General features: G+C 33.4%; 11 protein-coding genes across 13 annotated transcripts in view; 7 read left to right on the top strand and 4 right to left on the bottom strand.

Moving 5' to 3' along the window:
• Positions 1-2,354: 2,354 nt before the first annotated feature.
• LOC102598067 (uncharacterized) lies at positions 2,355-5,495 on the top strand. The gene is made up of 4 exons (XM_006351287.2): positions 2,355-2,764; positions 3,073-3,149; positions 3,534-3,607; positions 4,356-5,495. Exons 1-4 carry the CDS (start codon positions 2,567-2,569, stop codon positions 4,988-4,990), a joined length of 984 nt encoding a protein of 327 aa, XP_006351349.1. The 5' UTR covers positions 2,355-2,566; the 3' UTR covers positions 4,991-5,495.
• Positions 5,496-8,695: 3,200 nt separating this feature from the next.
• LOC102597556 (uncharacterized) lies at positions 8,696-14,048 on the top strand. 2 transcript variants are annotated; one of them, XM_006351286.2, is made up of 9 exons: positions 8,696-8,830; positions 10,843-11,002; positions 11,048-11,298; positions 11,434-11,656; positions 11,820-11,965; positions 12,122-12,209; positions 12,358-12,501; positions 13,411-13,560; positions 13,653-14,048. In XM_006351286.2, the coding sequence occupies exons 2-9, from the start codon at positions 10,856-10,858 to the stop codon at positions 13,704-13,706; spliced, it is 1,203 nt and encodes a 400-aa protein (XP_006351348.1). In that variant the 5' UTR covers positions 8,696-8,830; positions 10,843-10,855; the 3' UTR covers positions 13,707-14,048. The 2 variants fall into 2 exon arrangements, with proteins under 2 accessions (XP_006351348.1, XP_006351347.1); XM_006351285.2 differs by having other exon boundaries at positions 10,843-11,298.
• A 1,033-nt stretch (positions 14,049-15,081) lies between these two features.
• LOC102590432 (probable L-type lectin-domain containing receptor kinase S.5) lies at positions 15,082-17,334 on the top strand. The gene has a single exon (XM_006351349.2). The coding sequence runs from the start codon at positions 15,127-15,129 to the stop codon at positions 17,134-17,136; it is 2,010 nt and encodes a 669-aa protein (XP_006351411.2). The 5' UTR covers positions 15,082-15,126; the 3' UTR covers positions 17,137-17,334.
• Positions 17,335-22,486: 5,152 nt separating this feature from the next.
• On the bottom strand, positions 22,487-25,943 carry LOC102597225 (actin-66). The gene is made up of 5 exons (NM_001425399.1): positions 25,825-25,943; positions 24,210-24,281; positions 23,706-24,099; positions 22,872-23,485; positions 22,487-22,627 (listed from the first exon to the last, which is right to left on the bottom strand). Exons 2-5 carry the CDS (start codon positions 24,267-24,269, stop codon positions 22,562-22,564), a joined length of 1,134 nt encoding a protein of 377 aa, NP_001412328.1. The 5' UTR covers positions 24,270-24,281; positions 25,825-25,943; the 3' UTR covers positions 22,487-22,561.
• Positions 25,944-30,899: 4,956 nt separating this feature from the next.
• On the top strand, positions 30,900-34,675 carry LOC102596905 (probable plastid-lipid-associated protein 13, chloroplastic). Its single transcript, XM_006351283.2, has 7 exons — positions 30,900-31,266; positions 31,926-32,047; positions 32,130-32,213; positions 32,451-32,547; positions 33,458-33,674; positions 33,991-34,043; positions 34,335-34,675. The coding sequence occupies exons 1-7, from the start codon at positions 31,015-31,017 to the stop codon at positions 34,422-34,424; spliced, it is 915 nt and encodes a 304-aa protein (XP_006351345.1). The 5' UTR covers positions 30,900-31,014; the 3' UTR covers positions 34,425-34,675.
• A 1,315-nt stretch (positions 34,676-35,990) lies between these two features.
• Positions 35,991-36,837, bottom strand: LOC102596565 (VQ motif-containing protein 25). The gene has a single exon (XM_006351282.2). The coding sequence runs from the start codon at positions 36,807-36,809 to the stop codon at positions 36,288-36,290; it is 522 nt and encodes a 173-aa protein (XP_006351344.1). The 5' UTR covers positions 36,810-36,837; the 3' UTR covers positions 35,991-36,287.
• A 4,675-nt stretch (positions 36,838-41,512) lies between these two features.
• LOC102596234 (zinc finger CCCH domain-containing protein 14) lies at positions 41,513-45,917 on the bottom strand. Its single transcript, XM_006351281.2, has 3 exons — positions 45,689-45,917; positions 44,037-44,097; positions 41,513-42,502 (listed from the first exon to the last, which is right to left on the bottom strand). Exons 1-3 carry the CDS (start codon positions 45,759-45,761, stop codon positions 41,752-41,754), a joined length of 885 nt encoding a protein of 294 aa, XP_006351343.1. The 5' UTR covers positions 45,762-45,917; the 3' UTR covers positions 41,513-41,751.
• Positions 45,918-49,369: 3,452 nt separating this feature from the next.
• LOC102595892 (uncharacterized) lies at positions 49,370-50,888 on the top strand. The gene has a single exon (XM_006351280.2). The coding sequence runs from the start codon at positions 49,570-49,572 to the stop codon at positions 50,620-50,622; it is 1,053 nt and encodes a 350-aa protein (XP_006351342.1). The 5' UTR covers positions 49,370-49,569; the 3' UTR covers positions 50,623-50,888.
• A 3,207-nt stretch (positions 50,889-54,095) lies between these two features.
• On the top strand, positions 54,096-56,401 carry LOC102595335 (uncharacterized). The gene is made up of 6 exons (XM_006351279.2): positions 54,096-54,705; positions 55,116-55,302; positions 55,381-55,457; positions 55,534-55,622; positions 55,898-55,967; positions 56,073-56,401. Exons 1-6 carry the CDS (start codon positions 54,166-54,168, stop codon positions 56,232-56,234), a joined length of 1,125 nt encoding a protein of 374 aa, XP_006351341.2. The 5' UTR covers positions 54,096-54,165; the 3' UTR covers positions 56,235-56,401.
• A 1,435-nt stretch (positions 56,402-57,836) lies between these two features.
• On the top strand, positions 57,837-59,883 carry LOC102595006 (uncharacterized). 2 transcript variants are annotated; one of them, XM_015310461.1, is made up of 2 exons: positions 57,837-58,289; positions 59,156-59,883. In XM_015310461.1, the coding sequence occupies exon 2, from the start codon at positions 59,187-59,189 to the stop codon at positions 59,598-59,600; it is 414 nt and encodes a 137-aa protein (XP_015165947.1). In that variant the 5' UTR covers positions 57,837-58,289; positions 59,156-59,186; the 3' UTR covers positions 59,601-59,883. The 2 variants fall into 2 exon arrangements, with proteins under 2 accessions (XP_015165947.1, XP_006351340.1); XM_006351278.2 differs by having other exon boundaries at positions 59,089-59,883.
• A 3,040-nt stretch (positions 59,884-62,923) lies between these two features.
• Positions 62,924-63,005, bottom strand: part of LOC102594675 (TBCC domain-containing protein 1) — a 10,584-nt gene continuing 10,502 nt past the window's right edge. Inside the window, exon 9 of the mRNA XM_006351277.2 lies at positions 62,924-63,005. This exon is cut by the window's right edge and continues 492 nt beyond it. The gene's annotated coding sequence lies outside the window, so the exon portion shown is untranslated.

The following is a 63,005-nucleotide window of genomic DNA, read 5'->3' as shown; positions in this document are numbered from 1 at the left end:
TAATAATAATAATAATTCAATATGGGCAATTTGGAAATTGTATAAAAGAATTAAGGGCAAAAAGGTCATATACTTGGTCAACATAAAAGGGCTTTTAAGTTAAAAAAAAAAAAGCTCCCCCCCCCTAGCTTTTAGCTTTTGGCTTAAAATAAGTCATTTTTGACTTAAAATAAGTCATTTTGATAATTGCCAAACACTCTAATAAGTCAAAAACTGGCTTTTAAGCCAGTTTGACCAGCTTATAAGCCCATCCAAACAGGCTCTTAGTCTATAGGGTGTTATGCTGTGCCATTTTGTCATTTTTGCAGATGTTCATGCAAAGTTGGCAGGCCATATAAAACGGGCTAAGCCCATACTTTCTTTGCTGGACTTTTTTTGTCAACATTAGCAATAAGGAAAAACTACAATATACTTTGCTACCATATATATTATTATTATTATACTTTTAAAAAAAAGTATCCTCTACTTAGATGCATGTATTTTTGCTATCAGATACACAAAAATAGGAAGAGAGCGAGCGAGATTGGGGAGGAAGGCGAGCAAGTTTCATATGTATCCAAGTACATGTGAATCACACTATATACATGTATTTGTATGTAACCAGAGTGATTCACATATATCTGGAAACCAGCTACATGAGAGAGTGACGAGAGATCGAGATGAGAGGGAGGCAATCGATATTTGCTATGTAAACTAAATACATGCAAATCCACTTGAATACAATGTATCAAAAACAAATTACATCTTTTGACCTCATTTATCCGAGATACATATATCAGGACGTATATGGAGGCATAAAAATCTGATAAGATACGTAATATTACAAATTATAGTGTGTCTAAGTAATTATCTCCTTCTCAATAAATATATTTTTTTAAAAAAACATGATGGCCATTTTTTGGACCGATAATTGAAAAATAACTAAATTTTAATGCAAAAATAAAATTTGAAAAAAAATATAGATACTTAAAACACGAAAATCCAACATAATATATTGGATTTTGAGACTTTTGCATGTAAAATTCTAGCATAGTGGAGTTCAACGACTCCTTGTATGTGAATTTCAAGAAGGAGTTTAAACTTTTAGAAGTTAAATTCTCGAATATTATACTGAAAATCCAATAAATAAATATAAGAACACAAACAAAATATGACTTATCATGATTTTTCATCCAAGAAAAATAAAGGATCCAAAATATAATTTTATTTTAAACAAATGGAAATCAATTATATACCACAATTTATAATTTTAATCAGCTCACCAATATATGATGTAATATGCATGATTGCTAGTTTAATTTCACAAGAATTGATATTTATTTATTTAAAGAAGAAATTGGAAATCCAATATGTCATCTGCCTCCATTTTCTTAATGCATTATGTCATTTCCTTTTGTTCCTCCCTCTAATTTTCAACAAGATATCTCGTATTCGAGTTCTAGGAATAAATTAACACCACCACTTAATTTAAACAAATTAATAACAACAACTATTACAGATTTCAATATGAATAATTGTGGTGGGAGCATTAAGATTTTTCTATCCTTAAAAGAGGTATCGAGTTCAAATTCTGAAAATGAAAAAAAAACTTATTAAGAGAGTCACCCTATAAACGAGCCCTATAATGCTTGAATGTGAATACGATATTATATCTGATGTGAAAATAGAAAGCGATTTTCCATAAATCAATAAAAAGAAGAAAAATCCTATAATCTAATTGGTTAGACTGCTTATTTTCGGGTTTTCATGAGCAAAGCATCTTTTGACATATTGGTGATATATTGGGACCTACAAATTTCATTATTTTCTCTAATTCCCCTAAGCAAAAATGTATAAAAACCCATTAAAAACAACACCAAGAAACCCTCCGATCATTTTGTACTCTCCTTTTCCATCTCACCCCTTCACACGTGCCACTATACGTATCACCTCGCACAATAATAAAGTCAGAAAATTCGTTAAAAATATTTAAATTTTAGTATGAATATAAAATAATATTTAACCTATATAATCCATAAATTTCTCGACAAAAGATGTTTCTTTTGTTTCTCATCCGGTGTTCGGTACCAACATTGGAGTTCGAATAAAGCGCTCTCTAATAAAGGCGACTTCGCACTCAGTGAAACTCGAAATCGAACTCGAGACCTCTATATAAGAATAAAGAAATACTTACTTCTCCATCGCAATCACGATTGATCAGTAAAAAATGTTTAACTGACCACTTTTTACTATACGTAACTACGCCACACTACTCACACGTGCCACTACTCACACCATATCTCTCCATCTCTTTTTTCTTTTCTTTATATCCTAGTGGTCTCATATAGTCCTCTCTTATGTTGTGTGGTGCAACAAATAAAAGTTAGTGAGAGAAAAAACCCCAACTTTAAGAGAGAGAAACAAATTCTCAAACACAAAATTCTTCACAAATATTTCTTTCAAGATCAACCTTTTGAAATATAAATTATTATTTTTTTGGTATTTATACCCAAAAAAAATACACATAGTAGAAAATTATTTAGTTAATTTCTTCCCTTTTTTTTTCCTTTTTTTTTGGTTTGTAATAATGAGAATAAGGAAACGTTTTCCTCCTCCGTCAGATCCCCAACTAAACACCAAAAATGAATCTCTACCGTCTGATCTTCCAAATCTGAGTCTTCCACAGCCGTCTGATCAACCGGCGACCGTCACCGGAGCTAAAACAACCACCAGCTGGGTTCTCTTTGGTGGCAACAACAATAATCCACCAAAAATAGAACAAAAGGTTAGTTTTAAATTTAATTAATAAATAGTTCGACTTGCAAAAATTTTGCTATTATTATTACCATACTTTTTGTTTGCATCCATGATACAACGACTGTAAAGTAATATATTCAGTGTAATTTTATAAATAGAGTCTGTATGAAATGTATGCAGACTTTATTTCTACTTTTATGAATGTAGTAGGATTGTTTCTGATAGACGATCGACTAGAGAAAAGAATATGTATAGTTTTGCATCAATGATGTATAGTAGTATTATATTTTTTTAATTTTTTGGTGCTAATTTTTGTGATTTAATTTGATTTTGTAGGATGTGGAAGATGAAGATGGGAAATTATGGAGAGAGAAAAAAGAGATTATTGATAGTAATATTGACAATGATCACAAGTAAGAATAATATTAATGCATAAAAAGAATTGTTCCATTTAATTCTTATTTTTTTTCATGAAAAAGAAAAGGTGAATGATAATAATAGAAGAAATTAAACAAGAAATGATAATAATACTGTAACTAGAAAAATACTGTTTGGTTTTTATTCTCATCCAATGATTTAATTCCTCATCTCATCTTAATTATTTTTATTTTTTTCATATTTTTTTTTGTTTTAATTTATAATGGTCCCCATTTATATATTTTTTTTAAACATATCACACGGGAAAATTCTGAATGTTGCACTGTGCACCCTTTTTATTTTTTATTTTTTATATTATATAGTTTGGGAATTAACAAACTATTTTTTTGTTTTTGTTCTTCTTGTTGTTGCTTCTTCAGGAAAGAATTAAGCTTTTTGAGTACCACACAAATAGGTTCTTTGATTCATCAACCATCATCATCTTCTGATCTAGGTAAGTTGCTCCGACTTTTCAAAAAGATTATATGTTGCTGAGATTCTTCAAAAACATATTGCATGTTGGATCTTTTAAAAATAGTTTATTTTTGAAGGTTACACTGGTGCAACGATATTTTTGAAGATTTCAACAACATAGCTAAAATCAAGACTCATATATCCCAACATCCCATGTAGTTAATTGCTCCGACTCTTCAAAGTATATTACGTGTTGGGTCCTTTAAAAATAGTGTATTTTTTAAGATTTCGACATAGGTGCAATAATATTTTTGGAGATTCTAGCAACATAGCTAAAATCAAGACTCATATATCCCAATATCCAATGACGTTGCTCTGACTCTTAAAAAAATATTGTGTGTTAGGTCCTCCAAAAATAGTACTATATTTTTTAAAATGTTTTTGATACGGGTGCAATGATATTTTTGAAGATTCTAGCAACATAGCTAAAAACAAGACTCATATATCCAGAATTCTATGTTGATTAGTTGACTCTCCAAAAATATTGTCATGTATGATCGAGCCCTCCAAAAGTACTACCAAGATGTTAAGATATTCGGGCTTCTACTCAGTAGAGTCATTCATTAATGATTTGAGATCGTGATTTTTCGAAGGAAGTATAACAATATTTTTAGAGAGTCTAGCAACATAAACAAAATTGAGATTCATATATATACAATATATTGTAGTATATTTTTAATTTTATCATATGCTATGATATTGAACGTGTACATGCACATATATAATAGATGGTAGATGGTGTGAAGAAGATCATAAGGTAATTCCATTGAAAAAGAGATCAAGAGACAACTATCACCACCATCACCACCACGACAGAAGTAATATTAACACTATGAAATCGAAGACAAACAAGAAATGTCCACAAGAAAATGGTAACGAGGGGGAGCAAGAACACGAGGAACATTATCAACGAATTAATAGTGATCATAAAGTTGAGCACGTAAACAAGAAGAACAAAAGAGGAAGTGTTATATTAGAGGGATCAAGGTGTAGTCGTGTTAATGGGAGAGGATGGAGATGTTGTCAACAAACCCTTGTGGGATATTCATTGTGTGAACATCATTTGGGTAAAGGAAGACTTAGAAGCATGAATAGTACTACAGTTCGAAACTCGATGAATAATAAGAAAAAGAAGAAGAAAGTAGAAGAAAAGGATAAGGAATCGTACGCGTTGATAAATGATCATGAATATTATGATATTGATGATGATAATAATGATGATGAAGATGACAAGAAAAAGACGAAGAACAAGAAGATGAAGAAGCTTGGAATGGTGAAAGCTAGATCTTTGAGTAGTCTACTCGGTCAAACGGACAATGCAGTTGCAATGATGATAGTTGATAATGATAATAAAAATGAGTAACAAATTATGAAGATGTAGATCGGATATTATTTCATGTACTTTATAGATGTTATGGCTACCGTTCGTGTCAGATCTTTCAAAATGTTATGCTTATGCAATTATATATGTTAAGGGTTCAACATGCATGAGTGCATGTGACATTTATATTATTATTGCCACGATATTGTTCTATGGAAGCAGGCGGTTTAGAAGTTCGGCCCGGTTTTTTGGTGTCGTAGGGAGGGATTGACCTTTCTAACGCATATTCAGTCGTACCGGCATGGCCCACTGATTGTTTCGATCGGAGCATCAAGCAGCGCAACCCGGTTCTAACTTGACTAAACCCGTGCTCCTCCAAGGAGAGAGTTTGCATATGTTAAGGGTTCAACATGCATGAGTGCATGTGACATTTATATTATTATTGAAGAATTCGAGTAACATAGCTAGTTGGAATTAGTTTTTTTTTTTGGTCCAAGATGTAGCTAAGACAGTTTGCTCATATAATATGTTTCTTTAATTGCATGAATTTTGTTCATTTGCTTTTTATTTAATTTAATTTGCTGATCACCTTTTAATTTATTTTCTATACTCTTTTTGGAGCTATTCTTGAGTTTAGCTTTATGCTGGCAACAAGTTAGCCACCACATTTGTGATTCCTTATTGTTATTAAAATAATAATTCTAATTAATACTAACACACAATAATAACAATAACTTTATTGTATTTTATCATCAATAAAGGAAAGAAATGTGCAGATAGTTAGTTGCTCACATGTGATGAATATTTTTTATACTATCGTCAATTTGATTTGTGGAAAAATTATATTCCAGTTCTCAAGTTAATTCTTGAAGTAACTCTATTATATTGTATATATCTTTTGATATTTCAAATTCAATGATGGAAATGAATTTCGAATAAGTAAGAGATAAATGGTTAAAAATACAAACTATTTTTTTTTTTCAAGTTCCACATTTCAATTACCAGTTGTATTTTCTTTTCCTATATGAACTATCATAGTCTATAAATCTATATATGTATTAAAACACATCTTCTTGAGTAGATCGATGGTGAAAGTTTATGCAGGAAACGACCAATAGTAGGGCTAATCAGCTTTGAAGTGTGTTTTCATACATAGATAGTGATAGTTCAAGTAGAAGAATAACATTACTGATAGTTAAAGTATGAAATTCGCCAAAAAAAATAGTTTTAGATGTATTTATAAAAGATTTAATTTAACCTCCATATGGACAACTAAAAACATCTGTTTTATTCCATAATATTTGTCATCATATTATAAAAAAAAATAAAAAATGTGCATGTGTTTTCTCAATTTAAAAACTTAAAACACTTTTTTTTTGTCTCCACCTGCCTTGGAAGGAAATGAAGATGAGGGTTTTCATCTTATTTTAAACAATATATTAGTATCTCTTTTGTAATGACCTAGCTACTAGTTAATGGCAAATGGCATATTCAAGCTTAGTCAAACATTTTGACTTTTTAGAACCTTGATCGTCAAATCGACTTATATTGATATCTCTCTTCATCTACGTGGTCTAAGAATTTAATTTTGCTATACGTCCGAATCTTCTTCTATCGATAGTTAGAAGCAGAACTGAAACTGGATATAACTGAAGGAAAGGCTATATAGGTACAATAGGAGGGTGCAGTTAAGCAGGTAAATGAAGACTCTCTATATATAGACCTAGCTAGTCCAGCTATATCTAATTATACTTTGTTATACTAGGTCGACTTAAAAAAATAGTGTGTACATTATATTACGTAGATATTTTGAGAGATTACTCTAAGTATATATTGTTGTTGTTGGTTTGGAAAGTGGACTTATCAAAGATTAAAAGGACAAACAGATGCATGGGACAACTAGTAAATAAAACTAAATAGAGAAAATAACAAAAGTTAACATTCATATTCTTCATCCCCAATTTTTATTATACCAATGATTTGTAGATTTTTCGAGACAATTAATTAATTACGATCCTTTATAGTTTCACGCATAATAGTGCATTTGTAACTAATTGTAAGTCGACACAAACCATGTCCAAATAATTTTAAGTTGCATTTTCTCACATTTTGTTTTCAAAATGTACTACTTGCATCTTCTAGCAAATATGATCATTTTCTTACTTTGAAGTAAGCCTATGAGTTAACTTCAAAGCTTAGTAGCTAAAGTGTACGTACTTGGGTGTAAGGGGTACACATATTTAAGCTACTTAGTGGAATTAGACCATTCAACTTGCCATCTACACTCTCCTAAGGTGTGATCGTAATATATTCATGACTATACATATATTCATTTTTCTCTACGTACTTGAGCCGCCCAACAACAATCACTATCGTATAACATTAATTGTCCTTATAAAATACATAAAAAAAAATTACTAAGTTCCTAAAAATAAGACATGATGTTATATAAAGTTAAAATGTCTAGCTAGCTGTTTTCATGCTGCAAAGCAACCAAATAATAATATTATTTGCTTTGTGGATAGCAGTTAATTAAGATGATGGCATCCAATAGGATTCCAACTACAATACAAGGAAGGATCTATATATCTATTGGAAGTCTGAAAATAAGGACCCCATATATATATAATATCAAAACAAAAAAGTGGTAAAATAATGGGGTCACAATATATAATTAACTATGAGATAAGCTTAGCTTGCATGAATTGATGACTTATCACACATATGTGAGCAAAGAATTGTTTTCCAAAATGGGACCTTTATTTTTGTTGGCCTTTCATATCCCCCACCTACCCATTCATTCACATGCTAACTAGATAGTGAAATAAATATATAGTTTGATTATATTTTAATTTTTTTAAATGACAAGTATTTTGGGTTAAATATTTTTAATAATCATGACAAGATCGATCCAAAAGAAAAGAGGAAAGGAGATTACAACTTACAAGTAGGTGTGGAGCTAGACTTCGAGTGTCGATTCGTTCGATTTCAGTAACTTTTGCTTAAATAGTGTATTTGAAGAAGTTTAAAAATTTCAATTATTTAACTTGAAGTTGATCGTTATAAAATTTAAAAGTCATAAAATTAAAATTTTAACTTCGCCTCTGATCATCAAATACTACATTGTTTTGGTTCTAATTAAGGAAAACTTCTTAAGAAATCTAATAGAGAGTGGGATAATATGTGTTTAGTGATTGTAACCCAAATAGGGAATACATAATTAATTAGTGAAGAATGAAGTCCTCTCACAACAAATACAAATTAATATAACACGTTGAAAATCAATTGATACTTTTTCATTTTACACAGAAATTTGCCATCATTACTTTTCGAATATACATAAGATAAACTTTATATAAGTACAATTAGTATAATAGTCCATAAATTATGAAAGAGAGATAAATTACATTAGATAAGTCTCATGCGACGAGTTCGATCGAAAAAATATTGAGACGTTTCATTCGAATTAAAATTGAAATCTCTCATTTGAAAGATCACCTGCTCAACTGACTCGATCACTCTTACATATAATAAATACATACTTTTTAGTATATGATATATTATACTTCTTTAAGTCCTAATATAAACACCCAATACGAAGAAAAAGAAAAAAAACTTGACCAAACCGACTATCAGTTGCACCTACAAATCTGAGTTGTGATTCTATCGATATTACTGTATATAGTATATATTTATATAAATTAAAAAAAAATGAATATAATATATCCCGGTTTACAATAATTGAATTATTAGAAAAGGGGAAAAAATAATAATTTAGTTGATCAGAAAATTTTCACTATATCGGAATTGAAATTTAATTTCACCAATAGTTTTGGGGGCACATAAATCAAAGTCTGCTTCGATCAACGCAAAACCATAGAGGTAAAAAAATCTGATTTTTGTTTCAATTTTCATTGATTTTCATTCGATTCCTTCAAAATTTCAACTTTAATTCTTGTTTTTTTCGATATTGCTCGTTTTTATTGACCTAAGATCCATTTTTGAGCTGAAAATGACCCGTTTATGAAGAACCCAGAAAAAACACCGACATTCTTAGGTGTGCATAGATTTTTTTGACTATTTTTACTTATTTGGGTTTGTTATCTGCTTATGGGTAGGTGTTGTTAGAGGTCGAGGTAGATCGAGGAAGAATTGAGGAGATGTAATTAGATAGGACGTGATATGTTTAGCTTACCGAGGATATGATCTAGATAGGAGAGTATGATGGTTGAAGATTAGGGTAGGTGTAGTTAGATAGGTTTGAAGAGAGGTCGAGGTTGATTGAGGAGAGGTAATTAGACAGGACGTGATATGTTTAGCTTACCGAGGATATGATCTAGATAGGAGAGTATGATGGTTGAAGATTAGGGTAGGTGTAGTTAGATAGGTTTGAAGAGAGGTCGAGGTTGATTGAGGAGAGGTAATTAGACAGGACGTGATATGTTTAGCTTACCGAGGATATGATTTTAGATAGGAGAGTATGATGGTAGAAGATTAGGGTAGGTGTAGTTAGATAGGTTTGAAGAGAGGTCGAGGTTGATTGAGGAGAGGTAATTAGACAGGACGTGATATGTTTAGCTTACCGAGGATATGATTTTAGATAGGAGAGTATGATGGTAGAAGATTAGGGTAGGTGTAGTTAGATAGGTTTGAAGAGACGTAGATTGAGGAGAGGTAATTAGATAGGATGTGATATGTTTAGCTTACCGAGGATATAATTCTAGATAGGAGAGTGTGGAGGTCGAAGATCAGGGTAGATGATTAGTAGGTAGTAGAGTGTTTTCTCTCTTCAGAGTGGTAAGAGTAGGGTTCTAGTGTGGAGCATCTATTTGTTCCTTTTATCAGTATTATTACTATTATGCAAGCATTATCTTATGCTTTGATTTTATTTAGTGTTGTTGTTTCTTTTACTTTGATTATCTTTAGTACTTGTCATGTCAGTGCTTTTACTCTCGCATTTTTCTCCAAATGATTTTCTTGAACCAAGAGTTTATCGGAAATAGCTTCTCAACCTCAAAAAGGTAGGGGTAAAATTTGTGTACATCCACTCTCCCTAGACTCCACTTGTGGGAATATACTAGGGTGTTGTTATTGTTGTGGTTTGTTTATACTAGTTTTAGTTTCAGACTACCACTGGGGAATGTTGTTGATAGATTCAATTGGCATTTTGATTTGATGCTTATTGGATTTTAAAGTGTGAACTGATTTTTCTTTTCCTCTAATTCTGTCTTAACATTTTAAGCCGCACGATAGTGAGTGCTAAAGTTCCTGAGTTCGTTTATTGCACAGACAGTGATGGATGATCCATTTTCTGTGGAATTTTACGATATTTGTTACAGTATGTTGTCTAAATTTAAGTTAATAAAGACAATTTTTTTAACATCCTATATTTCTTCAAACTTGATTTGCAATTGAATTATTTTCATTGTCACAAAGTAGAGCCGTTTTTCCTTGGTGACGAGTTGAAGTAGCAAAAGTAAAATAGATAACTCTTTTAGAAAGGAGAAAGAAGGACCTTTTAAGTACTATGAGAGTTATAGGTGAATGAGGGTAGAGATTTGTTGATCTCTATTGAGGATTAAACTAGAAATGTCCATGCCTTTGAATTTTTTTACTAAGGTATTGAGTCTGCAGTGTTTGAAGCCAGATGGCACACTTAAGGTAGAAGAAGTTTTATAACTACATTATGTAGACTGAAACAGAATAAAAAGCAATAGCTAGTTCTTGGTCAGAATTCTGCTCTTAAGTCATCACCTCACCTGTTTCCTGCAAAGTTTTGTTGACAAAGCATGTGCACTTTCTTTGTTGAACTGCTGGATTTGTGTCTTTTCAGTTGTTGTCTGATCTGCGGTCTTTTTCTCTCAAAAGATATGAATAACTTGTAGCATTTACAGGGAATTTATCAAGATGATCCCGGTTTGCCCTTTTGCTGGAGCTTCCAGACCCGATGATGCAACTCTTAATAAACCTCATGACGAAAATAAACAACAGGCTCAGCCTAAAAAAGAGTCTGGAGAAGCTGCTACGGTGTCACCTAAGTGCCCCTTTGGATATGATTCAACTCTTAAGAAACCTTGTGACGACCAAAATAAACAACAGGATGGCCAGGAGAGCAAGCCTAAACAAGACTCTGGAGAATCTGCAACTGTGTCACCTAAGTGCCCCTTTGGATATGATGGCCAGGAGAGCAAGCCTAAACAAGACTCTGGAGAATCTGCGACAATGTCACCTAAGTGCCCCTTTGGTTATGATTCTCAAGCATTTAAACTGGGTCCTTTTAGCTGCATGATATGTCAGGCACTTCTTTATGATAGCAGCAGATGTGTGCCCTGTTCACATGTATTCTGCAAGTAAGTGTAAATTAATAACTCTTTTATGGTCTTTCTACTCCCACATACACCACTCCCCCGTTTTAAAAGCAAGAATAAGGGTAAAAACAAGATTCTTCTGGACATTTTTAAGTAGTACATCTTTTTGGTAAACAGGGCATGTCTCTCCCGCTTTAAGGACTGTCCATTATGTGGTGCTGATATTGAAAAGATTGAGGCCGATATGAATCTTCAGAATGTTGTTGATCGCTTTATTGAAGGGCATGCAAGGATTAAGAGGTCTAATAATGAGCAAGAAGATATAGTGGAAAAGAAAACTGTTATATACGAGGATGCGTCTTTAGAGCGGGGAGCTTTCCTGGTTCAACAGGCCATGCGGGTATGTTTACCATAAATCTCACTAGTCTCTCGTGCAGAAATTGTCCTCTACTTCTCAGACTGACTTAGCTGATTTATATTGGCATCTCTCTTTCTTGTATAATCTGAGACTAGCTAGTGAATCACATTTCAGGGTTTACACTAACTTTTGGCTTAACTTGCAGGCTTTTCGTGCCAATAATATTGATAGTGCAAAATCAAGATTTACTATGTGTGCAGATGACATCCGAGAACAGCTTCAGAGAATGGGGAATACATCAGAGTTGTGCTCACAGCTTGGAGCTGTTCTTGGTATGCTTGGTGACTGCAGGTGTGTCTATCAAAGTCTCTTCTTGAATGAAAAATATGTCATTCCCTTGGTCATTTACAAGTGCTATCAATGATATTAAGTATTTATTTTTTAAAGTGATTACAGAAGTTTTGGACATTTAGTTTGTTAAAAGAAATAACTTGAGCTATACTGTAGTCGAGCTACAGGAGATGCTGTATCTGCAGTTGCTTACTTTGAAGAGAGTGTCAATTTCCTTTTGAAAGTACCCAAAGATGATGTAGAGGTAACTGTTAATGATGTCACACAAACACACACATGTATTGTATTTACATATGTATGTATCTAATATATTTTTGTCAACTATGATGATATAATGCATATCTTTTCATATATGAGTGTGCTTTCTTTAATTCCTTAAAAAATCTTTGCAGATCACACATACACTTTCTGTTTCACTAAACAAAATTGGAGATCTTAAATACTATGCCGGTGATTTGCAAGCTGCCAGATCACATTATTTTCGGGCGTTGGATGTTCGCCGCAATGCCATCAAGCAACCGTCTGTGCCATCTCAGGTTTGTGTACCTTTCCTAATCTGATGAACATCACTATTGGCATTGCTATTTGTTGGAAGTATATAAATTTATGGCAACGGTCCTGTCAAAGAACCTGTGGCATCTTTGATATCTAAAAGATTCATCCCCTTACCCTGAATGTGTGGCATCCTTGGCACATGTAGATTTTTCATTATTTTTCATCTTGTGTCTATGGATAAGATGTTGCTGATGGTTTCTGGTGCTGAGGGGTGATGTATCAACATTTTACCCCCAATTACCCATTTTGTCATCTCTACTTTGCCTAAAGCTGTGTGTGGCTTAGGCTCACGTCATAGGTCTGAACAAACAAAAACCTAGTGTTTAAGTGGAGAAGGGTAGAGTAGCTGGCTATTATTCATGCGCAACTGGGCGGTCCTCTGGGGATTTTTTGGTTAGAAAACGAACTGGCTGGCCCTCTGGGGACTTTTCGGTTATAATTTTTTTTTTCTTTTTTTGCATTAAAAGCCTTAATGCTTGATCTGTATGCTGGAAGAAACTTTTGAAATCGCTATTTTCGGATCTTGGACCAGAGTCCATACACATAATGCTGGCATGCTCATACAGAGAAGACTTGCTCTGCTGTTTATGTTTTAGATCTTATGGGGAAGACATTTCTTTTTCCAAATTAAATTAAGCCGAATTTTGGGCAACTTATACATCTACTATGCTCAAAACAAAAGAGTACAGCTAACTTTAAGCAACTTATACATGCATGCTGATTTTGATGTTCTTTTGTCCTACATCACACCTCTTGGGATGTGGCTCTTCCCCGGACCCTACTGATGGGGATGCTTTGTCCTTTTTAGTTCAGCACGTCCCAGTTTTCTTTTATTGATACTCAAAGCATTGGCCTCTCCTGCTTCATATAATTCTCTTCCGTCACTCCAGATAGTCGATGTGGCCATTTCCTTAGCCAAAGTTGCTGATATTGATCGAAATCTCGGGGATGAGGATACTGCAGTTGAAGGATTTCAAAAAGGCATAAAGTTACTGCAATCCCTTGAACTAAAACCCGAAGAAGTTAGCCTTGAACAACGGGTAATTCTCATCTACCTCTTATGTTATTTTATACTTCACTGGTGTATTTTCGTTATCCTGCAGACCTGATTTGTTCCTGTGTCTTCTTGCAGCGGCTATCAGTGCTCGAGTTCCTCAACAGCCAACTTGAAAAGAAAGAAACTTGACTCAGCTGCCCGAATGAAGTCTTTACCTACATAGTTAAGGACGAATAAGAACAATGTGTGTTATCATATAGTTTGGTGTAAACACTAGATGCTCGGTTCAGAGGCAACCTGAGATAAACTTCGGTGTAATCGCCGTAGAATAAGTGAGATTTTCAAAAGTAATATGCCTGTGGCAAGTCAATATAGTCCTATGTTCCAAAATTTCAGTGTCTTGTGCATGTACCTCTTAGTACTTTTTAAGTATCTCTACAATTTCAGTATCCTTACCACAAGTTGACAATATTATTAAAGTTATTGGAGGTTTCTGATAATGTTATAAAAGTATAATGTGTGGTTCTCATACTATGACTCAAAGATTATTTTTTTTATCTTTTAATTTTTAGCTATTGGCAACTAATTCCACAGTTGAAAAGGAGTGTATGTCAGTATCATGACAAAAGGAGTTTAATGTCTTATTCTATATAGAATAAGATTACCCAATTAAAATAGAATTAAAGAGCACAATATTCAACTTGACCTTTTCTCTTAGATCTTTTCGTGTTGAGCTCTCTATCTTTACGAGGTAAGGGTAAGATTTGCACTTTCCAGATATTTTACCTTCTCCGGACCTTACTAGTTAAACTAATGATTCTTACAAGTAATAATACCAGAAAAACGTGGAGCCTTGTCTCAGTATTGACATAAGATATATACTTTAAAAAATGTGTTAAAGTCTTCTATGATTAAATTATATATGATGAAATCATTAGGTTAGGATTTTCTCCAGCTAAAATCTCAATTATCACAATTTACAATCTTGAGAAGTCAACCCTTTTTTGGAGAATAGCACTTGATATTTACGTCAAATCAATCAATTACAATGAATGTTTTAAAAAAGAATTTTTGCATTGGTCAAGAGCAAAGGAGGACGGGATAATGAGAATTGAATTCACACTTGTAGCGTGGAAGACTTCCATTAATATTACCAAACTATAAACCTTGACCGTTAAACCAAAAATATATGTATTGCATCACATAAAATCCAAAGGAGAAAACAAAATGTACACGTCCTTTCTAGATGTATAGATCATGTTCATGAATTAACGAAATACGGAAAAAAGCTCCATCTGTCATTGTCATTATATTGTTAATAACCAACTTCTCTCTCTTTGGAAGATTGTACACTTGACAAACAAGGCAATATGAGAAAAGTAAAAACAAACTAAACATGCAGACCAACAACAAGCTTATAATAAGAATATTAAGAAAAAAAATTTAGTGTAAACACCTAGGAAGTTTCTTCTTAATCCAAGTCAAAACATTTTGATCAAATCACATTGAAACTTTCACCATAAAATGGAGAAACAAATTTTCACTACAAATCTACCACATTTTCCTTCTTGAGGCATAAAAAAAACATAGTTTTTTGTTATATGTTGATATGTATATTCTAGGCAAGATTAGTTATTTAACTAACTTTGTTCATCTTTTGATCATATTCATATTTTTGGTTCTTAGAGTGGATTGTATGAGTTTCAGCTACCAAAAATTCACCAAGCAAAACGAAAAAGATTTCATTACTACTAACGATTCGTACATAGCCGTTGATGCTATCCAAGTAACTCGCGATGTTCGTGGTGCTTCCATCAGTAATTTGTCTGGAAGGATATGGTATTCACATCCTATGAATCTATGGAACAGAAGGAAAAACAGAACAGCCTCGTTTAATTCAACGTTTGTGATCAATATCAAACCTGAGAGTGATCCATGGGGTGAAGGATTGGCTTTCATATTGACTAAAGAAAGTGGTTCTCACTCAATCCCGGATAACAGTTATGGACAATGGCTTGGGATTGTGAATGAAAGTACTAATGGATCTTCCTCAAACAACATATTTGCAGTTGAATTCGATACAAGGAAAAGTTACCTTGATGATCTTGATGATAATCATGTTGGCATTGACATAAACAGCATCAATTCTGTCAAGCAAGTCTCGTTGATTGATCGTGGTGTTAACCTTTCACTAGCTGTTGATGTTATAGCAAGTGTCCGGTATGATGGAGAATCCAAGATGTTGAAGGTTTATACATTCATGAGCAATCAAACCGGAGACAATGAGAGAAATCCCATCATTTCCATGCCTATTGATCTTTCTAGTTATCTCCCCGAGGATGTTTTCGTAGGATTTTCAGCCTCAACTGGGATATATAATCAGCTGAACTGCATAAAGGCATGGAATTTTACAAGCACAGATATTGGGAACAGTAATGGAGTTAGCCTGTTATGGTTGTGGATCTTGATACCAGTAATGTCAGTTCTTGTTATGTTCTTAGGTGGGGTTTTCGTATATTTCAGCTGGTGGAGAAAAAAGAAGAGGAGGCAAGTGTTAGACCAATCTGAGAATATAGAGATTCAGATTCAGAATTCAGCTACTGCACCTCAGAGATTCCATCTGAAGGACTTGAAACGAGCAACGGGGAACTTTGATCCGAAGAACATTCTTGGAAGAGGAGGATGTGGAGTAGTCCTCAAAGGGATGTTAGATCAAAAAGAGGTGGCTGTGAAGAGATTCTTTAATGATTCAAGTCAAGGGGCAAAAGATCTCATAGCAGAAGTCACAACTATAGGCAATCTGCACCATAAAAACCTTGTCAAATTGATAGGATGGTGCTATGAGAGCAATGAACTCCTTGTAGTCTATGAGTTCATGCCAAATGGGAGCTTAGACAAGTTGATATTTTGCGAAGAAAACGGAAAAGGTTTGAGTCTGAATTGGGAAATAAGGTATGGTATCATCTGTGGGACTGCTCAAGCACTTGATTATCTGCACAATGGATGTCAAAAAAGAGTACTTCACAGAGACATAAAAGCCAGCAACATCATGCTTGACTCAGAACTCAATGCTCAGCTAGGGGATTTCGGATTAGCTAGGACAGTTCAAGTGAATGGAAAGACTCACCATTCAACAAAAGAGATTGCTGGTACTATAGGCTATATGGCACCAGAGAGTTTCCATATAGGCCGAGCCACAGTTGAAACAGACGTCTTTGCATTTGGAGTGCTAGTTCTTGAAGTTGCTTGTGGTCGAAAACCTGGAAATCGATATGAGGAGAATAATTATACTAATAAAGTCATTGAATATGTATGGGACTTGTACAAGATTGGAAGGATCATTGATGCCATAGATGTCAGATTGGATAGAGACTTCAATGAAGAACAAGCCGAATGTGTGTTAATATTAGGATTGGCTTGTTGCCATCCAAATCCTTACGAAAGGCCAAGCATGAAAACTGCTTTACAGATTCTTACAGGGGAATCAGTTCTACCAAACATCCCAACTGAGAAACCTGCATTTGTATGGCCAGCCAGAGCTCCATCGTCCAACGAAGCTGCTAGTGGCTCTCTCCTGGATGGCCAACTTACACAGATTACAGTACTCAGTGGCAGATGACTGCAGAGTATGAGGAACCTCAGCAAGGTTAGGTAACTCTTTAGGAGGCAAAAGATACCTGTAAATTCACATATGTAAAGGCATGAATGTCTCTTTATTTTTTTTCTTTCTATGTATGTGGTGGGGAGTGGGAGATATCTTCTTCCGAGTGTTCGTTTTTCTGCATTATAAATAATTTTGTATTTAGTCAATGTCATAATCAACTTTCCAAGTAAAAACTGAAAACAAAAGCAGCAAGCATTGTAACAAAGGCAGCTAGCTACATGAGTTACTCCTACAGAACATAAATGTTGTACCAAAACCACAAAGAAGTTGTGAAAATGAAAATTTCACGATCCATCATCATCTTCATGTTCTATCTCGAAGAAACTCTTTCGTACTCCATCAATAACAGTTTCTCTGGATTGTTCATGTCTGCTATGTCCATCGTTTAGTACATGATCTGACTGGCAGAGTGCTAGTGCAACACCTAAAATCAAATAAGTTCAAAGCAATCTTATGGTTATTAAGACAACAAGATCCTTTCTCAATTTTATCACCGTTAGCGGCGGCATCTTGAAATCGATCTTTCTCGCTGCAGGTGCAGCGATTCCGTTGATTTTTTTCTTAAATTGCTGCAGGGGCAGCGATTTCATCCACAAAAAAAAAAAAAAAAAAAAAAAGAAAAGGCCGCTGCATACCCAAAGATCGTACTCCATCAATAACAGTTTCTCTGGATTGTTCATGTCTGCTATGTCCATCGTTTAGTACATGATCTGACTGGCAGAGTGCTAGTGCAACACCTAAAATCAAATAAGTTCAAAGCAATCTTATGGTTATTAAGACAACAAGATCCTTTCTCAATTTTATCACCGTTAGCGGCGGCATCTTGAAATCGATCTTTCTCGCTGCAGGTGCAGCGATTCCGTTGATTTTTTTCTTAAATTGCTGCAGGGGCAGCGATTTCATCCACAAAAAAAAAAAAAAAAAAAAAAGAGAAAGGTCGCTGCATAGCCAACGATATACTTAATTTTTTTTTTAATTATTTGTATTCTATTTATGAAGTAATAAAAACTGCCTATTAATATTGGATACCATTTAATGGTTAATATGATTTGTTGGAAGGTGAGGGGCTTGAATAGCCTTAATAAGCAAAAGGAGGCTAAAATCCTTTGCAATAATGAGCAAGTAGGAATGATGGGATTACTGGAAACCAAAATAAAGAGTAACAAGATTGAAAATATAGCTAATAATATGTTTGGAGGCTGGCAGTATACTACAAACTTGGAGTCTTATTATAATGGTAGAGTTTGGTTAGTGTGGAGGCCTGACGTTTACAAAGTAACACGTATTTCATCTTCTGCACAGATGACTACATGTGAAGTATGCTATATTCCACCTCAACTTAATTATATTATGTCAGTGGTATATGCATATAACACAAGGGAAGGCAGGAGAGAGTTGTGGGAGGCTCTAGTTCACCATAGTTCGAGTTGTGTCAAACCATGGATAGTTCTGGGAGATTTCAACTCAATATTGAAAGTGGATGATAGATTGGGGGGTAACCCAGTAACTTGGTCCGAGGTTGTTGAATTTCAAGATTGTATTGATACTTGTGGGCTGATAGAATTACCACACCAGAGACAGAAGTACACATAGAATGATCATAATAGTGATCACAGGATCTTTTCAAAAATAGATTGGACCTTTATCAATTCTGCTTGGCTGAATACCATGCCTTCATGTAGTGTTGTTAATCTGCCAGAAGGCATTAGTGATCATTGCCCTATTAAAATAGATTTGGACGGTCAAAAAACGAAGAGAAAGAAAGTTTTTCAATATTGTAATGTTTGGGCACAACATCCATCCTTCATGTATACTGTGAAGAAGGGTTGGGGTGTACATGTTGATGGTTGTAATATGTGGAAAATAGTGAGGAAGTTGAAGCTACTCAAGAATGACCTGAAAGCTCTTAACTCACAGTACTTTAGGAACATTGTCACAGAGTCAAATGATGATAGAGAGATTTTGAGTCGAGCTTAGAGAGCCTTGCAATCTGACCCCTTGAACCTGACACTTCAACATGATGAAAAGATAAAATTTGTTAAATTCAAACAATCTTCTTATCTTGCAGAAATGTTCCACCAGCAAAAGAGCAAGGCAACAAGGATTAGATTGGGGGATGACAACACGCAATATTTCTACTCAGTTATTTAGCGTAGAAGGTTACAACAGGCAACAACCCAACTCAAAGATGATCAGGGGAACTGGCATTCTAATTTTGATGAGATTGCTGATATTTTTGTCAAATATTACATGGATTTACTTGGTAAAAAGGCTACTGTTAGAGTATCAGCTTTTACATGTCTCCTTAAGAATGGTCCTTTGCTTCGTAATGAGCACCAAATCCAACTCTTGCAACCATATACTGTTATGGAAGTGAAAAGCAGCTCTATTTCATATTGACAGTAATAAAAGCCCTGGTCCTGATGGCTATGGAAGTGGATTCTTCAAGGCAGCTTGGGACATTATAGGTGATGACATTGTTACTGCAGTTCTTCAATTTTTCACAAACGGAAAGCTACTCAAACAGTTGAATGCTACTAACATTGCATTGATTCAGCAATCCAGAATTGGCAAACCAGTTAAGACCAATAGCATGTTGTAACGTATTGTATAAATGCATTTCTAAAGTAATTTGCCAAAGGTTGAAAAGGGCGATACGTACTATTGTGGCAGAGAATCAATCTGCATTTGTTCAGGGAAGATCAATGCTACATAATGTCTTGATTTGTCATGACATCCTCAGACATTATAATAGACAGACTACACCTAGATGTTTAATGAAAATTGATCTAAGAAAGGCCTATGATATGGTGAGTTGGGAATTTGTGGAGGAGGCACTAATGGGGTATGGGTTTCCAACTAGTTTCATTCATTTGATTATGACGTGTGTAACTTCTCCTATGTTCACAGTCAAAATTAATGGAGAAGGGCATGGTTTTTTTTGCTGGAAAAAGGGGACTCAGACAAGGCGATCCCATATCCCCACTACTTTTTGTGCTTGTCATGGAGTATCTGTCAAGAACATTGAAGTGTATGGGAGAACTGTCCGATTTTCAATATCACCCTATGTGCAAGAAGGTCAAACTGACACACTTGATATTTGCGGATGATCTTTTGTAAAGGCAACACTAATTCTGTTTCTAGAGTAATGGAGGCACTAACACATTTTAGTGATGTCACAGGCTTGCAAGCTAACATGGATAAGTCCAATTTGTTCCTGGCAGGAGTAGACGACCAGACCAAAGATCAACTGGTGATGAAGACAGGGTCCGTCTTAGGTACCCTTCCTATAAGATATCTAGACTTACCTTTGTCTTCTAAGGGTTGGAGTAAGATGGAGTGTCAACAATTGATAGACAAGATAACATCTAAGATCACTAGTGCTTATTCGAAGCAATTGTCCTATGCAGGTAGACTTCAAATAATTAATGATGTCCTTTTCTCAATACATAGCTTTTGGAGTTCCGTATTCATATTGCCTCAGAGTGTACTAAAGAATGTGGATAAAAAATGTAGAGATTATTTGTGGGGAAGTACTGAGGAAGCAAGAAAAGTGTCATGGGAACAAGTGTGCATTCCTAAGAAGTTTGGTGGCTTAAACATCAAAGGTAGTAAGTTGTGGAATATGGCCTCTGTTGGTAGACTGCTATGGCAACTTGCTGTGAAGGAAGATGTGTTATGGATCAAGTGGGTATTTGGAGTATATATGAAAAACAATGATAACATAGTGATACATACTCCACCATTGGATTCAAGTTGGTATTGGAAGAAGGTTAATGCCTTGAAAGTAGAGATGCAGATTTGGTGCTCACTCCCGAGGGAAACTACTCACTCACACAGAGTTATAATACACTATTGGGGCAACATGCTAGACTTAGAGTGGCTGACTTAATCTGGACTAGATTTGCTCAACCTAAGCATAGATTCATATTGTGTGGCTGGCTATGCAAGATAAATTACTAACCAAAGAGAGACTCAAGAGATTAAATATTTATTCCCATGGAAGATGACACATGCTGTTTGTGTGAGAAATCAGTAGAGGAGACACATATTCACTTGTTCTATACTTGTGAATGGATAGTGAGAGTCCAAACTGAAATGCAACATTGGTCTGGGACACTTATTCCTGCTGGAACTGTCAAACATATTCTAAATAGACTCAGTAGGAAGAACTGGAAACAGTTTCACACGGAACTTATTGCTGCATTGTGCGGAGCAATGATATACCAGGTTTGGAGAGCAAGGAACTCGAAATTGTTTAAAGGCATCACTATAAATACAGATACGTCTGTGACACAAATTAAGAAGGAATTTGTAGATAGACTTGAGGTAATTAAACGGTCTAGAAAGGCGAATAAGTATAGTTGGTTGTTGGAGAGATTTGTGTAATTAGAGTTATATATGAGGCTTAACTCTCTTAATACCTTTCTTAGAGGGTGATTAGGGGATTGAGTGCTCTTTAGGTGCATTTGGTTTTTGTTTGTTAATGGTAATTTACATTGGTTACCAAAAGAAAAAAATAAAAAAATATTAGATACCATTCTTTAAAGGAAAAAATATATTTTTCTTTAAAAAAAAAAAACGAATTTGGGACACTATAAACTTGGTTATTCATGCGGGCCTAATTCATTATCCTTAATGTCATACGTTTGTAGTAATATATATTTAAAATCATAATTTTATCATTTTTAAAAAAAAATTATGTCGATCAATTTATATTACAAAACGCATATGTTTCTTGCTATGTCAGCACTCGGCAGTACAAAACCATAATTTCCTTAAAAGAAAATTACTCGTTTATTTTGTTATTATTAGTGCATTAATATTATAGTACAATATGCTACTCAATTCACAAAACCAAAAAAAAGAAAGGCTGCAAAACACAGATAGCCTAAAAGCGGCTGAGCCTTACAAGTCGCATTGCATCGGTATATGCGTCTTGCAGCGACGTTTAAATTTGTTGCCCTTTTGATTTGATAAAAAAAAATTGTTGCCCTTTTGGCACCGGACTCGCGTAAATAACTTAATGGAGAAGGGGAAATGAAAAATGTTTCTTAGTTTGAGTACATAAAATTTGAGACCAAAAGTATATAAAAAATGAATCAACAAAGCTTTTTATCCATAATCCAAATCACAACATTTTTGAAATACAACTCTTCTACATAAAAATATGAATGGTAAATTGACTTTAACATGAACTGCTTGCTTTTTCTTTTCTTTTTTTATCATACCAATGACCAAATATTTGAGATTGAAACAAAAATAAATCAAAAGGAAATACAAATGAGAAGCATATTATATGCAACCAATCGACGGGGAGCTGCTCTGGAAATGCAAGTTTGTATATTTCTTCAGTTATCTCTTACTCGACGTGCTGTATTTAGAAGCATTTCCTGTGAACGATTGAAGGTCCAGATTCATCGTACTCTGCCTTAGCTATCCACATCTGTATCATAAAAAAAGAAATCTCGTAAGTAAATATCTTACGCGTCCTTGACAATTGTTCATCACATTCCTTTGAAAGAGCTCAGCATTTAGCATAGGAAGTACTGGTCAGCATTTGCTCTCAGATAATTCGGATTTCTCAAACATGCTAAAGTAATCTACTGCTTATGAAGATAGTGAATAAGCTTTAAGATGTGCAACTTTGAAATGAATCAGACCACAAAAAGTAGATAGATTTTATGTACCTGCTGGAATGTGCTGAGGGAGGCCAATATAGATCCTCCGATCCAGACACTGTACTTCCTCTCAGGTGGGGCGACAACCTTGATCTTCATGCTACTAGGAGCTAATGCAGTAATTTCCTTGCTCATCCTATCAGCAATACCAGGGAACATTGTGGTACCACCACTGAGGACGATGTTTCCATACAGATCCTTCCTGATATCAACGTCACACTTCATGATGGAATTGTATGTGGTTTCATGAATACCAGCAGCTTCCATTCCGATCATTGATGGTTGGAACAGCACTTCTGGACAACGGAATCGCTCAGCACCAATGGTGATAACCTGTCCATCAGGAAGCTCATAGCTCTTCTCAACAGATGAGCTGGTCTTTGCTGTTTCAATTTCTTGTTCATAGTCAAGAGCGATGTAAGACAACTTCTCCTTCACATCCCTAACGATTTCCCGCTCGGCTGTGGTGGTGAAAGAGTAGCCTCGTTCTGTGAGGATCTTCATGAGGTGATCTGTGAGATCACGCCCTGCAAGATCAAGACGCAGGATGGCGTGTGGGAGGGCATAACCTTCGTAGATGGGCACTGTGTGGCTGACACCATCTCCAGAGTCCAGCACAATTCCTAGCATCAAAATGCACACTCCACAGTCAGACGCGCGTGATTTTAAGTTGAAGAACACAACTAACTTAATAATTCGTTTTCATTAATTCTGTTCTCTACCTAATAAACAGGACTCAACACAATGTTTCAACCAATAATCAATCTTATACTTCAGTGGAAATGCTGGTTTCGAGCATTTGACAAAAATATTTGTAAGTGGTTGAGCGAAGGCAGAGCTTACCAGTTGTACGTCCACTGGCATAGAGGGAAAGAACAGCCTGAATGGCAACATACATGGCAGGGGTGTTGAAGGTTTCAAACATGATCTGAGTCATCTTCTCTCGATTGGCTTTTGGGTTAAGAGGAGCTTCTGTGAGGAGAACTGGGTGCTCCTCTGGAGCCACACGAAGTTCATTGTAAAAGGTATGATGCCAAATCTTCTCCATGTCATCCCAATTGCTAACAATACCGTGTTCAATCGGATACTTCAAAGTCAAAATACCCCTTTTGGATTGAGCCTCATCACCAACATAGGCATCTTTCTGGCCCATGCCAACCATCACACCAGTGTGACGAGGACGTCCCACAATGCTAGGGAAGACAGCCCTTGGAGCATCATCTCCAGCAAATCCAGCCTAACAAGTTCAAGACAAGATTTACAGTCAGTATTTCAGATCAAATAAGGCCAATGCCGTCTTTAATGAGACCAAAAGTTCAGGAGAATCCAGTGAAATATCATAGTTACCTTAACCATTCCTGTTCCATTGTCACAGACAAGAGGCTGAATATCCTCACCTTCTGCCATCTTTTATGTGTTCTGGAATTAGATAGACGATATATTCGTGTTACTAAAACCAAAACGTACATAGATAAGATCAAACACCACAATAAGTGAGAAAATCCTAATCCACAGAACAATAGCAACAAATAGAGCTAAGCTCTTTCATTTATCTCCAACAGAAAAATGGTTCTGCAACATATAAAGATCTCATGCAATTTGATTGGATGAAATCATAGGATATAAATATGATTGGATTAAATCATATTTATGTCAAAAAAATTCATTTGAAAAATAAATATAACAGAAATGCCAATTGAGGTGCATGCTTAATCAATAGTATATCTTTGAAAGAACAGATTGAAAGAAAATAGATCTACCAAAAGAATGGGAACAGAAAAAACAGACCAGAAAGCAATTAAATAAAATGATTTCTAGCTTTTGACATTTCACTCAAAATCTCAAATGGAAGATACCCATTTTCAGATCCAAGAATCCACCTTCAACAGTAAAACTATTATCCATTTTCAGCAAAATAAATCAACAAACAAAAAGGATGAAAATCACCACATACACTAACCAAATCGATGATCAATCCAAAGAAAAGGAAAAAGGTGCTTGGACTCTCCAGAAATGTTGTCGTACCTCTGTTGGATCCTCCAAAAATACACTACTTTTGGAGGATCCGACACACACCCTTCAACATTTTTGAAGAGTCCGAGCAACGTAGGAGGAAACCATAAAATTCTTTCTCGAAATTATCAATCTTTATTAAGAGATATTCACCACCATTATTGAGAGAGAGAGATCTTAAAATCACATACATTACCAAATCAATGATCAATCCAAAAAGAGGAAAATGGTGCTAGTACTCTCCAAAAATGTTGCCGCACTCGTGTTGGATCCTCCAAAAATACACTACTTTTGGAGGATTCGACATACACACTTCAACATTTTTGAAGAATCCGAGCAACATGGGTCCATAAACCACAATTAATTTTCCAAATTATCAGTCTTTATTAGCAAATAACCACAAAAATTGATTAAGAATAAGAAAGATTATAAAATCACATACACTACCAAATCAAATGATCAATCCAATGAGAGGAAAATGTTGGACTCTGCAAAAATGTTGTTCCATCAATGTTGGATCCTCCGAAACTACACTAGTTTTGGAGGATCTAACACAACCTTCGACATTTTTAAAGAGTCCGAGCAACATAGGTTCGAAAACCACAAAATTCTTTCTCCAAATTATCAAACATTCACAAACATTGATTGACAATAAGAAAGATTTTAAAATCACATACTCTACCAAATCAAAAGATCAAAGAAATGACACCCACAAAATTCATTCACCAAAGTATCAATCTTTATTTAAAAATAAAAAAAAACATCCACAAACATTGATTGACAATAAGAAAGATCTTCAACTCACATACACCACCAAATCAAAAGATCAATCCAAAAGAAATGACACCCACAAACTTCTTTCACCAAAGAATCAATCTTTATTGAGGAATATCCACAAACATGTATTGTGCATGAAAAAAAAATCAAGATTCAATAGTAACGATTGTACCTTTAATGAAATTTTCACAAAATAGTATCTGTTCCTCCTTTGTTTCTTGTTTTATCGAAAGGGGGAAAATGTATGTCAAGAACAAATGAAAATTGAGCTTAAAATGAGGCTCAAATTCCAATTTCTGTTGAGGAATTTGTTCGTTCGTTGGTTATCATTATATCAGCAAGTGAGTGGACCTCATGACAGCTTCATATTCATGGTGGATATACGCTGTCTGACTTTTGCCTTGATTTATTTCATGTTAGGACACATTTACCCCTATCAATCTCGTAAATCGTGTCACCTCCGTTTCAATTTGTTTATTGACTTTAACTTGATATAGACGGAAAATAAAAAAGTAAAAAAGACTATTGAATCTTTTGATGTTATCTAACCGATAGACATATACAATTCACATATCTCCACTCTCTGCCCTCTCTCGCTCGCCACTCTAGCCTAACACAGAGAACATATATATATATATATAAACACAATTTTCATACAAATTGCCACAATTTTTATACAAATCGCCAAGATTTATACAAATTACATGTTCCATAGCAAACATAATTTGGCTATAGAGCGCAAATAGCAAAACTGTAGTTATAAAGCGCTAATATGATTTTTATGTTTGTTATTCCTAAAATTTACTCTTATTTTATTATTACCTCATTTACATAAACGTTTTTTTATATTTAAGATCATAAATTTTAAAAAATCGTTTATTTAAATAATTGGTGTTCAAAATTAAGAAAAATGCATGGGACATAATTGTACAAAGTAGTGTAGACAAAAGGGCAAATTTGACATGTGAAGGGTGACCCCAACATTTTTTTTTCATAATATATACTTTAATATATATATATATATATATATATCTAAAGCTCTAGTGATTTTAACTGTCAATAGCATCGTGGGGTAGGTGAGGATAATAATGACACGTTGTGGGGGACTATTAGGAAAAAGAATGTAGGGATGCCTCCTGCCACTAAGGATCGATAGGAACGATCTGATCGGTTATTTTATAAGATATACTATATTAGACCGTTATAATTATGAATGTTATAGTGAAATAAGTATGGATATTTATATCAAAGTTCATGATAAATATTTTATAAGTTCAACTAAGAAATTCGAAATAATCATGACATAAACTATGTCTAATACTCGAAAATTGATCATATCGAGATTTCAGAGGCATTTCATCTCGATAATATCAAACCTCTCAACATTTCCCGTTCTTCTATGAGGTCATTTCATGTGTTCGTAAGAGAAGCTATGGTGAATGAATTCGGAATGTTTGTTGGACACCCACCCTTCAAATGACCGAACTCTCACAAATAATGCAATACATAGGGGTTATAGTAGTGAAAGTACCTGAACTATTGCATATATGAAAGAAGTATATGACTCATAAATTTTAAATTCTGATTCCGGTCATCGCGAGGAAAAAAAAAATCCTCCTAAGAATTGGTAGGTGGACCCTTGCCAGCAAAGAATTATGGTCCCGACCACCTTCAAGAGATCATGTTGGCCTCTTTCCCTCACGTGTGGGGGTGGATGTCCACTCACATTAAATTGACAAATTAATTAATACTACTATTTATATATCTATGTGATACGATACGATATGATACGATATATTTTCATGAGTTAAATTTGATATGAGCAAGTTTGCTTAGCAAAATCTATCTCAATGCGTGGGTATTATGATCTGGCATATTTAATTAATATGTTGAACAAATTACAAAAGAAAATGGCAATCCTTTATTGATCAATAATGTTGAAAGCTGGATTTCAAAAGCATATAATATAATCCTTGAAGAAAAAAAAAAAATCTGAAGAATAACATAAATATCCATCTAGCTATATGGTTGTGGGTTATTATTATTATTTATTTAAAAAGTTATAGACAATTCATGTGAGAAAATGAATCTTTAGACGTGCATAGATATATGATTGTCACTATCAAATTTGCCCTTTAAACAACACTTTTGATGCAACATATATTGTAATACCTCTTTTCACTTTTTAATAAAAACTTTTTTATGATTCAAAAGCTTTTGGTGGTCCAATCGAATATGAATTCAGAAACTAAATTCATTACATGTACATATTCAGTAAAAATAATAATATAAATTTAGATTAGAATTATTGAATTTTATCGAAATTCTTCTTACCATGCTAATAATGTTATAGTGACATAAGGCCGAATTCCAATACCAGTTCATATCCTAAACCTTGTATATACATTCGAAATTCGATGAATATTTATAAATTTATTTAATTGTGAACATAATTATTATTACAGTTTAGTATTAATCTGAGATACAATTTAAATTTTGATGATTCCGCTCATAACAATATTTTTTATTTCTCTTCTTCTTCTTTTTCCAAGTAATTATTCACCTTGATCTTTTTGTTGGTGGTTAAAAATAATCATAAAAGAGTCAATCAATCAAATATATAAACACCTTAAATTCCAAAATTGTTTCTTTTAATATTCAAAGGGGTCATTATTATAAAGTTTATATGGAGTAAATTTTATGTTGACCGTCAACTTCAAGTGTCATAAAGTAATGATTAAATTGAATTCTATTAGTTCTTAATTAATTTCTCTCTACAAATAATTATCAAATTGTTATCATTTGTTTGTTATTTTGATGGTAGATTTTTTTTTTAATAATTATTACAGTGATTAAATCTTTGGACAATTATAATGTTGTTAGTTATAGTGGAGGTTTTTTTCTTTATACACATAGACGATCCTTTTCTTAGAAGTAAAGTTCCTACTGTTAATTTGACGTAGAAACTTGGCAAAGAGGTCATGTTTTTTCTTTACAAAAAATAATTGAAAAAAATGAGAAAAGGTTGAATAATTAGTAAATCAGAAAGATTAGAAAATTTTGATTTTAAGAAAATGAATCATCATATGTCAAACTAGTTAGATATGATTCGATATTTTTAAGTTTGATTTTGATTTATGTGATACGATAAGTCGATAATCATAATTTGTTCAGACTTTGATTTATATATAGTCAAGAAGCATGACTTCGATAGTGGTGGAAATTCTTTCATGTTTGAAATGAATGAAAAGTGTCCAGTGTTGGCTGAAAACGACACACACATATTTTGAGTAATCTTCTAGCTATTAAATTATATTTTCAATTAAATTATTTTTTATAATAATATACTAATATATGAATTTGTAATTAAGTATCTTTGTACGGTATTTTGTATTCTAATACATTTTAAATAAATTTCATCGACTATCAAAGTGAAAAATTGGTTTTGGTACGATATTTCAGTATGTACCAAAGTATGCACTCTTAGGGGAGGGGTATAAAACACTTTCTACCAAATCAAAGATGACTCTATTTTGTGGTTCAAACCTGAGACCTCTCGTTAAAAATAAATTGATTCTAACCTTTCCACTACATTTTTTTTTTGTTATTATTCTTTCAAAATCATTCTTGAATATTGGCAATTGTTTGGAAAGAATAAATGGAAAATGGTATAAAATAGCAAATTATTAATTTAAATTAAATGTTATAACCATAGTTTCATTTAATTCTAATCCATAGCAAACACTTTGTCATTAGCCCAGAAATCTCACTCGCCACTCTCTTTGGCCTCTCTCACTTTATACAAACATAAATGTATAAATTGTGTTTGTGTTTGTATAAAGCGAGAGAAAACTGTATATATAAATACAAATACATATTTCTTCGTCCTATACACTTATAATTATACAATACAAATCTTCTCCTGCTCAATTCTCTTTTGCCTTTCTTTCTCGCTTTATATATACAAACAAATTATACAAAATACAATGTATAATTTGTGTTTGTATAAAGTGAGAGAGAGATTTGATATATAAATACAACTGTTTTAACTCAATTCAATTGTATACGAATTCAAATTTTATGCAGATATACAAACACAAAGAACATATACATATACAAACGCAATTTTCATAGACACGGACACCCGATTTATATAAATCGTTGTGATTTTATACAAATCAAAGCTGCCTGCGATTTTATACAGATCTGATGCTCCATAACAAACTATGCTTGTTATGGAGCGCAAATAGCAAAACTATAGCTATAGAACGCTAATATAATTTTTATGTTTTCTAAACCGAAAATTTACTCAAGAATAAACCATACAAGTTCTGGGCTATTCAGCTGGGCTTGTTTCTTAAGGAAGCCCAAAACTATTTCAGGACCCTCTTTCATTACCAATTCTTCAAGAAAATCCACTTGTCAACAATATTGGCGTGTTTGGTATGAAGGAAAATATTTTTTAGAATTATATATGTATATACATGTGGTCAACTGTATATGTATTATATTGTATATGTGTGTTTTCATAACAAAAAGTGAATGTATGTGTGTGGGAGTGAGACTAGAATTTTAGATACATGTATAAGTGTATATATGCTATAAAATTGCATAATCTCACTATGTTATGATTTTTTCTCAAAGGAGTACAACTACAAAGAGTAATATGTGGACCGAGCTCGGATAATTTTTCATTTGTTCTTAGGAGCCATTGTTAGGTGCTTCATTTTATTTTTTCAATTTAAATCTGTGCTTGAGAGATAGTTATTCATACACTGATAAAGAATGTATGGATTCTTGAGAAGAAAGGAGTTGTGATGCACCTCCTCCCTCGCATTGATCCACAAGCGAATTGAAGGTTGAATCGCCCTATTTATTCTTTTGAGGAGGGTTTTGATTTCAGACCCGGTTCAAATAAAAAGAGAGTATATATACTACATCTCAAAATCCGGCGCCAATAAACACATTGAAATATTCATGTAGATGAAAAACCCCACAATCAATATAAATATTATAAATCATATAAGATCATAATTAAATTAAATTAAATAGTTCATAAGTTAGCTAAATATTTTATTTCTTTGGTGAAGTTTTTCATAGTAATACAAAGTGTTTTATTTCGATGTTTTTTTTTATAAAAAAAATAATATTTGCATCTATTTAGTTTTTTGGGTTATAATAATAATAATAATAAAAACCAGTCATTTTTATTTTATTTTAAAAAAAAAAAGTCACAAAAAAAATTTAAAAAAAAATTAGAGGTGGGTGGTGCAGATGAACCCATGAAAGAATTTCAGTTTCAAAAAAATAACAGTAAATTTTTTTGAAGAGATTTCCTCCAACCAAATTCAGTCCGTTTTCAATGGCGATGTTAATTCAGAACTTGGCACCACCGTTTTCATGCCGGAGTTCGCTCTATACGGCGTCGTTTCGGCTCCCTTCTTCATCGTCTTCTTTGCTTCTTATCACAATTTTCCCGGGAAATTACCGAAATGTACGGAAGAAATTGAGGGTTTGCAGAGCTATGAGTGAGCAGACGCCGGCAGAAGGAGCTTCTTCTCCTTTTGTTAAAGAAATTGAAAGACTTTCAGCTAAAGAATCTCTGCTACTCGCTGTGAGTTACTGTACCTTCTCAATTTCCCTTTTTGGGTTTTTTTTTTTTTCTTTCATCTAGCTTAAAAGTATGAATTTGGTTCTTAAAGTTTCAATATTTAGCCTATTTAGCTGAAGAAATGCTGTTAAAATTTGATGATTATTCAGTTGCAGAGCTAGAAATTTTAGTAAGATTGTTGCCGTATATTAAAAGTAGACATACTTAACTAATAAGGGGAGTCAATATAGTATTAAAAAAAAATTGACCTAGCTAAACAGCGTAATTTTCTGACGATTTGACACCACTTAACATAAGGTGGCTCCACCAATGGGTTGTTGAGTGAAAGTAGGTAATGGGTGCATGAGAATATGAAAAGAAAAACTTTTTCAAAATTTGAGAAGGAAGTATCTTAGTGTCATAATTCGAGTATCTTAATGAAATTTATTAGCAAGTTGATGGGCTGTCGATGTGTTCAGTCATTTAGAAAGTAGTTTACTTTTATACTCCTATTTAGGTTCTTGTTTATACAAAAACAAATTATTTGGTACAAGTGCACTTTTGATATTCTAAACTCTGTGTTGAGTTAAACTATGTCAAAAAAATTGGGACAAAAGGAAGTAGAACATGAAATCAATTTTAAGTCCTTTAAGCACTTGTGTGTGTTGTTCATTCTGCAATAGTTGAAAGATGCTGGAGGTTTTGAGGCAGTGATCACTGGGAGGACAACAGATGTTCAGCGCGTTGATGTGAACGAGAGGATCATTGTCCTTGAGAGGCTTAATCCAACACCACGACCCACAACGTAAGGCGTTTAAAATCTGATTGAGCAATTTCATTGTTCAAGCTTCTTGATAAGTTATTTACTTGTGTTTTCAGCTATCCAGGTCTCCCTTTTTGGAAGGTCTATGGAATTTTGAGTGGTTTGGAACTGCAAGCCCGGTGTTCTTGGCTACCAGGCTTTTATTTGGGCAAGTATCTATTTTTCTTTTTGTTGGATTACATCCACTTATGTTAAATATCATGAGGTTTAGAGAATTCCTAGTTTTAGAACCTCAAGTTTGCCCCAAAAGACGAATTATCAAGTACTGGAATGAAAAATACTCAGATATAGCGGATTTAGCTATCTTTGGTGGAGCTTTAGCTTCCTAGTGGTAGTTCTGTTTGATTCTAATAGCTGCTAATGTTCGAATATTGTGCTATTGCAGGAGAATTCCATCGACATTGGCAAATTTATCAAAATTAGATCTGCTAATCAGAAATGGATATGGGACTGCTATTGCACACGTGAAATTATTGAATTCGGTAATTCATCTATGTGATTACGTTTCATATGCAGAACATATACTATGGTCAAATAGAAAAATGAAAATTCTCTTTACTAATTAGAAGGTGGAAGGAAAAGAATGCCAACAGAGTTCGTTTATACTTTTAGTCAATGCAGTGCTAAAACTGGATAGTCGGTGCTTCGTGTAATCTAACACTATTCAAGAAACAAAAGATAGATAGGAACAAAGAGAATTGCTTAGTAACAAGCAAATAGTAGATGATGGAACAAGTCAAAGAGTAAAAACCAATTGAAGTAGTACCAGACATTTGATGGATGTTATTTTGTAAGCTCACTGCTAGCCCCCTGAGATGGACGATAAAAAATGTACTTGTGCGTAAAGCTTGATACTTTTGACGATAGTGTCGTAGACTTACTGTTAGGAAACAAAAAGCAGCATAATTGATTACGCTGTAATACATGGTATCAGGTCTGTTTGCGCGTAAGTTAGCTATTCCGCCGAGCACTTACATCACTTCACTAGTACCGGATAACTCTGCTCACTGAGGATGGATTAGGAAGATGGGAAGAAGTCACCTAACTATTTTGCATCACTAAAACGCAGACCATGCGACACCATTGACTGCTTGGGCATATGAACATTTTAACTTACTAAATAAGTTTCTCTAGTTTAGCAAATTTGAGTTGGGTTGAGTATACTTTGATTCGCACTGCCCTGAACCTAAATGCTATTTCTCAGGCTAGTTAGGAAGAATTAGCTAACCCTGTTTGGTCTAACCAAGTTAATCCAGCTCGACTCAGTCCAGTCAAGGCCTCAAGGCGCTGTGTCGTACATTTTTATTAGTTCTAGTCATCATGAAGAGATAGTTGCATATATCCCAATCATGTATTTTAGCAGGAAATAAATATAATGATGATGGAATGCAGATCGAAAATAAATTTGTTCTCTCCAGCAAGTTTTCTGTCGAGGGACCTCTTCGGATGAAAGAGGAATATGTTGAAGGGATATTTGAAACTCCAAAGGTAGATGAGGATATCGTGCCTGAGCAACTAAAGGGTGCTTTGGATCAAGCTGTTAACACTCTCCAACAACTTCCTGTTCCCATCAGAGACAGTGTGTCCCGTGGCTTGAAAATTCCTCTTGGTAAGCATTTAATAATATATCTTTAGGATTTAATCTTTGCTATCAACTAAGGACAAAGTCTGAGCCATTATCTTTTCAACATTACCACTTCATCTTGCTTAGTCTGTCCCATTTTCGTCTCGAATTTTGATTTCTTCATTCACCTGTTAACAGCATCCGTCCAATATACTTGGTTCAAATCAGATTTCTCTTCCTGGTTGATCATTCCCTTTCAGCTAGCTGCATTTCCAATCAAATTTGACGCGCTTAACTTTCCTAAATTTATATTTATGCTACTATTCTAGTCATATCTAATAGTTAGTACTCCTTTCTACAGGCGAGGCATTTCAAAGACTCATTATAATTTCCTACCTTGATGAAGAGATACTGGTAAGTCCTTTATTATTAGTTCTATTAGTGGAAAATGCAGCAATCCTTTTATAAATGCCAAAACAGAGCCACAATCATTGGTCTTGCAAAATTAATACTCCCTCGTCCCTCCGTTTCATTTTGTCTGTCTTCTTTTGACTAGACACGAAGTTTAAGAAAGTAAACAAGACTTCTGAATCTTGTAGTCTTAAACTAAAGATTGTCGAGTATAACCAAAATGATATGCCAATTCTTATGCTAATGCATTGAACCGAAAAGTTCTGGTGTTGGTTGTTTCATGTTTGAAAACAGATAGTTAGGAACACTGCTGGAGAACCCGAGGTCCTGACGCGGTTGGATCCGGTCCCTGATCCAGAACCAATGTTGGATTATGAGAGCTGAGGAGCTCAACTTTCTCCGAAAAAACGCGGTCATTTCTCTCATCACCCTCAGCTGCTGTATTTAACATCTACATAATGTTGTTATTACATCTTTTTCACTAAGTATTGTATAGATTAAATGTCAAGATGATGAGCATTGAACGCGATGTTACAAAGATGGTTGTTGTTATAGAGAGATAAAATATAACATAAAAAAGTCGATTATGAGAAAAGCTTGGTTGTTAACTTGTTATAGTGAAGAGTTGTTATAGAGACGTTTGATTGTGTGATCCTCAGTTACAATTACAAGAATGGCTATGCCATTTATTTCTACTAAATGATATTCATTAATATCGAAATTAATTTTAATTGTTCATTGAATTAGTATACATCATAGTTGCCAACTTTATCATTAAACCCAACTTAACACTTTATTGTTTGGATAATTTAAACTAAAACAAGGTTTAAAATCAAACAACACCCTATAAGTAAAATTTGTTGTAAGACTGGTATCAATAACGTAAAATATTAATATTCCAACTTGCAATAAAACAAATAAAATTATCCTGATACGGAAGGTCACAGATTCAAACTGTGAAAACAACCTCTTATAGAAATTCACGTATTAACAAGTCTTTGTAGTTCAGTCTTTACTCGAATTTTAAACATAGCAAAAGCTTAGTGTACTGAATTGTCGTTTTAGAATTCCAACTACGTAACATAATCTCAGCTTTCATCAGTCACAAATAAACAAACAAAAAGTAAAACTCAATTGATTCTTTTTTTTGTTTTTGTTTTTATTTGTTTATCAGTTTGCAATTAAGGTATTCGATGAAATTCTCTTTGCCGTTTGCATTGTGGAGTATTAAATATTAATCATTATTTATCACTAAGTGAAACTTAATTATGATAGAACTATCAGATAGCCCTTCCTTCGGGCAATCAACCAAACCCGGCACATCCAATTCCATTCCGATCATCCAGAATCCAAACAATCATAATCTAAGACGATAAGATTCAAAAAAAAATCCTTTTTATGTTTTTAAATTTTATGTTCAGTTAAACTAACAGTCATAAAATAAACCGGATCGAGTATTATATAAGAAAAGAAATGTGTGAAACTTATAATAGAAGTAATATCATTTTCTAATGTTTATTTTGATGGTTTGCCAAATTGCAGATACTTGTTAATGTAAGATAAGAATTTATATTATATTATATACTTCAAGAAAGGTCCACATGGAAGAAACAAAACAAACTAGTGATTAAGAAATAAAATGTATCCAAATGGAACAACAACAACAACAATAATAATTTATTTTGTATAAATTCATAAGTGGTGTCTGAGAAAGATGATGCAGATGTACGAAGTCTTACTCCTACCTCATGAAGACACAAGTAGAGAGACTGTTTTCGATAGAGTCTCGACCTATAAAAGTTTTTTATTAAGAATAAAATGAGAAGTATAAAATTAATTGTTTCTAAATTTAAACGTATATCAAATTTTTTTCAAATAAGCTAAAAAAATACGTTACATAAACTGAAATGTAGTGAGTATATATGTACTAATACAACAATGCTCTTAATCTTAACATAATTGAAGATACTTCAACATGATTTAATTATCCAGAAAAGAAGATTGGGAATAATGATCAAGAATTGGATTAACCAATAAGACTAATTAATTAAGTTAAACTCTAAAAAACACAATGAAACAACAACAACAAAAAATTAGAAAAAATTAAACAAATTAATACTACTCATTAGCCTAACATCAATAAATCAAATTAAATTCCTCTCTCTCAAGTTAAATATAGGTCTAGAAAATCGAACTGTCTCACGCATCATCTCAATCCGTTTATCAAATCAACTTTTTCTGAGCAATTCACGTATCACTTATCTGAATAGCTAGTGGAGATTCTCCATAACCATCCAAATGATTATTAGTAGTATTATTAGTATCCAAAGGGAGTAATGGAATTTGATTAAAATCTTGCATAAAACCATCAAATTCTTGAAATCCACCCAAAAATCCTCCACCATAATTAGCATTTCTCCATATATCTTCTTGTTCTTCACCTTTAATCTTTTCTCTCATAATTAACTCTGATGGATAATTACAATTATATCCACCCTTAATTAGTTCCAATTTTTTTGGAACTAATTTTTTAGTACTACCAATTCTTGATCTTTTCTTGATCTCTGATGGCTTACCTGTGAGTCTTTGAACAAGTTCTCGAAAATTCGCTGCGTCTGTTTTGATAATCTCAGGTGCAAATATATGAATTATTCGAATTTTTGGCTTCAATTTGGATATATTTTGTGAATTTTTGTTCAACATATTTAGAGGTGTTGATGGACTTGTTCTTGAAATTTGGTTTTGTTTTTGTGTTATGTTGTACATCATTTTTAGTGTAGTTTTTGTGGAGAAAATGAGATATGAATATGATTGAGATAGAAGGAAGTTATAATAAGGTTATATATATAGGGGAATTAATTTTTAAAAAATAGAGGATTTTTTTAAATTATTTTTTTTATGTTAAATTTGTTGGACAATGGAGAAAATTTAAGAAGAAAAACAAGATGTACGTTTGAGGCAAGGATTGGATGAACCCTTTTCTGACGTAGTACAAAGGGAGAGATGGTCAATAAATAATTGAACTCAATGGTCCCCCAATGATTTCTTTTGGTTTGTTTTTCTATTCTATGTTCGGTATTTCGCTTTAGGGTTGATGAATTTGAATTCGTGATGGAGGTAAAATGCTCTCTATGAAAGACGATTAAACATGAAACATTTAGATAAGAGTGAAAGAGTATTTACCATTTTACGACAATCATATTTTTTGGTTTTTTTATCGATGTCTGGTATTTGCTTTAGAAAGACTAATTTGGATTCACATCGAAAAAAATCTGCTTTAGGGTGACTAATTTAGATTCACATTGGAAAAAATGCGCTTGAGGGTGATTAATTTGAATTCACATCGAAAAAATCCACTTTGGAGTAAAACATTCTCTAATAACAGTGACTTCATATTCAAAATTCGAACGTGACATCTATAATTTAGGATGGAGGAGTACGTACCATTTAATTTCATAACCACAACCTTTGGTGGTTCCCAATCCCATGATCATATATTATATGTAAAAACAATGTCTATCAAGGAGAAATCATTACTTAGAATTACAAGAATGACCCTATTCATTTATTAAAATCATATAATTGTATCATATGATGTATATAATTAATGTGATTTTTTCTATGATTAGTATAAAAAACATAGTGGCTAACTTGTTGAAATATCAAGAAATGGCTTCCACCACTAATTGGTAGTTGGAACATGCATGTAGTATTAAAAAACAATTTGTTTTTCTCCCAAATTTGGGGAAATTGACTTTTTTATCATAATATTAAAAAGCAGTTAAGATTAGGTGTTTAAACTTTGGTTTATCCTTTTCAGTAGTTTTTATACAAACAGATAGTAGCATTAATGCTTATCCATATCACAAAGTTTAACATAATTACATTAATTGATTGGATAATCTTAATTAGTTGTAACATTTAAAAATTAACAACTCTCAAATACTTATTTCTTAATAGATAAGATTATGTAAGCCACTTAAGTATATTAAGCCTTTAAGCACACTTGAATAATGTCACCTTAAAGGCTAGAATACCAACAAACGTCTATTAAGCTATCAGAATTTGTGACTTTTTCATCAAAAGCCACATCAACAACGCCTCTCTGTCGGAGGTTCGAAAATCAATGAAAAACTATTGAAGGCTAATATCATAACGTAGTTTATTACTGAAAGAAATTATGATATCCATCGCCTTGCTTGTTTGGAGAGAATTTTTTTATAAAAAAAAAAAGTCTTGAAAAAGCATTAGAAAACCCTAATTATGTACATCATTATTAAACCGACCTGGTCTGAACAATCTAGGGGGAGTAATAATCTATAGCGGTAATAACAAAATAGTGACCATGACTAACCCCCCACAAACACCAAGAATTAAGAAGGGCATATTTGGAATGGAAGTATAAAATAATAGCTATATATTATAAAAAATGTATAAGTAGGTAATTCCAATCACTAGATAACATAAATATTCTCATAATTTTGTAACAAGAAAATAAAAGTGGTCATGGCCTGCATTAATTAGAGTGGCCCTTTTTGTAAGTACATATCCAATTTCTCAGATTCAGACATAATCTCCAAATATCTTAGTACAATAATATATGTCTATTTTTTTTTCATATAATATAATTTAAACCCAAGATACTAATTAAAATATATCACCACTGCTGATTGCTCAACATGTTTCCAATAACCTAAAACAAATATTCCAAAGTGCAAATTTAAAATTATTACTCCCTATGATCTGTTTATCTAATTTTGACTTGACACGAAGATTTATAATAAAGTAAACAAAACTTTTGAATCTCTTTATCTTAAACTAAAGATATATAGAATAATATATCAAAGTATCCTTTAAAGTTAGAAAATGACATTATCTTTAAACTGACTAAAAGAAGTAAAATAAACAAATTAAAACGGAGATAGAATATTTGCTTAAGTCTCAAAAAATGAAAAAAAAATCTAACAAGACCTTAAAATTACAATAACTTAAAAATGGTGAGTTGTAATATTAATAAGTATTATTATAATCTGAGCTTCACTATAGGTTATAATACTTACTATTACAACTCACCATTTTAAAAATAAAAAATAAATCAATTAGTTAATATTTTTTTCTGTTTGCCTGTTTGTGATCAATTCCATAGTGCCGGTTGCATTGTTGGAAATTAATAATCACTAATTCACTAATATCATAATAACCCTAACGTAACTATCATAATCTCTAATTATTTAATATATATACTCCTCCTATTATAAATTATGCATCAGTATTTTCTTTTATTAATCTGTTTTAAAAAAAAATTAATAGTATGTAACTTTTACAATTTGAAAATTTCTCAATTCACCCTTACTAATAAATTTGAACACGTGATTTATAGGTTACACAGAGACATGTTTAATATAGTAGCGTTGCTTCAATTATTCAGTTAAACAATGTTACATAAATTGAAACGAGGGGGAGTTATGTACGTACTTAATTGGAAACAGTCAAATCCTTCGTAGACAAATTTGTTTCTTTTGAAAAGTTAAGAAATGAACTTTATATGAAGTTTGAATTTATTATTGGAAAGATGAAATAAAAGGATCTTTTTGTTCTTAAAAAAACACTTGACAATCCTTTTCAAAAATCCAGCATTTTTTAGTCATTGCTATCAAAATGAAAGCTTTTTTTTTTGTTTTTCACCCGGTGTCCGGAGTCCATATTGGAGCTCCGACTAAATTTGGATCGGGTACTGCAAGGCCCATTCGGGGGTGGCTCTCCCAACAAGATTTTCTTCATATCCAAGGCTCGAACCTGAGACCTTTGATTAAAGGTGAAGCACTCCCAGTCTCCCACACCACGACCCATGAAAGTTACTTTGACTAGAAATAGGGTATTATAAAAGTGAAATAAACAAAAGCTATGTTGTCATTATGAGAGACTTCTTCTAAAGTTATTTAACCCTGCATGCTTCTTTGGTCGAGTTTGCTTCTCTCACAACTTTCAATAGTTCAAATGAACCTTAGTAGATTTTATCCAAATAATATATTTGTGCTAGTAAAATTCATTAAATATATATAAATATTAACTCGATTATATTATTATCAGTTGTAATCGTTATTATAAAATTTAGAATCCATAAAGTTGAAATTCCGTAATTAAAAAAAAAACGGTTGGATCTGCACGTGCAATATATAAGGGTATCTTTGTATTGGGCCCATATTGAGGCCCATAAAAATCTTGGATAACGTCATATTGGATCCATTAGGAAAACGCGAGGCTCGTGTGCCGGCCCACACGCATGTTCTTTTGTAAGACTCCACGTGGCAAATCAGTTAGGGTTCCCCAAGAGGGAGCCACCAAATTACTCCCTTTTGTGTACCGTCTCAGCAATTTTCGTTTTTCGAGAGTTAAACAGTTTAAATTTGACTAAAATTTGTGCATGGGATCTTCAATTTTTTTTGAAATGAAATCTATATATTTGTAAAAAGTACTATAAGTCACAATAATTGATAATTCAAAATGTTTAAAAGATATGTGAGAAATTAATTGTCAAAGATAGACTTATTTGAATCTCGAAATTCAAAAAGTGTTATATAAAATAAGACGGAGGGAGTAAATGTTTTTAAATGTGGGGACCATTTTTTGTGACGTGTCATTCATGACCGGCCGTTGGGATGCACGATTGCTGCTTACCTGGAATATTACTATTCACACTTTTTTTTTCTCCCTTCCTAACGTGCAAACTTAGTTCTACTGGATACGAATTAGGATAGATGATTAATAATAGGTAGTAGAACATTGTCTTATTTAATTATCCTTTTGTAGTGGTAGTAATAGTATTTTTCTCTATAGCTTCTTCTACTTCGATTTATATTAATACAATTTCTTGTATTTCGATTATAACACTATTTTATTGTAGTTCAATATTGTTTCTTTTTATTTTCAGAATGTTTTCTATAGTATTTTGTCATGATTTCTTTACATTCATTGTTTATTTTTTAATTTGCATTCATGTATTTTTCTTTCGGTCACGGTCTATCAAAAACAATATCTCTACCTAGAGCTATGACAACACTCTACCCTTTGTCAAATCTTGACATTTTTCTCTATGTAAGGGACTTAAAATGGACATTCCATTTAATTGAAGGTTGAGTGAGTTTAATAAAGCATAATGAGAATCAAAGTTAAAACTTATTAACTCCTCAGGAATAATTTATGTTTGTTAGCCTGAAAATTATTTTGATAGCAAGAATATGGGGTTCAGAATTTGGCATTTGGAAAGTTTTGTAAAGATGCTAACATGGTCCACATAGAAAGGCCCAATAGCCATTAGAAATCTATTTTCTTCTTGCATTTGCAGAGTCCATTAGAAAATTCAAAATTAAGAGGCACCTCATTACATGCATATACACCAATTCTTTCCCTTTCTTAATTGGAGTAAACATATTCAAACAGGTACAGGCTCAGAGCTCAAAAAAGATATCAAATGGATCAAAGGAAATCAGAGAAAATAAACTTCTAACACAAACATTCATTACTGCAACTACAATTTCTGATTTTATAAAATGTCAAAAACCCTGCCTGAATACTAAAATAAAGCTCAATTCCTCAAACGAAGTTGCATTTCATAACCTGAGCCCAAAATTAAGAAGAATCATACAATGGGACACACAACTGGGCGTTCTAAAGAGCTAGGTACTACAAAAAGTGAAGTGGACTATTACAGTCACTCTCCTGTTTTCCGCAATTCAGCAGCACCATGAGCAAAGTGGCACCTGTCTCCAAATGTGCAAGATCCTTTAGCAAAATTCTCACACAACTTTGTCTTGAGGTTGTTCATTGGAGGAGCCGGGCCACCAGAATTTCCATGTGTTCTTCCAGGGCCACCTACAGGACCAAGGCTGTTGATCAACTCCCTTACCATGGCACTGGCCTGGGAAATTTGTTCAAACGTGCCCTCTAACTCTATGTTTCGGAGATTTGCATCTGTTTCATGATCACGGATTGCCAGCTTGGCTCCTGTCTGCCTACAAATCTGTTTAGAATTCACTCCACCCTTCCCAATGATGGCTCCGGCCAGGGAAGCATCCACACTGATCTTTGCAGTGGCTGATGTACCAAAGCTAGCAGCAGGTCCTGAGATAGCAGGTTCCCCCCGCCCACCACCAAAACGACCTGGCATAGATCCAAACCCCATTGCACGTGGATCCTCTTGTGAAGGAATGGTATGCTTTCCAATTTCCCACTCCCCATGAGCATAATTGCATTTATCTCCAAATTTGCATCCCTCCGCCGTGTTGAATTTGTTGCAAAGTTTGGTTTTCATAGAAGGAGCATTTCCATTGGAATTAGGGGGAGCTGCAGCATTTCTCAAAGATGGAGCTGGTGTCAATTTCATCATCTGGGTCACTGCACTATAGCCACCAGGGACGTAATGAAGGAAATGGCAGCTCTCACCAAAGGGGCATCCAGCAGTGCTGCAACCCAAAAAATAAAAAAATAAACTTCAAACCATTCCAAAACCAAATTTCCCATCACAATTAGACAGAATGGGCAATGCAGGCACAGCAGATGAAACCAGATAAGAGTTCCAGACAATTGGATTATGATATTTCATTTGCAATACTTTCCCAAACACAACACAAAAATGCATTGCACAGCAATCGAACTTGGGGTCTCACTTTGCATAAAGGGGAAGTGAACAGGTCTAACAATTATGATTCTGGGAAAACAATATATACAAGCAAGACAGATACGAAAAGAGTAGGTGTTTAGAGTCCAGAGTCTAGGTTCCAACTTTCAGGAACAGGAAGAGAACCTCTTCACTTTGCTCCACACTATGCAATAAACAAAATAAGATATCCACTTGCAGGAAAACATTGAGTATGTTGTTGTATTCTTACCAACACACAACAATTAAGAATAAATGAGATCATTATCAAAAGAAAGACCAGCATCTCTGTCCAACAAAATCCCATCTTTTTGCACATTCAGCACAATGGGGACGAGAAATATTCATCAGAATAAATGTATGTACTATGCATAAAAGAACCAGAAGATATATTAACAGCTAAAAATGCAAAAGAGAAAGAACATTGTTCAGAACACATAAATCAAGAAACAAATCACAGGCACAGCATCCATAAAAGGAACTGTCCTTCAGACACAATAATTGCATCCTGGTTAAAGTGCCAAGCTTGACAAGAACTTCCATTAATCATTTAAATAATTTTTGCTTGTAAACTAAACAACTAAGCAACCAAGAAGTAAAACCTAATAATTTTTTAAACAAGTGAAAAGACAGTATCATATAAACCATTATATTCATGAGCACCAAAGTGACGGCAAAATCCCATGAAGAAAGTTATTCCCAGAACTACAAAAGAAAACAGGGTACACTGAAGAAGCACATCAAACAAAAGAAGCAGAATTGGACCTCACAGGTGCCACTGAGTATTATTTTGCATCTTAAAAGCTTTACCAATAATTCATTTACTAGAAGACCCACTAAACTGGTTTTCAAGATTAACTTCACTACCAGAGTGAGTATCAGAAGAATATCATGGGTGACAGTCATTAAATGTTAACAAGTATCCCTACTAGACCATAAGAGATAACTTTTAGTATCATTATAGACATAGTCCATCTAATTAAAAGAAAGTGGGTCACATACCTGTTTCAAATGTATAACTGTAAGGCACAGGCAATTACAGTACAAATCAGGTAGAGATTTAAGAAGATTGTTGGTATATTAGAAATCATTTTTCATTTCTCCAAAGTGCATTGTAGCTGGAAATATTAATCTACACAAAAATTGTTAACAAACATTTGCATAATCATTAAACATCAACAGCATTTTAACCATTTAACAGCCTCACAAGCTGACCAGCATAAATCTACATTTGTTCAGTTTGTGTCGCAACAAAAATATTAGCAATTATAAATGTTGCACTTGACATAACTTAAATTCCATACTAAATTAAAGTTCATTAAGTAGACAAGGATTTGAACCTGAAGAACTTCGTGCATGGCTTTGATTTGCTGCCTACACCACCTGATATTGAGTCCATTTCTGTTGAACCGAATTAATTATTTATACCAGTTAGAAATCTTTCTGTTTACATTTATTCTAGATGAAAATTAGACAGATATCATATTTCTTATTTCCAGCACAAACAACTTAATATGGTAGAAGTAGAAACTCCAGGAAGTATGTAACTATTTATAAGAGGTTCACCAAATCTTCTCAAGTCCATCTTCAGAGAAAAAATGGTAACTATATTGCATCAAGAAAATCAGTATATTAATGTTTCCATCATAAGTAAGATGTGCATAAACGCATCCAAATTCTAAATTTGATGGGGTCAATGCTAACACTTTTACATTTGAACCCATAACATAAATGGCAGAAACATCCAAGTGTGTAATTTTGTTGATGATGCTCCACATATTTAAGATTTGTTGGGTTCAGCTGAAACGATGTTTACATGCTCCATCACCACTATGTAGGAGACATAAATATGTCATTGGACTCCAAAAGGCAAGGATACAACAACATACTAAATATAATCCAAGCAGGCGGAGCATGGGGATCGTAGAGCGTACACAAACCTTATTGCGCAGTAACAAGTAACAACAGCAAGATAATAAGCTCAGCGAAATGGAAGAAACAAACAAGTAATACTATAGATTTAGGAATAAGCAAACATATATATGAAACTAATACTTTCGGGGGTTTGGGGGACTTGGGGGCCTACTAACACTCTACCATGGCATACTCCACCTCCACACCCTCATGCCATGTGTAATACCCTTAGTAAACTCAAGGTGCATTATGCCATACCAAATCAACTCTCCCCAAAACTCTTTAAGCCTACTTTTCTCTCTCCTTAGGCCAACCTCAGTCAACCTCTCCTACATCCTCATTGGTCCATCTACACATCTCCTATGCACATGATACTACAATGCTTAAACCTTTTATTCCATAACAGAACATGCATTGATCTGTTCCTTTGGCACAAATGAGATAAACTTCAAAATCCGCTCTGCATCTTTCTGAGTACACAGAAGTGGACAGGAAGTGCTCTAATACATTCTACTCATCCTCTCTTATATATTCAAAAAGCTAGAAGAATTTCACCTCATAAAACAAGAATTCGATTTCTCTTTTTCCCTATAGAGTAAATCCTATTTATTTTTTTCGTTAATCATGGTGTCTAGTCCAGCTTTCGTCCACCTCAACTAATTCCACGAGATACCTATCACCTCACACCAGCACCAGATATCATGTAACTCTGTCCACCAAGACTCATATATGAAAAAACACCTAATATATTTTTCGTCTCCACTGAGTTTCGAACCTGAGAACTTAGGGTTCTAAACCACATAAATACTATGAAATCTACTAACTTCTTAATACCAATAGAAATTCAAATGAACACTCCATAATCCACACTCCGCACATAACATAGCAAATAAACCACCCCTAAAACTAACACAAAAAACATCACCGAAGAACTAAACACTAGACACTAAGTGGCAGAGTAAGGATTTTCACCAATTGTCTCAAAATATAACAAATTAAACACACAACGAATCAACATCTGCTATACATACACAAATAAAAAACAATTATAACCATACATAAACAGCGTAATTTTCACCTGGCTTATATTTCTTCACACCGCCATTAACATTAGCACCAACATCATTTCTAGTCCTTTTTCTGAAATCCATAGCTTCAAATTTACCTCACAGATCAACTAAACCAAAATCACTAACAAAAATTTACTTTAAACAACAAAAAATCAAGAACTAGAAGCAAAATCGCCGGGCCAAAACCGGTAACCCGAACAGTAAAACTAGGGTTTTTTTTTTGGTGAAGAAAGGGGGGCGGAGTGAGTGTATATTAGTTTTTCCGGATTTGAATATTCGGATTTAAATTTAGTTAAGAGTGGGAATTTGGAATCCGCGCGGGATTTTCTGAATTTTTTTTTTGAGCGAAATCTTAAATAAGGGAAAGTCACGTGCTGTGATGTGAGCGTATACGTAGCACGTGAGTTATTGGACTTTACTCTTTTAGGGCTTTTTTTCCTTTTTTGGGCTTATTTGTTGGTTAATAGCCCATAATAAGTAATAGGCCCATTATGAAGTACAAGTTCAATTAGATTTTGTGGCTATTTTAGGAAGTTGGGTAAATATATTCTTTTGGATATAATTTGCACAAATGTTTATGTCAATTGAGATAAATTAAGTTCAATTTAAGATCAACAAGTTACGACGTAGAAGGCATAACTTAATTCCTATATAACCTATGTTTAGTGAGGTTTAAGTTTCAGATTCCACGAGTTATGTCGTAAGAGGCATAACTTGTGTCGAGTGAAATAGATACTACACAACTTATGCCATATAATTTAATTCTTACGGAACGAGGCAAAAGTTCTCTCAAAATATGTGGGCATATTGACCCACATATTTTCATTACATGAGCAATATGTACAAAAAATAAAGACTACCCAGAAATAGGGGCAATCCATTTTAAAACTTGATGTTCAACTCGTGTTTAATGTTCGCTTGTATATTGTATTTAAATGGTATATGAAAAATGAAGTTGGAGGGTTAAAATGAAACAAAGTTGAGTTGTAGTGCCAAATGAAATTAAGAGAAAAAATAAAGAGTTTGTGTATGTGTTAGCTTATTGATATCTCCACACCAATCTAGTAAATACATAACACATCTATTATCATACACTTTGTATGAATTATAATAGTTAATTTATGCATATTCTTACTTTAATTTATAATTAATCATGACAAATTAATTTGTATAAATAATATCTATAGGTATGGTATAGCAATAAGTTCAATGAAATTAAAATTAAAATAAAAAATCATGTCAGGATTAGGGGTGCGCATCGGTCGGTTCGGTTCGGTTTTAGGTGTTATTGGTTCGGTTTATCGGTTTTCGGTTTGTAAATACGTCAAACCGATAACCAAACCAATAACATATTTCTTATCGGTTTTTGGTTAATCGGTTTATGGTACTTAACGGTTCGGTTTTCGGTTTAACCAATAAGAAAATACTCATATATATTATATACACGATAAGAAAATTTTCAAATAAACCAATGATTTTTCCAGCATTTGGCATGAAAGTAATAATCATAAAAGTAACAATCATTTTTCTTGCAAGTTTAGACACTAGACACATTCAAAGGAAAAAGTGTGAAAGTAACAATCGTTTAACCATTAACAAAAAGTGTGAAAGTAACAATCGTTTAATCATTAACAATAAGACTAGTAAATTTAGTATAGTCTTATTGGGTTATCGGTTTAACCATTAACAAAAATTATAAAACCGAAAACCAAAAACCGAACCAATAACCCAATAATTTTTTTTGCAAAACCGTTTAAAAACCATTAGCCCAATAACCCAATATCAATAAACCAATAGTGTTTTTTTCGGTTCGGTTTATTGGTTAAATCGGTTTTTGCACACCCCTACTTTCAATATAATATTTTAATTTATTTAATTGAAGTTGACATGGACCCCACAATTATCTTGCAATTCCCACTCAAACTTTACATTCTCTCTCCTTTTGGTTTCATTTTTCAGCCTTAACTAATAGTTTGGGCCCCACGATCCACATGTCAAAAAATGGGTGGAGCCTCTTCCAACTTTGGTTGGTTGGGCCTCACCCATAGTAAAAATTTTCCCACATCAGCACTTAAGGGTGTTAATATTTCTGTTCAAAATACTTCAAGGGGGTAATAAGACCTCCGTAAAGTATTGGTGTGTAGTTGAGAATTGCGTAATAGATTGAGGGGGTATTTGGCTGTTTTCTCTAAAATAATATAGAAATCATAGCAAGTAACAACATACGATGATAGATATCAAAAGAAAAAAACTACATAATAATAATAATGAGACTAATACGATCAGGATAGTTGAATATACATGCAAACACATACACTTTTGCCTCCTTATTTATATTGTATAATTTTTTAATAAACAAGTTCAATCTCTCGTGTGTATTTATAATAATCACAAAATGAAAACGCAATTTAAATGACAGATATTTCAAAAACTTAAGTGTGAACTTCAAATCGAATCTAAAATTCTGGAAATTTGTTTCCAAACATAACTTCAGTATTAATAAATTAATTTAAAAACTTATAAGAAGTCAAAATATAAATGATTAGAATAATTTAAAATTTGAATTTCAATCAGTTACAGATAGGTGGCCACAAATTTCCTTAGTTGCAACAAATACAAAATTTGAATTTCAAAAATATAAAACATGGCATTTCCCTCTAAAATCCTACTTATATCAATCCAACTCATCATATATTTATTAAATTCCTAAAAAGCCATCAACAACATTTTTTGTCCTTTTGTTTAAACATGGCTAGTTAGTTCATACAATAAAGTTTCAATAAAATAAAATAGGTTGACAATAAAACCCAAATTGAAAAGTGGATTTAGAACTTTAAGGACTCATTTGATAGGAAAGATAAGGTACAATTAATTTTAGGATGATTTTAATTCATGTTAGATTGGAATAGAATCATGAGATAATTTATAATTTGATTGTAGTGTTTTTTTTAATTCACATTAAGGGTGAAATAAATTGTTTGTCCTCCTCTCCCCTTCGTTTCTCTCTCCTCTCCGGCAAGAGGTTGTTGTCTCCGGCTAAAAAAGCTTTAAAACATATGTATATTTTATCAGATACATAGTTTAACCACCGTCACTCATCCTCTCCTCTCTGGCCAAAAACCATCGTCTTCGATAAAAACTCTAGCAAAGGGGCATTCTGTCGGACCGTTTCTCCTCCTCTCCCCTTCATCTCTCTCTCTCCTCTTCTATCAAAGACCATCGTCTCTAGCAAAAACTCCAATGAAGACGCATTTTTGTCTGTTATAGCGTTGACGAACTGAAACTTACTGGCCTTGACTGTTGCTCCCGTAAGAATCCTTTGAGTCAAAACGTGGGGAGAGGAGATGGATTAAAAGAGAGAGAGCGGACCAATTTGGACTGAATGAATAAATTAAGAAGATAATTAAGTGAGTAGAACTTTATTTTAGAGAAATAACTATGTGGGTAAAACTTCATTTTATGTTTTTTTCAAGGACAAATATATTGAGATATATCTTACTCCAAATTTGGTACATAATTAATAAATAGTGGAATAATAGGTAATTATTTAAATGTATAGATTGAATTAATATAATACCATATATGGTATGAATTTATGTGCAATTATATATTTTTCCTTAAATTAATAGTACTATTTAATGATGATTTGATTTGGGGTAATTTAGTCATTAGACTCCCCAAATAATCCAAAAAACCCATTCACCACTGCCAGCTCAGTTCAGCTGAATCTCCGCTCCATAGCAGCCCTTAAACCCTCTTTCTTCTTCAAGATCCAGCTATATAAACCCTCACTTTCTCTGTTCATCACTCATCCAAATCCAAATCGGAGAATTGGGTTTTGTTCTTAATCCCTTTTACTGAATTGGGTCTTCTTCAAACAGAAAGAAACATGAAAGCTTCAATCAAGTTTCGTGATGAACAAAAACCATTAATCAGAGCTAAAGTTCCTCTGAGCGTGTTGAACTTTCCGTTCCAATCAGGAATCGTTGCCGGTGAATCGAAGGAGTTATCGCTGAGTCTAGGAACTTTGTTCGATTCTGGGCCTTCGTTCAAAGTTGCTTATCGGCCGAATGATTCGTTCAATCCGTTTAGTTTTGTGTTCAAAACTGGGATTGGGCATTTTGGGTCTCCGGTATCTAGTCCGTTTACCATGAGTGCTGAGTTTAATTTGGTTGGGAATCAAAACCCTAGCTTCTTCATTCATTTCAAACCTCAATTTGGGGATTTTTGTGTGAAGAAATCACACTCCTCTTCGGCTCTTACGAAGAGTTTGAACTCGAAATCGAATGGGATTGATCCGATTCAAAACGGTTTCGAGACTCCGGTGATGAAAACCGATTATTTCCAAGAGAAAGCAGCGTTTCTCGGCAGCAAAGTCGGGGTTTTCCCGGAGGAATCTGCCGTCGCCGGAGCTGTGGAAAACTTGTTCTCCGGCGCGGTTGTCAGTGCCCGTACTTCGTTACCTGTGAGAAACCGTGCTGTGGTGAATTTCCGATGGGGTCTCAGGTTTCCTATAGTTCCTGCAGTGGAGGATCCGGATACTGTTATCCTAGGGAACACCAACTTCCCATCGCCGGCGGGCATTTCGTTCCCTCACTGTCCACTGCTGGTGATGAATAAGATCGGTATCGAATATATAGCGAAAGATGATTCGAAGAAAGCTAACAATTTGCCCAGAAATGCTGATTTGACACAAGCTTGTTTGGATGTGAAGCAGCAGCTGGAGACCATACAAGCTGAAAATGGATTGTTGAGAAATGCTTTGAATGATTTAAGATCTGAAATTGCTTCAAAAAAGTTCAACTTTCCGACGAATGAATTCAATAGCCGGAGTAACAGAGATGCAGAAAACACCAAGGCTAAATACTCCGGTGATCGGAGGAGCAATGGGAAATCAACAGAAGGGGACGTCAATGTCAATGAGGACTCGAAGAAGGCTTAAACTAGTCGACATTGCTTCGTGCTTAAAGGTTTCGATTATTTCAGAATCGTTCTTATTTCGATCGAATTATGTCGTTCAATTTTTTTTGTTGTTTATGGTGGATAGAGTAATGTTTGATATTTGTTTAAAGAGTTTTTGAGGGGTTTAAGGTGAAGTAACAATAGAAAACATCTTGTTTTGATAAGATCTTTATAGTATAATATGGAGGGAAAATTATGGTTTAAAATGTACTTATTGCTATGTTTACAAGTTCAATTGTTGGATTATTATAATTTCGTTTATCATGAGTTGCGTACACACCACCTTCCCCGACTTCACTTGTGGGATTACAGTGGTAGTCTGGGGTTTTGCTCTGATGGTTAAAGCACCATATGTGATGTCTAGGTAAGCTAGCTCGAGGCATGCCCTTTCCATTGTTTCATAAGTCCGGGGCGTTGTTCTAATGGTTAGTTTATCTTCCTTGTCTCATGGCTTTAGTCTATTGAGAGCGGTCAGATAACTAGTGGCAAACGAGCGGGTCGAGTCGAATATAAGCTGATCGAAAAGGAGTTAAACAATGATATGGATCTGACTCATACACATATCATGAGTTCAAACTCTAGTAAGGTAATGGGTTATTCATTGAAATTTGAATTGTAGCACGGACCCTCGGACCGGTCGAGTCAAATAAGAGGCAATCGAAAACGAGTTAAACAATGATATGGATCTGACTCATGTGCATATCATGAGTTCAAACTCCGGTAAGGTAAAGGGCTATTCATTGAAATTTGAATCGTAGTACGGACCCTCAAACGGGTCTAGATGAATATGACCCGATCGAAAACGAGTTAAACAATGATATGGGTCTAACTCATACGCATATTATGAGTTCAAACTCTGCTAAGGTAAAGGATTATTCATTGAAATTTGAATCGTAGTACTGACCCTCGTGGATTTCTCAGTTATTAATTATGCTAAGGTTAGTAATAATTTCTAAGATAACTCAAAAACTTGATATTTAAGTGGAGAAGCATAGAATAACGGAGCCCGTTAATGAGGCCCAATATGCGTATCCAACTTATCAATTGAGTTGGATTATCAGTTATGGACATTGATCAATGGGTCTAGTCAATATGTACAAAACTGGGCAATCTAAAATTGCACTTTCAGTCGATTTTGGAATCACTATTTAAGTCATATTTTTCGTATATGAAAATTTTATAAATTTAGCCATTTTGAGATAATTTCAGACATATGATTTTAAAGTTGCAAAAGTCTTGTCTGATACGAGGAGGTCACATAATTGTTTTTGAGGCACTATTGATCTTAGATAAGAATTTATAAATTTTACTTTGAAAAACATCATTTATATGATAGAATTATTACATATTATCCAAAAATGACAAGATCTTTTGGAAATCTAATTATACACGGATAAAAATAGTTTTCTTATAAACAAAGATTAAAAAAATGAATGTTTCATAAAATTGCATGCTTTGACTTGCCTTTTTAAGTATATACAAATTGGCCAACGACTTGAAAATTTTATACTTTAATTGTCCTTTCAACAATTTAGAAGGCAAAAATTAGCAATATATTGTTCATACAAGATATTTGATTGGTTTTTTCTCATTTACATGTTACGTCAAGAAATAAAATCTATAATCTGAAGCGTGCGTTCAAAATGAATATAATTTTATTTTATATATTTATAAAATTATATTGTGCACACACATATGCAAACCTTTTCTTTTGGTAAGTATAAATTTTGTTGGATTTGACAAATTTGATCAAACAACGGGAAGGTCGTGCAATTTTATATGTATAAATCATATTTGACTTTAATATTTTCCATTACTATATTCTTAACAATTTATTCTTAGACATATAAAGTTAGACCATTCATATTGATCTTCATTAAAGAAATATCCTCCAAATTTTAACTATAATTACATACCTTTATGGGGTAGAGAGAGTTTTCGATAGACTCTTTGATTAAGAAAAATGTTTACAAGAGTTTTGAAAAAAAAAAGTGCAATAGTAAAGAAAAAGTTATGATGAAAATATCGAATACAGAAATGTATTGATATCAAAAATAGTAAATATAACCAATGTAAAAATAATAACATTAGAAATAAAATTGAAGAATAAGGTATGACTAGCATAATAGTAATAATATTGGTAAGAGATCGAGCAGATAAGTAGTCTAGGCTAAAACCAAGCTCTACCATTAAGAAGCGAGAAATCGCTCATCTACATAAATATCTATCATAATCCTCGACTTTCAGGCTCTTTTATCTAAAATTACGTCCTTGATAAGGAATCTTCCCGACCAATAACCAGATAAATAATGATTAATGAGATGCTATAATTAGAGGAACTTCAAAAGGCTTCATGCTTATAATATTTAAATATAATACTATATATTATAATGTTCTGATTTGATTTTATTTATTTATAAAAAGAAAAACAAATCTTTGAATATTCAATAATGTCCAAAAGCCTTGTGAAAGAATCTGCTGTCACCTTCACATGCTGATTTTTACAAAGAGATTTAAACTAATTTTAGGCTCAATTTATTTTGTACCAATTACATGGTATATGACTTTTGCATATGCTTGATGTAGACCTATAACAATTCACATATTTTCTTCGGTCCATTTTAATTGTCGTGCTTACTGAAAATAACTGGTCCAAAATATAATATGAAGAAGGAATATTGAGGTGGGAATGTTTCTAATGATAGAAAAATAAACAATAAAAATAGGAATGATTAGAGAATCAAATTAGATCTTATTTTCTATAACAAGTACATGAACTATGAAATATAAAATTAGGTTGGAACATAGTCTAGCTCATTCAAGATTCCCATTTTTAATTTGTTTATTAGTACAACAAATGTCATTATAGGTCTCTAGATGCATTGGACCAACGATAACGTTATCTGTATGTGATCTATAGGTCACAAGTTCGAGATGCTTGATCTATAGGTCACATGTTCGAGCTGTGGAATCAACAACTGGTTCTTGATCTATAGGTCACAGGTTCGAGCTGTGGAATCAACTGATGCTTGATCCATAGGTCACAGGTTCGAACTGTGGAATCAACAACTGATGCTTGATCTATAGGTCACATGTTCGAGCTGTGGAATGTTTGAAGTAACATTTCACCTATGGTTTACCAAGTTGGCATTTGTTTTCTTCTATTACTAAATAATAATGTTCTGGCTTTGGTTTTGTCAAACAGATTGTTTATTAGTCCTTATCAGTATTATACATTACAGAATAATCAATAAAGCTGGCATTTTTCGAGTCGTTGACATATTGTATATCTTGTTTTTAAAGACATCTAGATGTATAAAAATTTGAAAATATGTATTCAGGAGCTGTCAATCTGAAATATAATACTGCTGCATTTTGAGTTTACTGAATATTCATACTCGTTTTCTTGATTCCGCGTCTCCTGTTAACCTTATCGGATTCATTGAGACACAAAAATTTCAATTGAAATACCCCTTTGAATCTTGAAAAGTTCAAGAAAATCCATATTTGGTTCTTGATCATAATGAGTATCCAGGGGTTTATTAGTACTCAGGGGAATGAGTACTTTTCGAGTGATTATAGTTTAGGAGTTTCGAAAAATTCAGCTCAGGATTTAGTTGATCAAGAGTTACAATATTCATCATACATGGAAACTTGTTTGCCTGTTGTTAGTTCATCTTCAAGTAGCATAATCAACTGTATTGGTTCCCCTTCTTCAGCGTTTTTCGCTACAGAACGTTGCCTCGGGTTGACACAATATGATAATCAATATGATACTTCTGAATTGATCAAGAATTGTGATGTTCAAATGTCATCATTTGATCCTCAACAATGTAAAAATGGAATCTTGGAAGATTCATTAGCAAAAGGTGAAGCAGATTTTCGACACGAGATTTCTCTGCCATCATTCATCAGGACAGAATTCTCAACTAGTCCATTTTCTGATGTATCAGAATCAGAGAAAGAGAGTTTGTTGCATCTGAAAAATGAGTTGCTGGGCGAGTTTGATACTTCATATCAAAGGCACCCTTTGTTGCCTTTTGATGGAAATCAAGATTATTGTGTGAGTACTTCAAAAAAGTCTTATGCTTTATCTCAATATACAGTCAAACCTCTCTATAACAACGTAATTTCTTCTGATATGTTTTGGCTGCTATAGAAACATGTTGTTATAAAGAAGATATAATAAGATTGGTTCCACAGAAAACGTGGTTTTTATAGTGAAATGTTGTTATAGAGGATGACTGTTATAGAGATGTCTGACTGTATACGATTATGAGTCTTCGTATAGTTGTCCCACAACTCTCTCTTGGTTTGTGTTGCTCTCGATTGGCAAATATGAGGCAACAATCCGCGAGTCTTTCACTTACTTTGTCATAACATAATATGAAATATTGGTTCTTGTGAAAACATGATTGTTATAGAGATGTCTGACTGCGTACTATTCTGAGTCTTCTTATATTTGTCCTACAGCTATCTCATGATTTGTGTTGCTCTCAATTGGCAAATACGAGGCAGCAATTCGCGAGTCCTTCATTTACTTGTCATAACTTTGCATCTTCTGGAGTATCTCATAAGCCTAGTAAGACAAGAATCAGATGGAATGAAGATCTCCACGATCGATTTCTTGAGTGTGTAAATCGCCTTGGAGGAGCTGACAGTAAGTAAATTCCAAACTATCTTTCTTCCTCTAAAATCGATTGTTTTGCTGTTGACTGTCATTACATTCGTCTTTCAGAGGCTACGCCGAAGCAAATACTAAATCTGATGGACTCAGATTGCTTAACTCTTGATCATGTTAAAAGCCATTTACAGGTACTTATTCCACAAGTGCATTTCAGATTACTAGATGAAATGTTCTCTCCTTGTATAACTATTTCCCTTTTTTCAGAAATATCGGAGTGCAAAGCATCAAGAATCTGCAGGGAAATCCGAAAAGAGAAACAGCCCGGATGCTATGACAGATATAGAGAGCAAAACGTATACTGTCTTGTTTTCCTTTTTAGTTCGTTTCAAAAAGAATGTTCCTTTCCTTTTTCGACAACTCTTTAGTGTCAACTTTTCACATAACATGTACCACAGGATTAAAAGACTTTTTCGTACATTGTTCCTATGTTTAGTTTAAGATACACAAGATCCAAAAGTATTCTTTTTTTTCTTAAACTCTGTGTCAAGTCAAAACTAGACAATCAAGTTGAAACGTAGGAAGTTTACTCTTTACTCAATACTTTAGTTGATGTCCAACTTGTTTGCAGTGGAAGAGAAATCAAGGAAGCACTGAAAATGCAACTAGAAGTACAAAGGTGTCTTCATGAGCAACTAGAGGTATGTCATTTCTAACATACTTAACTAAACATTGTACTTTGCTAGAACAAAATAACATGTCCAACCAGTCTTTCGGAATCATGTTCTCCTCATTTTGTTATATAGACACAACGAACGTTACAAATGAGGATCGAAGAACAAGCAAAGAAGTTGAAGATGATACTTGATCAACAACAAAAGACAAACATGACTCTGTTGGAGACGCGGAATTCAAACATTTCATCTTCTGGTGTAGAAATTTTGGTTGTAGAAGACACTGATAATTAGCTTGTCAAGCAACTTGTAACAAATGTAAAATACAGTATGAAGTTATGCTGAAAATTAGGTTGTTTATTATCAAACTAGTCTATGTCAATGATTATGTTGACTGCATAGGTAAAAATGTAATGTAATGAAATGAAATGATTCATATAAGGTCCCAAGTATTCAATTGACTCATGGGGTGAAGGATTACAGATTGCTCTTTCACCTCGAGACAACACCCTTGTTGTAGTCTAGGTTGCCTGACCTGACTACAACATTGGGTCGAATAATGCAAGGTTGACTATTTTGATAGTAGTTCAATATTTACCAAAGTATGCACACCCCTATTATCACGGATTAACGAGTTGAGTCAAGCGTAAACTGGACCTGGATTAAACTCATGAGGCGAAGGATTACAGACTATCTCACTCACTCACCTCAAGACAACACCCTTGTTGCAGTCTAGGTTGCCCGACCTGACTACAACATTGGGTTGAATAATGCAAGGTTGACTATTTCGGTGGTTGTTTGATATTTACCAAAGTATGCACACCCCTATTATCTCGGATCAACGAGTTGGGCCAAGCGTAAACTGGACCGGGTTTAACCGCGATTTCATTGTTGGGCCTATTAATAGGCCCAATTACTAAATTGGGCTTAGTAATAGGCCCATATCAACCAACTTACTCAAGTATCTGCCTTTTGACAGGACCAAGTCATCAAGCTTAGCAGTAACCAACTCAACATGTGGGACCCATGGACATGTGTGAAGCAGACAGCCCAACAAAGAGAAGGGCTTTTTAGTCATTTCCTTGTAGAATTTAATAATTTAGCCATAGTACATACTAATTGGGTTCTAAAAGGATTCAAATATGTAAAGACTATTTATTGCTAATATTTAAAGACAAAAGTACCCTTTGATTTCATGATAGTTTTTATAAATAAAATTAATAAGATAATCATGAGAAGTGAAATTATGATAAGGTTAAACATAAGGTTAAAAATCATTATTCTCCTTATTTTTGGAAATACTTTTCGTTATTCAACTCATCCAAATTGTATTTTGTTGCTTATTGTTCATGATATGACACATAATTGATTTCCCACCCGGTGTCTGCTTATCCATATTGAAACCCGATTAAATTTAAATTTATCTCGAAAAGTTCCATAAATACTACAAATTGTTTTTTCTTAAAATAAAAATAATACATAACATCTATTAAATATCAATTAATCAATCTATGTTAATTTGGTTTATGTATGAAGAACTTCACTAAAAATCGTGAGGATTGAGGATATTGATAAAACACCACCTCAGAAATTCACATAACACAACTCTAACGATTACTAATTAAGTTGATACAAATTTACGTGAACTCATTAATTTTTGTTCATATACGTATATAATTCACTAAATATTTACATATTTTGAACTGCAAACCCCGTTATTATTATAATATTAATTTAAAGTCCTTATCAAAACTTATAAACTTTAATTCAACCCTATAAATTCAATCTTTCCCCATTTAAAATATATTTTTCTTCTTTTCTTTTTCTAATAACTCTCAATTCCCACACTCCCTTTCCTTTTCTTTTCTTTTTTTCACATATATAAATATTTTTACCCTAAATTTGCCAAAAATAGCCCATTGAGATAAATAAATTATCTCTTCAACAATTTCTACAACTACTACTACTACTACTATTTGTCCCATTTTTCTTCACTTTTTTTCATTTGTGTAGTCTTCTTTGGCTTTGCCTCTCTGCCTTTAGCTTATTATCACACCTCTCAACTCTCTAATGGCAAAGATTCATATTCCTCAAAACTTCACTCACATGTTAAAGTTTTCATTTTGATCTGTTTTCTCCCTATATTTTTCATTCTTGTCAAAAAAATTCTTCTTTCATTTCATCACTTATAAAAATAATATTTAGCTTCTCTACTTTCATCACTTTTCAACCCATCAGAGTCTTGAGATTTCCTTTTGTTTGGATTGGTTTTATGAGATTTTAAGAAATGGGGTTTTGCTTAAAGATGCAAAATGGTGGATGATTCTTGAAAAGTTTGATTTTTTTTGGGTATGTTTCTCTTGGCTTTAATTTCAAAAACATCATTAAACTGATGTTTGATGATAGATTCTTTGTGGGTTTTTTGAAAAGATTGAATCTTTATGATTTATTGTACTGAAAAGTTTCATTTTTAAATTTTTTGTCATCCTGTTTGAGTTTGAATGTAAAAAAGGGTACTGTATGTTTTTATCTTGTGTTGTTGATGTTCTTGATTTGCTTTTTATAGATATGGATGAGGTTATGTTGTATTTTTGTTGTACTGAAAAGTTACATTAGATTTTTTGTCATCCTGTTTGAGTTTGAATGTAAAAAGCTACTGTGTGTTTCTGTCTTGTGTTGTTGATGTTCTTGATTTGATTTTTATAGATATGGCTGAAAGTATCTGTGTTTATTGCTGTCTGATGAATGTTGGATATGGGAAAGTTGTGTTTTGAACTAATCTTTAAGAAAAAAAAATTCTTTTTTGTTGTTGCATATTTTGTCCTGAACCTTCTAAAGCCCACTGGATTTAGTTTGTTTAAGCTCTGGTATTTGCATAGTTTATGACTGATTCGTGTTTCATTTGAATCCTTTTCTGTATTTCTTGTCCTGGTATGAATTATAGTCAAGTTGGAAGTCATAAGTTTGTTTGTTTGTGAAGAAAAGTTCTTAAATTTTTGTTTGTATTTATTTGATATCAGTTTTGAGTTCTGAGGATAGACATCAATCAAAGATAACATTTTTATATCTACTGTTCATGTTGATATTTGATCCTTAAAATTGTGAGGCTCTGTCTAACTCTAATCTGCTGTTTTCACATCATTTATAGGATTTTTTCAATTTTTTTGGAGTGTCACATACTAGTTTAAGGCTTCTGAGATTTGGATTTATTGAAGTTGTCACCAGCAGAATTTCGAGCTTTGTACAATGGGTAGAGGAAGAGGAAAGGGAAAGAAGCAATCTGTTCGTGAGGATCTCGGAAGTGGTGAAGAAGATAAGATACCAATCCGGAGAAGAGGAAGACCACTGAAGCCATCAAAGGATGAAATAGGGGAAGAAGAAGAAGAAGAAGCAATGAAAGTAAAAGAAGAAGAAGATGGCAGTGAGAATACAAAAGGTTCTGTCTTTAATAAAGATGTCAAGAACCAAGCTGTTGTGAATGGAAAGAAGAGGAAGAGAACTTCACAAGTTAAGGAAGTAGATTCAACGAAAGTGGAAAATGGTGTTGGGAACAAAACTAACTCTAATGAGTTAATAAAGTCGGTTGGATTTAGACAAAACGGGAGTAGAAGGAAAAACAAGCCTAGGCGAGCTGCTGAAGTTGGCGTTGAATGCAGATGAACAGCTCTCTTTGCTATTGAGGACTGATTCTATACTGATCTATATCTGCTTTTCATTTTGCCCCTTGTTAATGTTTCTTGTTTTTTTTGAAATTTAGCTAAAACTTTCTGAAGAACTGAATTTTGTTCAAATTCTAGTAGACTTCAATGTGCTGCTGCTGCTAATCACTTAGCAGGTTCCCTTGTTTTGCATATGTCATGGAAAACTAAGCAATATTTTCCCGTGTACTCTAATCCTTGTCGCCTTTGCTTTTATATGTATGATGCCCTTCTTTGGTTTTGAATCTGTATTATGTTTTCTTTGAGATGTATTAATCGAATGACAAATACTTTAGAAACATGACTTAGCTCTTGTTTAGTTACTTCAACTGTCAACGGAACAACTCCTACTGACCGGCTAAGATGGTGAGTGAAGCTACATGAAGGCTCAATGTTGCTCTGCTGAATGGAGGGAACATGCTCATTGGAGGTTAGATTCAGTATCATACTCTCATTTGCTTTGTTTTGACTGATTTAATCCTTTGACACTTCTAATTATTCGTGTAAAACGGTCTAACATGATATTGTGCTAGTGAAATGTGGATGTTGCTTTATACTTCTGAAATCTGTCAATTAAGGATTTTGATTTGGTTTACACCTTACATGAAAGCACTTGAACTTGTGGATTTAAAGTTCTTCTCAGTATATGTACAGTCAAAATCGTTTAGAGGGACGAATATTTGTGAGACAAGTGATATCATGTTGATCTTACTCTCTTTGAAATATGGCTCCTTTCTGCATTTAGACATTTCACATCTTGCCTTCTTTAGTGTTTATCACTCGTCTTTGTTTCTCAGCTCATCGGATATGACATGTGATATCGTGTTATTTCTGTTATTTTTTGTGTGGTGATTTTGCATAACTGGAAAAAGGTAGTCTGAAGACACAATGCATCTTGCTTCTTACATGTTCAATAGTACTATTTTGATTTTTTCTGGGAAATATGAAATTTCTGAAGGAAACTGGTCCTTGTGTACTTAAGAAGAAGCCAAAGGGGATTTAATAAGTTGGGCCTGTTTATGTTGCCTCCTTGTACCATTTTTTTGCAGTTGTGTTGAGAGTCTGTCGGAAACAGTCTCTCCACCTCTACTTCCCACTTGTAGCGGGATTACCCCACGAAGTAGCTATAGGGATAAGGTTTTCAAGATGATTAAGATGTTCTCATTACACATAGTTGGTTTAATACCAAAGAATGTATGCAAACTCACCAATAAAGACACTCATTGGTGAACAAACTATTAACAACCATGTCTTTTTCACCAATCTTGAGAGATGGGAGATACCTTTATCTCTCAAAATAAAAAAATTTGAAACGAATTCGAATTAGTGGAGCCTCAAAACATTCTGGTACTAGAGATAATGAAATTCAAGTCCAAAAGTAGGTAGGTATTGCCATCAAATACGAAAAAAGGGCAGCACGGTGCACGAAACAACAGGGGTATGATGTAGATAGTCAACTAGACACAAATATCAATAATTGATTTCACAACTTGAATCCATAATGCATAAATAGCAGAGACAATTTTAGTGCTGCTTCATACTACAGGAACATCAAAGTGGGAAACAAAATAAATTTTAAAAAAGTTGTCTTTAAGTAGATGTGACCTTTCATTAAAAGAAAGTCACGTTTTTTTAATGACACAATTTCTTCAAAGATATAATATTGTCAAATTAGTAGTTTAAATAAGTTTCATTAACAGTAAAATATTGAAGATTCTTTTGTTTGTTCAAAAAAGATATTTAGAACATAATCTGAAAGATTTTTGGAAACAATCTTTCTCTCTACTTTCACGAGGTAGTGGTAAGATCTGCATACATTCTACCTTCCTCAAATCCCATTTGTGAAATTTCGCTGGATATGTTATTGTTGTAATCCGAAAGGTTTGTAAGTTGCAAAAATAAAATAGAGATAGGGATCATATACTATTGAATTTAAGATTATTCCAAAGGAACAAATGCCTTTTCTTTTGTTTGTGTGAAAACATTCAATCTTGTTTGTCTAAAAGGTAACAATATTACAGACAAGGATATAATTCCTTGGTTGGGATAATGGATAATAGAAGTAAATCTATTGATTCTTTATGTCCATAAAGGTCTACCAAATTGAATACTATAGCGAAGGATGGTCCGTTAAACACAAACTTTTTATTGGATATTTATACTCTGTATATAAAAATATAAGTTAATGAACGTCCTTAGTGAATTTTCTAACTTCGCCGAGTTAATATCTCAAAAGGTCACTCAATTTTGAAAATTTATCTGGCAAAGTCATTGAACTTTGTTTTGTATCAATAAAATCACTCAACTTACACTTTTATATCAAAAAAATCACTCAACTTAAACTTCTATATCAATAAAATCTCTTAACTAAATTTATCATTGAATTATTTTTGGTATCACAGAATAGTATTTTTTTTTTTATGCCAAGTATACATTAATGGAGTTTAATTATTATGCATTTAATCAAGCAAAAAATAAAGGTCTCCTGGGTTGGATATATATCACGGGTAAAGTGTTGATTTAGTGTGTTAATCCTATTAAATTATGCGAATACATTAATAATTATGATTGTCACGTCTCATTTGCATGAGTGGAAGTTTTGTAATTAAACTTCATTAATAAATGTATAGCGCGTTGTATAATTTGTTTATTAAACTTCTCAATACTCACTGCTAGGTTAGTTTTAAGACTTTAAATTATAACCAACAAATAAGGGCTCCTGGGTGGGATATATCACGGGTAAAATGTTGGTTTAGTGTGTTAATCCAATTAAATTAATAATTAAGGCTGTCACGTCATATATATATATATATATATATATATATAGCATAAAACTAATTTATTTTATTATATCAAAACAATTTTAATGATAAATTTAGTTAAATGATTTTATTGATACAAAAGTTAAAGTTGAGTGATTTTATTGATACAAAATAAAGTTTAATGACTTTATTAGATAAATTCTCAAAATTGGGTGACCTTTTAAGAAATTAACTCAACTTCGCCACCATGGTCTATATTTTGTTTCTATGAACATGTGAATCTTCATTGAATTTGATACAAGAAAATGGAACAAGATGTTGGATATTGTCCCATGGGTAATATGGTTTTCCACAAAATGACGTTCCTTGACTTTTAAGTTTTTGATTCCAAATGGATGGCTCTTATAATGGTGATAAATAACATAGTGCATATAACATGTTAACAGATATGAAGCTAGAATTTTGATTTATGAGTTTCGAATTCTAAAAAGGATCTTTTAAAGACGAGATCACAAATACAAAATTTGAGTCAAAGCTACTGAGCTCTATTGAACCCATAAATAGAATTGTAGCTCTGCCAGTGTCAAAGAGTTTTTAGCTGCTAA

This window comes from Solanum tuberosum, unplaced genomic scaffold (assembly GCF_000226075.1).
Source record: "Solanum tuberosum cultivar DM 1-3 516 R44 unplaced genomic scaffold, SolTub_3.0 scf00129, whole genome shotgun sequence".
NCBI classification, from domain to species: Eukaryota; Viridiplantae; Streptophyta; class Magnoliopsida; order Solanales; family Solanaceae; genus Solanum; species Solanum tuberosum.
Note: the sequence above shows the minus strand (reverse complement) of the source record. Positions and strands in the feature narration are given on the sequence as shown.

Coding starts and splice junctions, on each gene's coding strand:
- LOC102598067 (XM_006351287.2), top strand. CDS start 2,567: ATGAGAATAAGGAAACGTTTTCCTCCTCCGTCAGATCCCCAACTAAAC. Junction 2,765..3,072: donor CACCAAAAATAGAACAAAAG/GTTAGTTTTAAA, acceptor TTGATTTTGTAG/GATGTGGAAGATGAAGATGG. Junction 3,608..4,355: donor ATCATCATCTTCTGATCTAG/GTAAGTTGCTCC, acceptor CATATATAATAG/ATGGTAGATGGTGTGAAGAA.
- LOC102597556 (XM_006351285.2), top strand. CDS start 10,856: ATGATCCCGGTTTGCCCTTTTGCTGGAGCTTCCAGACCCGATGATGCA. Junction 11,966..12,121: donor GGTATGCTTGGTGACTGCAG/GTGTGTCTATCA, acceptor GCTATACTGTAG/TCGAGCTACAGGAGATGCTG. Junction 13,561..13,652: donor AAGTTAGCCTTGAACAACGG/GTAATTCTCATC, acceptor GTCTTCTTGCAG/CGGCTATCAGTGCTCGAGTT.
- LOC102590432 (XM_006351349.2), top strand. CDS start 15,127: ATGTATATTCTAGGCAAGATTAGTTATTTAACTAACTTTGTTCATCTT.
- LOC102597225 (NM_001425399.1), bottom strand. CDS start 24,269: ATGGCAGAAGGTGAGGATATTCAGCCTCTTGTCTGTGACAATGGAACA. Junction 23,486..23,705: donor TGCCAGTGGACGTACAACTG/GTAAGCTCTGCC, acceptor TTTTGATGCTAG/GAATTGTGCTGGACTCTGGA. Junction 22,628..22,871: donor CCCTCAGCACATTCCAGCAG/GTACATAAAATC, acceptor TTTATGATACAG/ATGTGGATAGCTAAGGCAGA.
- LOC102596905 (XM_006351283.2), top strand. CDS start 31,015: ATGGCGATGTTAATTCAGAACTTGGCACCACCGTTTTCATGCCGGAGT. Junction 32,548..33,457: donor ACGTGAAATTATTGAATTCG/GTAATTCATCTA, acceptor GATGGAATGCAG/ATCGAAAATAAATTTGTTCT. Junction 33,675..33,990: donor TGGCTTGAAAATTCCTCTTG/GTAAGCATTTAA, acceptor TCCTTTCTACAG/GCGAGGCATTTCAAAGACTC.
- LOC102596565 (XM_006351282.2), bottom strand. CDS start 36,809: ATGATGTACAACATAACACAAAAACAAAACCAAATTTCAAGAACAAGT.
- LOC102596234 (XM_006351281.2), bottom strand. CDS start 45,761: ATGGATTTCAGAAAAAGGACTAGAAATGATGTTGGTGCTAATGTTAAT. Junction 44,098..45,688: donor TGTGAAGAAATATAAGCCAG/GTGAAAATTACG, acceptor TCGGTTCAACAG/AAATGGACTCAATATCAGGT. Junction 42,503..44,036: donor CCATGCACGAAGTTCTTCAG/GTTCAAATCCTT, acceptor TTTGGGTTGCAG/CACTGCTGGATGCCCCTTTG.
- LOC102595892 (XM_006351280.2), top strand. CDS start 49,570: ATGAAAGCTTCAATCAAGTTTCGTGATGAACAAAAACCATTAATCAGA.
- LOC102595335 (XM_006351279.2), top strand. CDS start 54,166: ATGAGTATCCAGGGGTTTATTAGTACTCAGGGGAATGAGTACTTTTCG. Junction 55,303..55,380: donor TCGCCTTGGAGGAGCTGACA/GTAAGTAAATTC, acceptor TTCGTCTTTCAG/AGGCTACGCCGAAGCAAATA. Junction 55,968..56,072: donor GTCTTCATGAGCAACTAGAG/GTATGTCATTTC, acceptor TTTGTTATATAG/ACACAACGAACGTTACAAAT.
- LOC102595006 (XM_015310461.1), top strand. CDS start 59,187: ATGGGTAGAGGAAGAGGAAAGGGAAAGAAGCAATCTGTTCGTGAGGAT.